The sequence below is a fragment of the Pseudophryne corroboree genome, chromosome 7 (genome assembly GCF_028390025.1).
Source record: "Pseudophryne corroboree isolate aPseCor3 chromosome 7, aPseCor3.hap2, whole genome shotgun sequence".
In the NCBI taxonomy this organism is placed as follows: domain Eukaryota; kingdom Metazoa; phylum Chordata; class Amphibia; order Anura; family Myobatrachidae; genus Pseudophryne; species Pseudophryne corroboree.
In genome coordinates, this window is record NC_086450.1 from 18,629,740 (window position 1) to 18,701,828 (window position 72,089).

A 72,089-nucleotide genomic window follows, 5' to 3' on the forward strand; every position below is an offset into this window, starting at 1 on the left:
ACCTGTCAACATCTCCTACTTCACATTCTCCCGCAACTGGGGGTGCGAGGAAAAGGCTCAGAATTCCGAGCCCACCCGCTGGCGGTGATGCAGGGCAGTCTGGAGCGACTACTGATGCTGACATCTGGTCCGGACTGAAGGACCTGACAACGATTACGGACATGTCGTCTACTGTCACTGCATATGATTCTCTCAACATTGATAGAATGGTGGAGGATTATATGAGTGACCGCATCCAAGTAGGCACGTCACACAGTCCGTACTTATACTGGCAGGAAAAAGAGGCAATTTGGAGGCCCTTGCACAAACTGGCTTTATTCTACCTAAGTTGCCCTCCCACAAGTGTGTACTCCGAAAGAGTGTTTAGTGCCGCCGCTCACCTTGTCAGCAATCGGCGTACGAGGTTACATCCAGAAAATGTGGAGAAGATGATGTTCATTAAAATGAATTATAATCAATTCCTCCGCGGAGACATTGACCAGCAGCAATTGCCTCCACAAAGTACACAGGGAGCTGAGATGGTGGATTTCAGTGGGGACGAATTGATAATCTGTGAGGAGGGGGATGTACACGGTGATATATCGGAGGGTGATGATGAGGTGGACATCTTGCCTCTGTAGAGCCAGTTTGTGCAAGGAGAGATTAATTGCTTCTTTTTTGGGGGGGGTCCAAACCAACCCGTCATATCAGTCACAGTCGTGTGGCAGACCCTGTCACTGAAATGATGGGTTGGTTAAAGTGTGCATGTCCTGTTTTGTTTATACAACATAAGGGTGGGTGGGAGGGCCAAAGGACAATTCCATCTTGCACCTCTTTTTTCTTTTCTTTTTCTGTGCATCATGTGCTGATTGGGGAGGGTTTTTTGGAAGGGACATCCTGCGTGACACTGCAGTGCCACTCCTAAATGGGCCCGGTGTTTGTGTCGGCCACTAGGGTCGCTAATCTTACTCACACAGTCAGCTACCTCATTGCGCCTCTTTTTTTCTTTGCGTCATGTGCTGTTTGGGGAGGGTTTTTTGGAAGGGACATCCTGCGTGACACTGCAGAGCCACTCCTAGATGGGCCCGGTGTTTGTGTCGGCCACTAGGGTCGCTAATCTTACTCACACAGCTACCTCATTGCGCCTCTTTTTTTCTTTGCGTCATGTGCTGTTTGGGGAGGGTTTTTTGGAAGGGACATCCTGCGTGACACTGCAGTGCCACTCCTAGATGGGCCCGGTGTTTGTGTCGGCCACTAGGGTCGCTAATCTTACTCACACAGCTACCTCATTGCGCCTCTTTTTTTCTTTGCGTCATGTGCTGTTTGGGGAGGGTTTTTTGGAAGGGCCATCCTGCGTGACACTGCAGTGCCACTCCTAGATGGGCCCGGTGTTTGTGTCGGCCACTAGGGTCGCTAATCTTACTCACACAGCTACCTCATTGCGCCTCTTTTTTTCTTTGCGTCATGTGCTGTTTGGGGAGGGTTTTTTGGAAGGGACATCCTGCGTGACACTGCAGTGCCACTCCTAGATGGGCCCGGTGTTTGTGTCGGCCACTAGGGTCACTTATCTTACTCACACAGCGACCTCGGTGCAAATTTTAGGACTAAAAATAATATTGTGAGGTGTGAGGTATTCAGAATAGACTGAAAATGAGTGTAAATTATGGTTTTTGAGGTTAATAATACTTTGGGATCAAAATGACCCCCAAATTCTATGATTTAAGCTGTTTTTTAGTGTTTTTTGAAAAAAACACCCGAATCCAAAACACACCCGAATCCGACAAAAAAAATTCGGTGAGGTTTTGCCAAAACGCGTTCGAACCCAAAACACGGCCGCGGAACCGAACCCAAAACCAAAACACAAAACCCGAAAAATTTCAGGGGCTCATCTCTAAAAAATAGTGCATCCAGTATTTATCCTGCACAGAAACAATATAACCCATCCAAATCTCTCTCTCTCTCTCTGCACATGTTACATCTGCCCCCCTAGCAGGGATGTGCGGTGAGCTAAATGACTCAGGAGGCACTGGCTAGCCTCAGAGCCAGATTTACACACAATATATGAGCCTAAGATTAGATTTGGACATTATACACAGGTGCAGAAGTATAAACTCCTGGAAATTTGATCAGAGATGAGAGGTAAAGATTGGCAGGTGTGGCACTGCCTCACATGCCATAGACTTTTTACTTCAGAGTTTTGGCTATAAAAAATATTAGAATAACACAAAGAAGATATTTCTAACATATTATTTGTGTTTTTCATATACTGTACTTTATACAGTCAAAAATCTGGCACAAACGTTAGTATGAAAGGAAAGGCTCTGATTCACCTGCCTCACCCCACCGCACGTCACTGCAGTACACACATACCTCCCAACTGTCCCGATTTTGGTGGGGCAGTCCCATTTTTTACAGTCTGTCCCGCTGTCCCACCTGCAGGTTGCAGATTCCCGCGGGTGGGGGATGGGGGGGGGGGGAAGCAGTTGGGAGATCCCCCCTATCACTCACTGATCTGAGCAGAGCAGTGGGGAATAGATGCTGTGCGCACTCACAAAGTGTTTATTCACGGCAGAGAGGGACAGGGTGCATAGCAGGAGTGTGAACGCCTGTGCAACAGAGCGGCTACAAACATATTTTGTGCAGAACAAGACCAGCCCTGTAGTTACTTATTCTGTGCGATGATTGCTGCGACGAAGGTCTCGGAATGGACGTCAGATACCCACCCTGCAAACGCCTGGACACGCCTGCGTTTTCCCTACCACTCCCAGAAAATGGGCAGTTGCCACCCAGAAACTTCCTGTCAATCTCCTTGTGTCAACCGGTACGCCACGCGTGCATATTGCGGTGCATACGCATGCGCAGTTTTGCCATTTTTAAAAATGATCGCTAAGCAGCGTACAACGGCAGCTACCGATCAACACGGAATGAGGGCCACTGTCTCTGGGTATTAGCTATGTATTATAAAGACTTCTGGTTTATCATTTACAGCTGAAATGATGTGCGGTTATATAAACTGTTATTCATATTACACATAGAGAATTACTATACTATAAAATGTTCAGAGAATACTTGTAATGATTAAATGCATGCTGATTAGGATAATGACTGCAATATAACAGTTTATAGAGCAGGAGTACACTCTGCCCGTGTGGGTTATTATCATCTAAAAGACAAATCATTTTTGCATTTAAAATAAATTATCAGAAATTACTGCCCTGGAAACCAGATAGCCGGTACCGAAAACCAGGGCCGAGACTTGGCCACAGGTGACTTAATTAGCACCTCAGCCAATCTGATTCACCCATCTGTGCTGCGTCATGGATGTCTTGTCCTTTGGGGTGCCTTGAGATTTGGGAACCTCTGGGTTAATGGGAGTAAACGCGGCTTTTCATTGCAGCCCCTGAGTACTGTAGGTGAAAGTGGGGAAAAATCTTTTTTGTAAGATAAAATTTAACCCACTCCCCAATCAATAAAAGCATTTAAATAGCTTCATTTGCCCAAAAACAATATGCCTTTTTTCAGGTGACTTTCTGTAACAAACTCAAAATAGTGTTGAATTATGTGGGAAAAGTATTTGTTGTACAGATGGGAAATGAGTTTTTGAACGTACAGATGGGAGTTACAAGTGTTTCTACCAATATTTTTGAAACTTGCATGGAAACAAGTAAAAATCACTTGGCAAATATTTTCTGTACCCCAAAACAAACTAGAGGCTCTCATTCAAGTGAAAAACGCTTACTATCATTTTTCAGGTTGGGCTTGATATGGCAGTGTTTAGGATGCCTGCGGTCAGAATAACGACCACGGCGTCCCAATGTTTAGATTCCCGACAGGGGTCAGGTAAGTATGTCAACCTTCCCCCCTATCCCCCTAACCTTCCCTTCTAGAAGCCTTAACCGAACCCTCCCCTTCCTCAGTCTAACCTTAACACTCCCCGTTGGTGATTAAACCTAACCCCACCTCTCAGCAGCCTAAACCTAACCCCCCATGGGCGCTGCCTAACCCTATCCCTTCCCCCGCAGCCTAAACCTAACTTTTCCAACACCCTGTGCGTGGTTTACCTCTCATTACCTCTCCCGCTGCCCGGCAAACATATGTTTGGGATCTCGGCGGTCGGTATTCCAGCACCGAGATTGTGATCCTACTCAGGATTCTGGCGCCGACATTCTAAACAGTGTCAGAATTCCGACTGCCAGCATCCTTACCGCATCTCCATTTTTCCACTGTTAATAAAAGAAGGTAAAAATCATCCATTCCACACCTTTTAAGAACCACAAACGCTTTGCTTCTGGCTACTAACAGCCTTCTATATTGAATGCAGAGGCGTAACTAGGGTTTTTGGAGCCCAGGGCAAGATGGAAAATGGCGCCCCCCCCCCCTCAAAAAAAAACACTAAAAGAAGCATGTGCGCGCGCGCGCGCCGAAGAAATGGGCGTGGCCACACACCAGAAGGGGTGTGTCTACGCTCCAGAAGGGGTGTGGTCACTGAAAATGGCCCACAGTGCCAGTTACATTGACCCACGGTGCCGGATACATGCCCCACGGTGCCAGATACATTGCCCCACGGTGCCAGATACATTGCCCCACAGTGCCAGATACATTGCCCCACTCAGTGCCAGTTACATTGCCCCACTCAGTGCCAGTTACATTGCCCCACTCAGTGCCAGTTACATTGCCCCACTCAGTGCCAGTTACATTGCCGGATACAATGCCGCACTCAGTGCCGGATACAATGCCCCACTCCGTGCCGGATACAATGCCCCACTCAGTGCCGGATACAATGCCCCACTCAGTGCCGGATACAATGCCCCACTCAGTGCCGGATACAATGCCCCACTCAGTGCCGGATACAATGCCCCACTCAGTGCCGGATACAATGCCCCACGGATACAATGCCCCACTCAGTGCCAGTTACATTGCCCCACAGTGCTAGGTACATGCACCACAGTGCCAGATACATGCCCCACAGTGCCAGTTACATTGCCCCACAGTGCCGGATACAGTGCCCCACAGTGCTGGATACAATGCCCCACAGTGCCAGTTACATGCCCCACAGTGCCAGTTACAGTGCCCCACAGTGCCAGTGAAAGTGCCCCACAGTGCTGGATACAATGCCCCACAGTGCCAGTGAAAGTGCCCCACAGTGCCAGTGAAAGTGCCCCACAGTGCTGGATACAATGCCCCACAGTGCCAGTGAAAGTGCCCCACAGTGCTGGATACAATGCCCCACAGTGCCAGTGAAAGTGCCCCACAGTGCTGGATACAATGCCCCACAGTGCCAGTGAAAGTTCCCCACAGTGCTGGATACAATGCCCCACAGTGCCAGTGAAAGTGCCCCACAGTGCTGGATACAATGCCCCACAGTGCCAGTGAAAGTGCCCCACAGTGCTGGATACAATGCCTCACAGTGCCAGTGAAAGTGCCCCACAGTGCTGGATACAATGCCCCACAGTGCCAGTGAAAGTGCCCCACAGTGCTGGATACAATTCCCCACAGTGCCAGGCCCCCCCCGTGCCGCCGCCGGACCCCCGTCACTAACCTGTGAGGGGAGGAGAGCGCAGCGCAGCGCCTCTCCTTTCCCTCGACGCTCCTGGTCTCCGGACGCCGGCGGCTGTCTGGCGCCGGTTCGCTAGCCAATCAGAGCTCGCGGACCGGCAGCCAATCAGGAGCCGGTCCGCAAGCCCTGATTGGCTAGCGCCGGAGACCGGACACGGCAGCGCTGCTAGTGCTCCCAGCCGCCCCTCACATTTAGGGTTAACGGGGCGAGTGGGGCATGATGCCCTGGACGCCGGCGGCGCCCCCCTCTCCTGGGCCTGCCAGGGCGCCCAGGGCACGTGCCCCACTCGCCCTACCCTAGATACGCCTCTGATTGAATACAATCTTATCTGCCACCTTTTTGGGGTTTAGGGTGATTTCCCCACTTTTTCATGCACATCCCCCAGGTCGCACCATGTAGAATTACTCCGTAGCCTCGCTTTGCTTTTACAATTTGCCTTTACAATGGAATTGCGCAATTTATAAGCGTGCACTTGATGAAAATAGCCAGCAAAGCGCAGCAATGTAACCCATGGCTTCCGTTGGATGGGACTTGTGGCTAATTGAATTTTGCCCTCACGGATGTTTTGATTGCTGCATAACATTAGATCACCGGAAGTAAATCATTATAAGATCTATCAATGATATAATTTAACAAGTGCAAAGAGCAAAGGAGAAAATGGGTAAATGTTTGACACATCTTAAAGCGAATCGGTGGCGTCTCTTTGTCACTCAGGGGCGTGTCAGCTAGAAGAGACCTGTAATGCCCCACCCATGGGGCGTATTTTTGACTACCCTCATTTTCTACATTATCATAAAGTCATTACCTATAATAACCGATAAGAAGTTCATCAGTCTCAAATAAATGAGCGACCGTTGTACTTTAAACAGTACTCAGTATGAATTTCAAATAAATGAATATATAACTTAATCATGAAGCGTTGTCTGCTAATGCATCATTGAGGTCAATTATTATATTGCTCTAGAAAACACAGAAAACAATTATCTGATTGGGATAACAAAAGCTGACAACTCAGCCACAACAGAACCTGCAGAAACCTACACGACACGTTGTTGACACTTGCTTATGTGCTTCTTAATGTTAGATTCTTGTAAGTTGCTGCATTGTGGTTTGCAGCAGATCACTGGATGGTGACCACACTGTGCATGATGTCTTCTTAAATACGTTAATTTTGGAGGCCAATACAGCCTAGGGAATATATTTACTAAAGGTCGATTTTGATCAGTTTCAGATTGATCTTAAACAATGTTGGGCTTCTAAGATTAAAACTAAGGGTTAGCGTCGGGCCATTTTTCGGGTTTTGTGTTTTGGATCTGGATCTCCTTCATGTTTTGGATCTGGATTGGTTTTGCCAAGACAGCCCTTGTGGGTTTTGGTTTTGGACCTGCATTTTTTGGAAAAAAATCATAAAAGCAGTTAAAATAACAGAATATGTTGGTGTTTTTGTTCCTACAGTATTATTAACCTCAAAAAAATCCATTTCCACTCATTTCCAGTCTATTCTGAACACTGAACACCTCACAATATTGTTTTTATCCAGTTTAGGCCAAAATGTTGTACCGAGGTAGCTTGATGACTAAGCTAAGTGGGCAGCAAACACATGGCAGTTAATATATTTTTAAATGCTGTAATCATCTGTTAAAATTGTTTTAAAATTAGGATCATGTTCTTCTGTTCCTCAAAGCTATCTTTAACATGGAGAAGGTTCGTTAATCATCTGTCAAAAATTATTTTCAATTTAGGATTAAGTTCTTCTGTTCCTCAAAGATATCTTTGACATGCAAAAGGTTAGTTATATTAATTTAAATGTAGTTAATTTATAATTATTAATAATATTATTTTGAATTAATCACAATATGTGGTGATAAGAAGAATTATGAAAATAGGACAATAAGTTATACCATAAGAATATGAGCTACGGACACAGCACCCTGAAATGGACAGACCACGCCTGGATGTATAATGAAAGGATACAGCACAAAATATTTTTTTAATATATGTCTTTTATTTTGGGTGGACTGACAGAACACTCCTAGAGCAGGACAGAGCAGCAACAGTCCCTGGATATTTACTGGGACGACACAGCACAAAATATTAAAACAAAATAATGTATTTAAAAAAAATTACGCATCAGGCAAGGCTCAGGATCGCAGTTCACAAAAAGATGATTTGGGCAAAGAAGAATAAAAAAAGACAATATTTTTAGATGCTGTAATTATGATTTTAATTTATTTTGGATCAAGTTCTTTTGTTCCTTAAATATATCTTTGATATGCAGAAAGTTCACTATACAAGTGTGGAGAGTTTAGTTATATTAATTTAATTTAAATTTAGTTCATGTATAATTATTATTAATAATATTTATTTGAATTGATCACAATGTGGTGATAAAAAGAATTATGAAAATAGGACAATAAGTTATAACATAAGAATATGAGCTATGTACACCACACCCTGAAATGGACAGAGCACGCCTAGATGTATACTTGGAGGATACAGCAGAAAATATAAAAAAAGTATTTTATTTTAAGTGGACCGACAGAACACCCCTAGATGGACAGAGCAGCTGCAGTCCCTGGATGTATGCTGGGATGACACAGCACAAAATATTAATTTAAATAAAAATATATATATATTCTTTTTTATATCACACACTACGGTTACAGTGTCACACAAATGAGTCAGAAATATATATAATTACACACTGTAGTTGACCTTCACCGACAGCGTTGCACAAATGGGTTAGAAATATGTAGAAGTATTTTTATATCACACACAGGTGGTTACAGTGTCAGACAAATGAGTCAGAAATATATATAATTACACACTGCGGTTGACCTTCACCGACAGCGTCGCACAATACGTGTATGAGTAGGAAATAATATGCTGCAGTCTGACCGGCAGTGTCACATTACTTATGAAAATAAAATAAAAATTGTATAGTACACTGGGATACAGCACAAACAAACAAAAATTTTTTTTTTACAATATATATAATTATATATATATATATATATATATATATATATATATATAAAATAATTTTAGGCTTTTTGTTTTTATCTTTTATTATTTTAATTTTACACTGGGGCAGAGCCCCTGGATGGATGGACAGATCACCCCTTTCAGATACAGCAGACAGAGTACCCCTTTTTCAGATACAGCAGGCAGAGAGAGTGGGTGTGGTTCATAGGTTTGACCACACTTAGGTGTCTAGGTCGACCACTATTGGTCGACAGCGACTAAGTCAAAACCCAAAATAGGTTGACACAAGCATTTGGTCGACATGAGCAAGGTCAACATGACAAAGGGTCGACATGAGTTTTTTAAATTTCTTCGGAGAGTGACTAGGAACCCCAATTAGTGCACCATGTCCCCGCGCTCAGCACAGGTTACCGTTCCCAATCGTAGTCCAAGTGGATCGTAAAGTATGAAAAAGTAAAAAAAAAAAAAGGTGAAAAACTCATGTCTACCTTTTGTAATGTCGCCCTAGTACACATCAACCTAGTGACCATGAAGACCTAGAAACCATGTCAACCTAATGCATGTCGACCAATAGTGGTCATCCTAATGACTGTCGACCTAAGTGTGGTCGACCTAGAAACCGGATACCGAGAGAAAGAAACACCTTTTTCAGATACAGCAGACATATAGAGCAACCCTTTCAGATACAGCAGACATATAGAGCACCCCTTTTTCAGATACAGGAGACAGAGAGGGCACCGCTTTTAGATATAGCAGACAGACCACCCCTTTCAGATACAGTAGACAGAGAGAGCACCGCTTTTAGATATAGCAGACAGAGCACCACTTTCAGATACAGGAGACAGAGAGAGCACCGCTTTTAGATATAGCAGACAGACCACCCCTTTCAGATATAGCAGACGGAGAGAGCACCACTTTTAGATATAGCAGACAGACCACCCCTTTCAGATACAACAGACAGAGAGAGGACCCCTTTTAGATACATCAGATAGAGCGCCCCTTTCAGATACAGCAGACAGAGAGAGCACCACTTTCAGATACAGCAGACAGAGCACCCTTTTCAGATACAACAGACAGAGAGAGGACCCCTTTTAGATATAGCAGATAGAGCACCCGTTTCAGATACAACAGACACAGAGAGCACCCCTTTCAGATACAGCAGGCAGAGAGAGTACCCCTTTCAGATACAGCAGACAGAGCACCCACCCCACGCCACGCCAGACAACACAGTATTGGAGACGGACACGTCCATCCAGTACACTCTTCACAGCTGGAGTGAAAATGACTCTGATGTACGGGAACTTATATAGAATCCAACACCCACGAGAATCCGGCAACAGGAAGATGACGTTCGGCTTCGCTTTGGGATCTGAGTAAGGCGGGAAGTGCTGAGCCGGACTCGGATCCTGGCTTGGAATGCAATGTTCGGGTGGATTTGGTTCTCCAAGAACCGAGCCGGCTCATCCCTCTTTAAAACTAGAGCTGTGCGGCGGACACTTTTCGTGTTTTAAGTTTTGGTTTTGGATCTGGATCTCCATTTGTGTTTTGGATCTGGATTGGTTTTTCCAAAACCACCCTTTCGGGTTTTGGATCTGGATTTTTTTAAAAACAAAACACAAAAACAGCTAAATTCACTGAATGTGGGGGTATTTTTGATATTACAGTATTTTTAACCTTAATAACATTCATTTCCATTCATTTCCAGTCTATTCTGAACACCTCACACCTCACAATATTGTTTTTAGGCCTAAAGGTTGCACTGAGGTAGCTGGATGACTAAGCTAAGCGACACAAGTAGGCGGCACAAACACCTAGCCCATCTAGGAGTGGCACTGCAGTAGCAGACATGATGGCAATTTTAAAAACTAGGCCCCAAAGAGCACATAATGCAAGTTGGAATTGTGCTTGGGCCCTCCAACCTACCGTTATGTTGTTTAAATAGGACATGCACTGTTTAATAAACCCATCATTTCAGAGACAGGTGGTCACCCTGGAAAGAGCTCGCCAAGTTCTCAGAATCATAGCTAGCTATAAACATAACACCTCCTTCTTTGATGACTTTTCACATTATGAGAAGAGGCAAGAGGAAGAGGACAGTGTCAAGAAGGTGATTAAAAATAAGAGAGACACACGCATTAAGGAACAACACACAGGCTTTCACCTCCACTCCTATATTGGTGTGGAATGGAGAGATCTTCAACCAAGCAAATATATATTTCCACATTACTAGACAAACTGAACAATTAGGGGCCAAAGCCACCGAATATGTAGCCCCTTCTCCATTTTCACAGATTACGATAATCTCAGATTTAATGCTGGGATGCAAATAAACTGGTGTATACCACAGGACCAAGATTGGAAATTTTCCACTCCATGGAATCTGGAGACTTATTTTGTGAAAATCTCGTGGGATTCTTTTTTTCCACTTTTTTTATTGCATTTTTATTTACATATTTTGTAGCAGATGCCTTATTTTCATTTTTCACAGCTCCTAGTTACACGCATGTGAGCATACCTATGTGTCCCAGTTACACGCATGTGAGCATACCTGTTTGTCTTGTTTATTTTATTCATATTTTATTTTTAAATAAAGCAGCCCCTTAGATGTGTTAGCAGCCCCTCCTGAGCCTCCACAGCAGCTCCGGATGGGGCAAGTTGAGTTCGGGTGGGTTCGGTACAGTACTAAGCAGGACTGTGCAGTGATTTTTTTGTTATTGAGCACCTGCCCTAGTGGAGCTTACCACTCTACAGTCGAAAATTATTTCATACTATAAGTAGGACTGAGGGAGGTAGCAATGCTAACCTCTGTGCCCATAGTATGCCTCAGCCTGGCAAGCTAGACATCTTTCTGGCTGTACACCACCATGAGACACCATACTTACCTATTCAGTAACTGTGCTTCACAGGAGCTCCTGGCCCATCTAGTGCTGCAGTGCAATGGAAAGCTGATACAATGCAAGATCACTGAAACTGTGTTCTTCTAACACTGCAAGGTCTTGGGATAACCCTACGCAACCCTTAGGAAAAGAACCCCTGTACAACAAATAAATAATCCCAAAATGTAGAACATTAATAATAAATCAAAATTAAGGTTGATTAATTGGAGCCATTCCTTTGAATGAGTCCCTAACATGAAATAATTGAGAAGAACCTCTATAATGCTCAGTCAGATAATCTCTCTTTTAACTCTCTGGCAGTTGCGCTGGATTATGATTCTGTCTCTTCTGAGTCTGACTAACTTTGGCCACAAATGTAGTCTCATTGGAAAACACTTTGTCAAAATTGCAATTTCCATTTCTACCTTTGCGGCTATATGTTTTCACAAATCTGTTTGTGATGTTGAAGCTTGTTTCATATTCTGCTCAAGGCTTAATTTAAACCTAGGATCAAGTAAAGCAGCACCTTATGACTTATACGGCAGCACCCCTGGATTTATACAGCATAGGCAGCACCCCTGGAGAATTACACCTGACAGCAAACAGGCAACAGCACTCCTGGACTTAAACGGCAGTGGGGCAGCTCCCCTGGACTGATAGGCAGAGGGGCAGCACCCCATATAAGGCAGCAGCCCTGGAATGATGTGGCAAAGAAAAGACTTGCAAGATGGAATTGACCCACCCACCCTTATGTTATATAAACAGGACATGCACACTTTAACAAACCCATCATTTCAGCGACAGGGTCTGCCAAACGACTGTGGCTGAAATGATTGGTGTGTTTGGGCCCTACTAAAAAAGAAGCAATTAATCTCTCATTGCACAAACTGGGTCTACAGAGGCAAGATGTCATCCTCATCTTTAGATCCCCCCTTCAGTGTTTACATCCTCATCCTCACAGAGAAATAATATTCAAAGAAAGCACATCATTTAGGTGTCAGTGGGCTGCTTACGCTATTACCCAAAGTTTCTGAACTTGACAATGACTTATGTGGAATGTGCTGCAGGTGACGTATAAGGGAGGATGTTTCTAGGTGGTGTACGTCCTTTCCCCTACTTACTATAGATTGACAAAGACAAGAGATGACTTGACACCTGTTGTCCGGATTTGTGGAGAAATAATTCCACACTAAAGAGGTGGCTTTTTTGGTATTTTGCACAGGCATGACAATGGGCTTTTTCATCCCATGGACAACAACTGTCTCCACTGGTGCTTTATTCAAACAAACCACATCACCATCAGAATCCTCATCATCAACTTCCTCCTCAGCGCCAGTTACACCAATATCCTCCTCATCCTGGTGTACTTCTACAGTGACATCCTCAATCTTAATATCAGCAAATGGACTGGCGGTGCTCCTCCAAGCCCTTGCAGAGGGCATGCTAATGGTGGTAGGAGCTTCCTCTTCCTATACAGTCTTGGGAAGGTCAGACCTAGACATTGCAACCATTGTTTTTTTCCTGTGCTTTAACAAGCTTTATTTTTTTTTTTTTTTTTGAGAGGGTGGATGGCTTCTTCATGAGAAGCCGAACCACCAGTCATGAACATAGGCCAAGGCCTTAGCCTTTCATTGCAATTTTGTGTCGTGTATGGCATATTGTAAATTTTATGTTTCTTTTCAGATAATTATTATTATTTTTTTGGTTTTTAATTTTTGCTTCTTGGATTTTACATGCCCTCTATGACATTGGGCATTGGCCTTAGCAGATGACATTGATGGATTTGCATTGTCAATGTCATGACTGGTGGCAGCAGCAGCTTCATCACTAGTACTAGGAACTGGAAGTGGTTCCTGATCTTTCACTATTTTCTCCTCCAAATTTTTGTTCTCCATTTCATAGGAGAGCACCCAATTATTGTTACAGCACACAGAACAGTGCCCCTTTATTTTCACAGCACCCCTGAATTTTTACAGCATACAAGACAGGGCTAGTGTACATTTTTATTTTCACAGCCCCGCTGTATTTTTACAGCATACAGGACAGGGCCAGCACCCCTTTATATTCACTGCACCCCTGTATTTTTACAGCATTCAGGACAGGGCCACTGTACATTTTTTTTACCGCACCCCTGTATTTTTACAGCATACAAGACATGACCAGTGTGCTTTTATTTTAACAAAAGCACCCCTGTATTTTTACAGCATACAAGACAGGGCAAGTGTACATTTATTTTCACAACACCCCTGAATTTTTACAGCATACAAGTCAGTGCCAGCACCCCTGTATTTTCACCACACCCCTGTATTTTTACAGCATACAAGACAGGGCCAGTGTACATTGATTTTCACTGCACCCCTGAATTTTTACAGCTTACAAGACAGGGCCAGCACCCCTGTATTTTCACAGCATACAGGAGGACAGTGCCCCTGTACAACACAGTGACAGCTAGGACAGCAACAACACCCATGTACAGCTGCAGCACATAAAACACCAGTGACAGCCAGGACAGCACTCCTAACACAGCACAGGGACACCACATTAACATGACAGCACTCCCTAGAGAGCACACACTGACCCCACCCAAAGCCACCACCCACAGAGAGAGACAGAGGTCTGTCTCCCTCACTCTCCAAGTCCAGGGTGAAAATGGCGGCGACGCGCGGCTCTTTATATGGAATCCAAAACCCGCGAGTATCTGACAGCAGGGTGACGACATTTTGACTCATTCTGGGATCCGAGTCTGGCAGAAAGTCCTGAGCCAGACTCAGGTGGTCATTTCGAGTTGTTCGCTCGTTGCCGATTTTCGCTATATTGCGATTAGTCGCTTACTGCGCATGCGCAAGGTTCGCAGAGCGCATGTGGTTAGTGATTTTACACACAAGTTAGGTATTTTACTCACGGCATAACGAGGATTTTTCATCGTTCTGGTGATCGTAGTGTGATTTACAGGAAGTGGGTGTTTCTGGGCGGAAACTGGCCGTTTTCTGGGTGTGTTTGAAAAAACGTTAACGTTTGTGGGAAAAACGCGGGAGTGGCTGGAGAAACGGGGGAGTGTCTGGGCGAATGCTGGGTGTGTTTGTGACGTCAAACCAGGAACGAAACTGACTGAACTGATCGCAGTGTAGGAGTAAGTCTGGAGCTACTCAGAAACTGCTAAGAAATTTCTATTCGCAATTCTGCGAATCTTTCGTTCGCAATTCTGATAAGCTAAGATTCACTCCCAGAGGGCGGCGGCTTGGCGTGTGCAATGCTGCTAAAAGCAGCTAGCGAGCGATCAACTCGGAAAATGACCACCTCAGTTCCCGGCTCAGATCGTGAATTTTGGGGGGTTCGGTTCTCTGAGGACCGAACCCGCTCATCTCTCGTTAAAACACACGTTTACTCGCAGATGATGTGTTTTAACTCTGGAAGCCCAACATCGATCACAGATTGATTTAAATGAGAAATCGAACAAAATGTAATCATTTTGTAAATACAATTTAGTAAATAAACCCCCAGAGGTTTTTCCTAATGCCTATATAGTCTGCACAGGCTCTATTTGAAGAGCGACATAACATTTTTGTGTAGTTTGGGAATACAAAGATGTCAGTATCCCCGTATCACAGCACCCCTACTGACACCTACGATCCCCACATACACCTGGTACCTCCTCCTTCACCTCTGAGAGGGGTTCACTACGGGTGGCCGGCGGTCGGGCTCCCGGCGACCAGCATCCCGGCGCCGGGAGCCCGACCGCCGGCTTACCGACAGCTCGGCGAGCGCAAATGAGCCCCTTGCGGGCTCGCTGCGCTCGCCACGCTACGGGCACGGTGGCGCGCTACGCGCGCCACACTATTTTATTCTCCCTCTATGGGGGTCGTGGACCCCCACGAGGGAAAATAAGTGTCGGTAAGCCGGCGGTCGGGCTTCCGGCGCCGGTATACTGAGCGCCGGGAGCCCGACCGCCGGCAAACAGAAGACCACCCCTCTGAGAGTTACACCACCGGCTCAGGCATCTATATTGGAGGGAGGGCCAATGCAATTTGCATTTCAGTTACTACAGCTAGTTCTCCAAGTGCCGACATGCTCTGCCAGACGTGGGCATGCTGATGTTTGCGTTGGTACCAGTATCAGTACCCAATCAGTTTATGGCTGCCAGGGTTTGCTAGGTCCAGTAGTGCAACAAGACAGATATTCTGATTTCTTTGTTTTGCTATTTATTTCTCCAGCATGTCACCAGCTTAGGCTGCCAGTCTAGCAATGGTAGCGGATTTGTTGGGTGGGGGCACTTCGTGCTGTTCAACAGGCATATAGGTGCAGTGTGCTTTAGTATCCGACTCGCTGTGAGTTGCAGCATTGGATACCATATTACCAGAGCAATTCATGATTGTTCCGGCACGGAGACAGTTGTTAGGAAAAGCAGCTGTGCCTGCGATCCCTAACATTGTCTGTGTCATCCGGCAGAGTATATGTGCATGCGTGACCTGAGTTCATGCACTCGGAGAGGAGCCGATCAGATCCCTCTTCGCAGCCTGGACATAATTCCCAAAGGAAGATGCTCTGCTACTATACGACAAAACAAAGCTTTGCTTCACATCAATGTCAACAACTGCTGCAGGCTCTGAGAGTATTAATACAGAACACTATGGTGTTGTAAGGGTGCAGCCAACAAGTACCTGGAGCGTCACGCTGCAGGGAGTATGCTATGACATGATATGAGGACTGAGGACACAGTTCATGGTTCTGTCTCTGCTTAGAACAAGCAAATTAAAAGTCAGTGCGGAGGAGCCCTTAACATTGTGGGAAGCCTCAAATATCTGTATGACAATCTCATTATGAAACAAATTCTTCTGCAACCCCCCCCCCCCCCTTTACTTATAAAGGGACTCTAGGGTACCGATGACCGTGTTGTCCAAAAGGTACCTACCCTTAACCTCCCATTCAGGGGGTACTTTCACCTATCAGTGCCTCCCCCCCAAAATCGGTAGGTAGTAACGTAATATGGACCCACTTGGGAAACAGTAACGGATCTTGCTACGGGCCGCCGCCATGGCAAGATCCGCTACTGGTGCTGCCCAGACCCGGTGCTGTTTAGATGCCCGGTGCTGTGCGGTGCGCGATGAAGTCACGCACTGGGTTGTGGGAGTGGCACATAGATGCTAGAGGCCATAATTTACCTCTAGTGTCTATGCGGTACTATGGGAGAGACGTCATGACGTCTCTCCCATAGATCCGAGGAGCGGCGCCGGCGGCCGAAGACGGAGGGCAGCAGCGGTCGGGAAGCAGGAGCGGGGATTGTAAGTATTAATTTATTTTTTTATTTTTTTGTAAATGGCGCAACTAGGGGGCACAACTCTACAGGGGGCACAGTACTGGGGGCAATGCTACTGGGGGCACAACTCTACAGGGGGCACAACTACAGGGGACACAGTGCTGGGGGCAAAACTACTGGGGGCACAGCTACAGGGGGCACAGTACTGGGGGCAATACTACTGGGGGCACAACTCTACAGGGGGCACAGTGCTGGCGGCCTTACTACGGGGGGCACAGCTACAGGGGGCATAACTGACCATACTCCTCCATTAAGCCACGCCCCTATTTTTTTGCCCGGGGCGCCGCAAGGTCTAGATCCGGCCCTGTTGGGAAAGCCCAATCCAGTGTTACACCAAACCCCCTAGCACCTTGTAATAGGCGGTGCATATGACATAATACTGAATAGATAAAAACTTGCACCAACCAGAATCCACATTCTTCAAAGAGTAAAGATGAATGCTTACTGTAGTTTAATCCATAAAGATTTCCATGGCAACAATTCCACATATAGGGCCTGATTCAGGCCTGATTGCTGTTGAGCGAATTTGCACAGCGGCTGATTATAGAATGACTGCGCAAGCGTATGCACCGCAATGCGCAGGCGTGTCACCAAACAGCGACCGAATGGTGTGAACATTTTGATCGCAAGGCGTTCGCAATGTGATTGACAGGAAGAGGATGTTTGAGGGTGGTAACTGGCCATTTGCTGGGAGTGTCAGGAAAAGCGCAGGCGTTCCCAAGCATTTTCAGGGCGGGTGTGTGACGTCAGCTCCGGCCCTGAGCAGCCTGTGTGTATCGCACTGTAGGAGTAAGTCCCGGGCTTTGCGCACACTGCACACACTGGGAAAACCATTAGATGGTGAGTGTGATGTGAATGGATTTGCAGATGTCCGCTGTCTGGTGAAGTTTTCGCACGGCGTACACATGCATTCACACACTTGCATGGGGCGGGTCTTCACTCTCTATGGGCGGCGGCTATCTGATCGCAGCCCTCTGCAAAAACGCACAGCAGCCATCAGGTCTGAATCAGGCCCATAGAGTAACAGTCTAAGGGCGGGATGTACTAACCTCCGCCATCGTGATAACTGCACTTTTCTCTGCGCTCTGACACTCCCCGCTCCGCTGCCCGCCTCTCCCCCGTCTACTTTCTCATCCCCTTCTCCCTCTTCCTCACCGCCGCGGACACTATATTCTCTCAGCGCTGCGCTCCCCCTGGCCGTTTGGCGCATGCGCGTCCGGGTTTTGCTTTTCCGGGCATGCGCTGACTGACTTATTGAAGAACCAGTGTGCACATGCCCGGAAAAGCAGAACCCGGACGCGCATACATATGTGTAGCACATGAACAAGATTTAGTCTCATGCCAACCACTTGCGGACACTGATGTTACTAGACAATACCAAGCAAAGAGGATGTTTTCAAAAGGTGATATGATTATCTTTAAAGAGGGACGCAGGGCCTAATTTAGCCTGCGGCAGCGTTCGTATGCTGAAGCCCTCTGCTGTGTGCACACGCCAAGAAACTGTACTGCACGTGCGCAAACACATTTGCGAATGCCTCTGCCTGATTGACAGATAGAGGCATTTATGGGGCGGGAGGGGGCATCGCGGCAGCATTTTTTTAGGCGCGCTCCGGACAACACAGGCGTGTCTGGACCGTTTGCAGGGTAGGCTGATTTGGCTGCATGACGCCACACGCAGCCGCTGCGACCTGAAACATGGCAGGTAGCCATCGCAGGCACCCACTAAGAAGGGATTTTTCAAAAGTCCACCCCAAAGAGGTGAAATGTGTTTTAATAAAATCCGGATAAGATTTAGATTTGGTTTTGGCATACAAACGTTACCAAATGAAGTGGCCAAGTAGGTGATTAGATTTTTAGCAGCATGTTAATCTAGGTTTGAAAACAATCAATTTTTAACAATTATTTTACTGACAATCTTGCGATTTTTGTATCATTTTAAATTGGAGGATTGTTAGAGGCTTCTATAGCATCCACCCGAAATGATCTTCATTCCGAGAATTCCTCCGATTCTATCAGACTACCATTTGCAGTACAAGCGGCTGCAGTTTCCGGTACAGGTCTGCTACGCCATGAACATCCACAAAGCTCCGGGGCAGAGTGTGAAAGTGTCTGGTGTGGATCTGAGGAGTAACTGCTTCTCCCACGGCCAGTTGTATGTTGCCTGTTCCACAGACAGCCTGGCCATTCTCCAGCCTGAAGGAAAGACTGAAAATGTAGTTTACCAGGAAGTCCTTCAAAATTAAAGTTACACGCACGGAAATACTTAAATTTCCGTTATTTCACATATGTGTAAAAATATGAATTTACCACAGAGAAAGAAAGTGTACAATAAGGTTTGTGGAAGAAGAGGTGGTGGTCTATAGGAAGCAACCCAAAGATGAACACAGACAGGTAAAGGAGGCATATCTAGGGATGAGGTTAAAGATGTCAAAAGGTCGGTGAAGCCAGAGACATGAACTGGACAGGTCAGGCTACAGGTTCCAGGGATTTGTGATACATGCAAAGGTGAGGGTGGACAGGACAAGACTTCAGAGATTCATATCTCGAGGTAAAAGGTCAGGATAGACTTCAATGGGCAGATTTTAGGCTAAGATCTTGGGTGCGTTCTCCTCGCAAACTATTATGATTACTTGGCCAATTGTCCTGACTGGGAGATCATGACTTCGCCCTCCTGGGCCTGCTGACTTGTATTGGGAAGCGTTGAGCGCCAATGATTGTGTTATGCAATGCACGTTGCTGTCCTGTTTGTTTTTTGCCTTTTTGTCCTCACCACTCTAACATCTCCATATAAATAATAGATCATATGTCAAAATAAATTTGTTCCAATTTGAAACTCCAACTCCAGTTATCATGTGTCGTTATTTAATGAGATAAGTCTTTTTTTGTTAAGTTTATTTATTAAAAGGGATTTAACGACAAACTTGAGTTTAAGCAAAACAATTGTCTTTTACATGTTTCTGTTTAGCCGGTAACTACAAACAGTATAATCCACATATGAGTTCTTAGTACTGTTATTAAAGTAATGAATATGTGCCGATGATAATTGCGAAGCTTAAATAAAAGCACAAAGTGCTGGACAACATATTTGCTGCATTGGGAAAATGTTTTTCATTGATGTAGTCGACAATGGACAAAATCCCAGCTGTGGTCTCCTCACATGTAGGTTTGATCTGCTCTTCAGGAAGTATAAATCCATATGTACCATTATCTCTAAGCTCAAACGTGTAAACGAAATCAATTCCCAGATCGGCAGCCCAATCCCGTGAGGAGCCAGAACTGCTATCTGTTAATAAAAATAATTAGGTGTTAGTAAGCAGCTTGTTCTTCCCTTATATTTACTATAGAGATCCCACATTTTTCGCTATTAATGCCTCACATACCCAAATGCTATAATAAATCTTTTTAACGTTTATATTTTTTGCTTTACTGTGAGTTTTGGACCTACAGTAATTTAACTTTTGCTTTCCTGCCCCGCAAATCTGGATGAACACTCTTCAGGAGCGAATTTAGGGTTTAGGGTGCCCCTAGGCCAGTGATGGCTAACCTTGACACTCTAGCTGTTGTTGAACTACACGCCCCAGCATGCCCTACTACAGTTTTGCTATTTGGCCATGCTAAAACTGATGCAGGGCATGCTGTAGTGTCAAGGTTAGCCATCACTGCCCTAGGCCATAGCCAGATTAAGTAGGAGATGCAGCGCATACTGTACCCCGGGCCCCTCTCTGTCAGGGGCCCCCTGGCTGGAGCACAGTGATATCACTAGCTCTCCTTCTTGTGCAGCAGAACCAAGACAATCAGAATGGGAGCAAGACAGTATGTAGTGTAGGCAGAGACACAGGGACATCAGGTTTCATGAACTACCGATGGAGCTTCCTGACCAGAGGAGAGCTAGAAGGGGGAAGAGAGCTGTAAGTGACCAAGGGATCCCAGCTTCTTCTCCTCCCTGCAAGGGTCCTGTATAACCTGTTATCTAATGAGAGCAGTTGGGTCTAGAGAGAGACACACACACACAGAGTACTCCTCAGTCCTGCCCCAGTGTGTAAGTAGTACAGAGGCTGTATGTGTATTTTAATGTTATTTAAGTAGTCTTTGTTCCACTACAAGAAAACTTTATAAAATAGTTGTCTCTCAATAAGGTGGAGCTATAAACAGTGCCCAGGCATTATTAAACTATTAGTTTAAATCTAATATACACCATTTGCTTAATTTTAATAAAATCAATCTGTACCTCCCACCATGACCCATTACAGGAGGGATAATGTGCTCTCTACATGGACTTCCCTCTTAATTTCTGATTGCAATCATCTGTGTTGAATTACCTTTCTTATCAATAGGTGAAACAGATGACGCCAATCATGTATTAAGAGGGAAGTCCAGGTAGAGAACATTTTGGGGGTAATGTTGGGAGGTATGCACAACTGAATATAGACTCCCCATTCACTAGCCCCCCCCCCCCTGTCTTAAATGCCCCAGGACCCCCAAAGGCTTAATCCAGCCCTGCCCTAGGCACAAAGTAACACCCCTGCCCCCGACTCACAAAATGTTATCATTTTCATTAATTAGTTATAAGCCCTCATTTGTTGATTGACAGTTTAATAGAAAAATAACAAAAAGACTAGAATGTTTAGGACAGTAGGACAGCTTACAAGGGCAGTATGTGCATGTGTTACCCATTTACACTCCATTCAAGATGTAATATGGGTGGTCATTCCGAGTTGTTCGCTCGTTGCCGATTTTCGCTATGCTGCGATTTGCTGCTAAATGAGCATGCGCATGGTACACAGCGCGCATGCGCTTAGTTATTTAACTAAAAACTTAGCAGTTTTGCTGTTGTTCGTGCGGCGCTTTTCAGTCGCACTGCTGATCGGTGAGTGATTGACAGGAAAGGGGCGTTTCTGGGTGGTAACTGAGCGTTTTCCGGGAGTGTGCTAAAAAAAGCAGGCGTGTCAGGCAAAAACGCAGGAGTGGCTGGAGAAACGGGGGAGTGGCTGGCCGAATGCAGGGCGTGTATGTGACGTCAAACCAGGAACTAGACGGACTGAGCTGATTGCAATCTAGGAGTAGGTCTGGAGCTACTCAGAAACTGCAGGAAATTATTTAGTAGCAATTCTGCTAATCTTTCATTCGCTATTCTGCTATGCTAAGATACACTCCCAGAGGGCGGCGGCCTAGCGTGTGCAATGCTGCTAAAAGCAGCTAACGAGCGACAACTCGGAATGACCACCATGGTACAGTACAGTGGAAATATTTTGCAGTTACTGGTACATTTTAGGCTGACAGTACCAACACAAGCATCCAAGTGCCGCCCCTAGGCACGTGCTTAATGAGAAATTCGCCACTGACAGTCTTCCCTCTGACTGGGACAGTCAGAGGGTATTCTTTAGTAATTATGTCTTTACTGGAATATGTTTCACTGTTTATTGATTCTGAATATGAAAGTAGTGAAGCTAGGCTTTCTGTCACTTTCTGTCATATAATAATAATAATAATAATAATAATAATTATAATAATAGTACTAATACTATACAAAATAAGTAATATTTCAGACTAACATAATATGTGTCCAGATTTATCATCATTATCTTGCTGAAGAAACTTACACAGTATACTAGATGATGATCCAACTTCATATTGTGTACCATATAGCTTCGCTATTTCGGTAGCGGCATTCAGCCCCACGGCCATCTGTAATAAATATTTTAAAAGAAAAAATGGTTAATTTCTGATTTTATCTATTACCTCAAAATAAATATCCTCTTGTTAGTGATTCCTTGGTCCATGCAATTTTTTTTTTTTTTTGTTTAGGATTACGGGGGTCCAGTAGTTGGTTTTGCCTTGTAAATGTTTGCAGCCTTAAAAATGACTGGAATCTTGGAGCTCCGGCTGTTTTGCATTACACACGGCCCCAGTACTGTGTAGTACATTGTATTGTGCTATAGTTTATCACACTTCCTCACTGTGGACAAGTATGAGTTCATTTTCCTCCAAAAATCAAATATTTGGACTAGAGATGAGCGGGTTCGGTTTCTCTGAATCCGAACCCGCCAGAACTTCATGTTTTTTTTCACGGGTCCGAGCGACTCGGATCTTCCCGCCTTGCTCGGTTAACCCGAGCGCGCCCGAACGTCATCATGACGCTGTCGGATTCTCGCGAGGCTCGGATTCTATCGCGAGACTCGGATTCTATATAAGGAGCCGCGCGTCGCCGCCATTTTCACACGTGCATTGAGATTGATAGGGAGAGGACGTGGCTGGCGTCCTCTCCATTTAGATTATAAGAGACTGAGAGAGATTTACTGGAGCTGACTAGGAGGAGTACTGTTACTGTAGAAGTGTAGAGACTGAGTGGAGAGAGTTTACTAGTGAGGACAGTGCAGTTTACTTTATAATCCGTTCTCTGCCTGAAAAAAGCGATACACAGCACACAGTGACTCAGTCACATACCATATCTGTGTGCACTGCTCAGGCTCAGGCCAGTGTGCTGCATCATCTATTATCTATATATAATATTATATATATCTGTCTGACTGCTCAGCTCACACAGCTTATAATTGTGGGGGAGACTGGGGAGCACTACTGCAGTGCCAGTTATAGGTTATAGCAGGAGCCAGGAGTACATAATATATTATATAGTGAGTGACCATCAGACACACAGTGCAGTTTATTTAATATATCCGTTCTCTGCCTGAAAAAAGCGATACACACAGTGACTCAGTCAGTCACATACCATATCTGTGTGCACTGCTCAGGCTCAGGCCAGTGTGCTGCATCATCTATTATCTATATATAATATTATATATATCTGTCTGACTGCTCAGCTCACACAGCTTATAATTGTGGGGGAGACTGGGGAGCACTACTGCAGTGCCAGTTATAGGTTATAGCAGGAGCCAGGAGTACATAATATATTATATAGTGAGTGACCACCAGACACACAGTGCAGTTTATTTAATATATCCGTTCTCTGCCTGAAAAAAGCGATACACACAGTGACTCAGTCAGTCACATACCATATCTGTGTGCACTGCTCAGGCTCAGGCCAGTGTGCTGCATCATCTATTATCTATATATAATATTATATATATCTGTCTGACTGCTCAGCTCACACAGCTTATAATTGTGGGGGAGACTGGGGAGCACTACTGCAGTGCCAGTTATAGGTTATAGCAGGAGCCAGGAGTACATAATATATTATATAGTGAGTGACCACCAGACACAGAGTGCAGTTTATTTAATATATCCGTTCTCTGCCTGAAAAAAGCGATACACACAGTGACTCAGTCAGTCACATACCATATCTGTGTGCACTGCTCAGGCTCAGGCCAGTGTGCTGCATCATCTATATATATTATATATCTGTCTGACTGCTCAGCTCACACAGCTTATAATTGTGGGGGAGACTGGGGAGCACTACTGCAGTGCCAGTTATAGGTTATAGCAGGAGCCAGGAGTACATATTATATTAAAATTAAACAGTGCACACTTTTGCTGCAGGAGTGCCACTGCCAGTGTGACTGACCAGTGACGTGACCACACTGACCACCAGTATAGTTAGTAGTATACTTATATTGTGATTGCCTGAAAAAGTTAAACACTCGTCGTGTGACTTCACTTGTGTGTTTTTTTTTTTTTTTATTCTATAAAAATAAAACTCATTCTGCTGACAGACAGTGTCCAGCAGGTCCGTCATTATATAATATATAATATATACCTGTCCGGCTGCAGTAGTGATATATATATATTTTTTATATCATTTATCATCCAGTCGCAGCAGACACAGTACGGTAGTTCACGGCTGTGGCTACCTCTGTGTCTCTGCACTCGGCAGGCAGTCCGTCCATAATTGTAATACCACCTAACCGTGGATTTTTTTCATTCTTCTTTATACATACATAGTTACATAGACATCTTCTCTTTATCAACCAGTCTATATTAGCTGCAGACACAGTACAGTACGGTAGTTCACGGCTGTGGCTACCTCTGTGTCTGCACTCGGCAGGCAGTCCGTCCATAATTGTATACCACCTAACCGTGGTTTTTTTTCATTCTTCTTTATACATTCATAGTTACATAGACATCTTCTCTTTATCAACCAGTCTATATTAGCTGCAGACACAGTACAGTACGGTAGTTCACGGCTGTGGCTACCTCTGTGTCTGCACTCGGCAGGCAGTCCGTCCATAATTGTATACCACCTAACCGTGGATTTTTTTCAGTCTTCTTTATACATACATAGTTACATAGACATCTTCTCTTTATCAACCAGTCTATATTAGCTGCAGACACAGTACAGTACGGTAGTTCACGGCTGTGGCTACCTCTGTGTCTGCAGTCGGCAGGCAGTCCATAATTGTATACTAGTATCCATCTCCATTGTTTACCTGAGGTGCCTTTTAGTTGTGCCTATTAAAATATGGAGAACAAAAATGTTGAGGTTCCAAAATTAGGGAAAGATCAAGATCCACTTCCACCTCGTGCTGAAGCTGCTGCCACTAGTCATGGCCGAGACGATGAAATGCCAGCAACGTCGTCTGCCAAGACCGATGCCCAATGTCATAGTACAGAGCATGTCAAATCCAAAACACCAAATATCAGAAAAAAAAGGACTCCAAAACCTAAAATAAAATTGTCGGAGGAGAAGCGTAAACTTGCCAATATGCCATTTACCACACGGAGTGGCAAGGAACGGCTGAGGCCCTGGCCTATGTTCATGGCTAGTGGTTCAGCTTCACATGAGGATGGAAGCACTCAGCCTCTCGCTAGAAAAATGAAAAGACTCAAGCTGGCAAAAGCAGCACAGCAAAGAACTGTGCATTCTTCGAAATCCCAAATCCACAAGGAGAGTCCAATTGTGTCGGTTGCGATGCCTGACCTTCCCAACACTGGACGTGAAGAGCATGCGCCTTCCACCATTTGCACGCCCCCTGCAAGTGCTGGAAGGAGCACCCGCAGTCCAGTTCCTGATAGTCAGATTGAAGATGTCAGTGTTGAAGTACACCAGGATGAGGAGGATATGGGTGTTGCTGGCGCTGGGGAGGAAATTGACCAGGAGGATTCTGATGGTGAGGTGGTTTGTTTAAGTCAGGCACCTGGGGAGACACCTGTTGTCCGTGGGAGGAATATGGCCGTTGACATGCCAGGTGAAAATACCAAAAAAATCAGCTCTTCGGTGTGGAGGTATTTCACCAGAAATGCGGACAACAGGTGTCAAGCCGTGTGTTCCCTTTGTCAAGCTGTAATAAGTAGGGGTAAGGACGTTAACCACCTCGGAACATCCTCCCTTATACGTCACCTGCAGCGCATTCATAATAAGTCAGTGACAAGTTCAAAAACTTTGGGTGACAGCGGAAGCAGTCCACTGACCAGTAAATCCCTTCCTCTTGTAACCAAGCTCACGCAAACCACCCCACCAACTCCCTCAGTGTCAATTTCCTCCTTCCCCAGGAATGCCAATAGTCCTGCAGGCCATGTCACTGGCAATTCTGACGAGTCCTCTCCTGCCTGGGATTCCTCCGATGCATCCTTGCGTGTAACGCCTACTGCTGCTGGCGCTGCTGTTGTTGCCGCTGGGAGTCGATGGTCATCCCAGAGGGGAAGTCGTAAGCCCACTTGTACTACTTCCAGTAAGCAATTGACTGTTCAACAGTCCTTTGCGAGGAAGATGAAATATCACAGCAGTCATCCTACTGCAAAGCGGATAACTGAGGCCTTGACAACTATGTTGGTGTTAGACGTGCATCCGGTATCCGCCGTTAGTTCACAGGGAACTAGACAATTTATTGAGGCAGTGTGCCCCCGTTACCAAATACCATCTAGGTTCCACTTCTCTAGGCAGGCGATACCGAGAATGTACACGGACGTCAGAAAAAGACTCACCAGTGTCCTAAAAAATGCAGTTGTACCCAATGTCCACTTAACCACGGACATGTGGACAAGTGGAGCAGGGCAGGGTCAGGACTATATGACTGTGACAGCCCACTGGGTAGATGTATGGACTCCCGCCGCAAGAACAGCAGCGGCGGCACCAGTAGCAGCATCTCGCAAACGCCAACTCTTTCCTAGGCAGGCTACGCTTTGTATCACCGGTTTTCAGAATACGCACACAGCTGAAAACCTCTTACGGCAACTGAGGAAGATCATCGCGGAATGGCTTACCCCAATTGGACTCTCCTGTGGATTTGTGGCATCGGACAACGCCAGCAATATTGTGTGTGCATTAAATATGGGCAAATTCCAGCACGTCCCATGTTTTGCACATACCTTGAATTTGGTGGTGCAGAATTTTTTAAAAAACGACAGGGGCATGCAAGAGATGCTGTCGGTGGCCAGAAAAATTGTGGGACACTTTCGGCGTACAGGCACCACGTACAGAAGACTGGAGCATCACCAAAAACTACTGAACCTGCCCTGCCATCATCTGAAGCAAGAAGTGGTAACGAGGTGGAATTCAACCCTCTATATGCTTCAGAGGTTGGAGGAGCAGCAAAAGGCCATTCAAGCCTATACAATTGAGCACGATATAGGAGGTGGAATGCACCTGTCTCAAGTGCAGTGGAGAATGATTTCAACGTTGTGCAAGGTTCTGATGCCCTTTGAACTTGCCACACGTGAAGTCAGTTCAGACACTGCCAGCCTGAGTCAGGTCATTCCCCTCATCAGGCTTTTGCAGAAGAAGCTGGAGGCATTGAAGAAGGAGCTAAAAGGGAGCGATTCCGCTAGGCATGTGGGACTTGTGGATGCAGCCCTTAATTCGCTTAACAAGGATTCACGGGTGGTCAATCTGTTGAAATCAGAGCACTACATTTTGGCCACCGTGCTCGATCCTAGATTTAAAGCCTACCTTGGATCTCTCTTTCCGGCAGACACAAGTCTGCTGGGGTTGAAAGACCTGCTGGTGACAAAATTGTCAAGTCAAGCGGAACGCGACCTGTCAACATCTCCTCCTTCACATTCTCCCGCAACTGGGGGTGCGAGGAAAAGGCTCAGAATTCCGAGCCCACCCGCTGGCGGTGATGCAGGGCAGTCTGGAGCGACTGCTGATGCTGACATCTGGTCCGGACTGAAGGACCTGACAACGATTACGGACATGTCGTCTACTGTCACTGCATATGATTCTCTCAACATTGATAGAATGGTGGAGGATTATATGAGTGACCGCATCCAAGTAGGCACGTCACACAGTCCGTACTTATACTGGCAGGAAAAAGAGGCAATTTGGAGGCCCTTGCACAAACTGGCTTTATTCTACCTAAGTTGCCCTCCCACAAGTGTGTACTCCGAAAGAGTGTTTAGTGCCGCCGCTCACCTTGTCAGCAATCGGCGTACGAGGTTACATCCAGAAAATGTGGAGAAGATGATGTTCATTAAAATGAATTATAATCAATTCCTCCGCGGAGACATTGACCAGCAGCAATTGCCTCCACAAAGTACACAGGGAGCTGAGATGGTGGATTCCAGTGGGGACGAATTGATAATCTGTGAGGAGGGGGATGTACACGGTGATATATCGGAGGGTGAAGATGAGGTGGACATCTTGCCTCTGTAGAGCCAGTTTGTGCAAGGAGAGATTAATTGCTTCTTTTTTGGGGGGGGTCCAAACCAACCCGTCATATCAGTCACAGTCGTGTGGCAGACCCTGTCACTGAAATGATGGGTTGGTTAAAGTGTGCATGTCCTGTTTTGTTTATACAACATAAGGGTGGGTGGGAGGGCCCAAGGACAATTCCATCTTGCACCTCTTTTTTCTTTTCTTTTTCTTTGCATCATGTGCTGATTGGGGAGGGTTTTTTGGAAGGGACATCCTGCGTGACACTGCAGTGCCACTCCTAGATGGGCCCGGTGTTTGTGTCGGCCACTAGGGTCGCTAATCTTACTCACACAGTCAGCTACCTCATTGCGCCTCTTTTTTTTCTTCTTTGCGTCATGTGCTGTTTGGGGAGGGTTTTTTGGAAGGGACATCCTGCGTGACACTGCAGTGCCACTCCTAGATGGGCCCGGTGTTTGTGTCGGCCACTAGGGTCGCTAATCTTACTCACACAGCTACCTCATTGCGCCTCTTTTTTTCTTTGCGTCATGTGCTGTTTGGGGAGGGTTTTTTGGAAGGGCCATCCTGCGTGACACTGCAGTGCCACTCCTAGATGGGCCCGGTGTTTGTGTCGGCCACTAGGGTCGCTAATCTTACTCACACAGCTACCTCATTGCGCCTCTTTTTTTCTTTGCGTCATGTGCTGTTTGGGGAGGGTTTTTTGGAAGGGACATCCTGCGTGACACTGCAGTGCCACTCCTAGATGGGCCCGGTGTTTGTGTCGGCCACTAGGGTCGCTTATCTTACTCACACAGCGACCTCGGTGCAAATTTTAGGACTAAAAATAATATTGTGAGGTGTGAGGTATTCAGAATAGACTGAAAATGAGTGTAAATTATGGTTTTTGAGGTTAATAATACTTTGGGATCAAAATGACCCCCAAATTCTATGATTTAAGCTGTTTTTTAGTGTTTTTTGAAAAAAACACCCGAATCCAAAACACACCCGAATCCGACAAAAAAAATTCGGTGAGGTTTTGCCAAAACGCGTTCGAACCCAAAACACGGCCGCGGAACCGAACCCAAAACCAAAACACAAAACCCGAAAAATTTCAGGCGCTCATCTCTAATTTGGACACCGTCTGTCTAAATTAGTTAAGAATACAGCATTCGCATTGTAGGCAGCAACATGCTGTGGCCCGGGATACTGTAAAACCTTTGTTAGAAATGTCCCCACAAAAAATATTACCGCAGACTCCAAATTACCCATGAGACTAATCTGGCTACAACACTCTTTCCTCAGGGCTCAGTACAGTGGTATAACTCCCAGAAACAATGGAGGCACTGGCCACCAGGCATCAGGTGGGCACCAAGAAGTAAAGTCCAAGGTGGCAGCTGAACTAGGACAGATCTCTCTACACCAGTGGTTCACAAACTGCATGCTGTGGCACCCTGGGGTGCCGTAAGGCTCTCGCAGGGGTGCCTCGGGTTGGTGGTCAAGGACCAAAAAAAAATATTTATTGCCAAAGTGCTAGACAAAACCAGTGCTGGTGGCTGCCAATCATAAAACATGTGGACAAACAGAAGCAAAACTGTACACCACCACATAACTGACCCTAAGGACAACAGCTAAGCACAATTTACTTAATTTTATACATTTTTTTCTAAATATATGAGTAATAAGCTTAGCCTAGGGGGTGTCATGAAAAAAATGCTGATACTCTAGGGTGCCATGATTCCAGAAAGTTTATGAACCATTGCTCTACACTCATTTCATACAGATTTGCTACAGTCACTGCTAACTGCTGCCCAAGTTGACAAACCCCCTTTGCAGCCCCCTTCAGCTGAAGAGTCCTGGAATGTGTGATAACAGATGAAAGTGTCTACTGTTTATAGTGAGCTACAGCTCTGCTGTTGAGTCTTATATGATGAAAGAAAGGAGAGCAGAAGCTGTTTTATCAAAGCTTGGAAAGAGATAAAATTATGAGAGATAGAGTACCAACCAATCTGCTCCTGTCATTTTTCAAACAAAGCCTTTAAAATGTAGGGCAGAAGCTTATTGGCTGGTATTTTATATCTTACAATTTTATTTCTATGAGCTTTTATATCCCCCCATGGCTCTATTTATTATCATTTGCAGCCAGCACCCAAAAATAAAGATTCCTAAGAGCCACAGTTACAGTATCTGCAAAAAGGAATCCCTGTACTCCCAGATGTACCAATGGCAAGTTACTGGGATCAATAACTAATGGCAGGAGGCCATGTGTGTATGTAAATCCCATTGTGGGGCACTTTTTTTTTTAGCTATAATGCAAAACATAATTTAAAACGTAGCTCATAATAATGTTCCTCTAAAAAAGGTAGGTATGAGTATATAAATAAAGACTGAGGACCTCTGTTATTTGGCTACTAATGCCCCTGTGAGCTCCTGAAGCCCCTTGTCTGGACCATCACAAGACCACAGTAAGGTCTGCAAAGCCGGGAGGTGTCTCCCTGCACCTCTGGGGGTTGTGGCCTACTTCCCCCTCTGAATCCAGTCCCTCAATTCCTGGGAGTGGGCTGGAGCCTCCACCTTCCCTGTGTGGGACCCAGCCACCCAGTTTTTTCGCGCTCCGCAGCCTTACCACCAGGAGATAATGCCATGCTGGGGACCCAAACACCCGCTCTCCGTGCCTGCCGCAGCGACCTCTCCTTCCATTGTGCTTGGATGAGCCGGCGTGGGAACTAACAGCAGCCTGCTCTCCCTAACCACCCTTTCCCTGGCAATCACTCGACCGACCTCCAACTGGGCTTCTGAGGTGCCGCGTTCTCAGGCTTGTCGGTGCCTGGCATCCTGCAGCTCTCCCCAGTGGTGATCTCTGAGTAACCTCCTCACAGGGGGTCAGTCCAAGGTCTACCCTCTCAGTGCAGGGGCTGACCTATCCCCCGACTTATAGAATTGTCATTCTGGCCCCTGCCCCTGTGGCTTTAGTAGTGGGGACAATATTTTATATACACATTTATTTATTTATTTTCATTTGAATTATTTATTTTTCTCCTCTCACTCACTACAGCAAGATCACACACCCTTGCTCCATATTAAACCCATTTACACTGATTAGGATTTATTACTCCAATTTTTGGGGGTTTGGCTCCCTCATGTGGTGACCTGCTGTAAATTACCAAGCTGACAAAACAGAGTAATTTAGTATATAACATTAAAGCGGCCTTTCATCTGTTCTCTAGCAGCGTTTCCAACTGGTGTTAGTTGGTTGGCCCACAGCTACGGTATTCCAAATCCATTTTCAGTGCACATTTCTTTCTACTGTGGGGATTTGTTACAGTGATTTAGACCTGACCATGTTTTCTGTTTCCTGGTCCCCACTATTGCAACTTCTGGGTCTCACCCTGATTACCTGGATATGAAGTTGCACTAGCAGGCAAACTCCCGCATCCCCTTGGTGCCACTGCCTCATTTACTCATATCCATGATGCTCTATTTTCCCATTCCTATATCCCCCCTATTAGTTTTATTGGCAATGTTCTCCCCTGTGGTTCCATCTGCAGTGGCACACATATGCAGAAATCTACAGACTTCTAAACAAGGGGGAGGCAACATTTCACAGCATTTTACAAGAGACACAAAATCTACTCAACAAAGGGGTCCCCCCTCTCCTCTACTCAGTGCAATGGATAAAGATGGTCCACATTCACTATCCTCATCCACTAAGGAAGACACTCCCAGCTCCGATATCACAGACTTCAAGGGCTCTCTCAAAACAAAACTCAACAAAGCGGTCACATCTATCAAAGCTAAAGTCTCGGCCCTCACTGCAAGAACAACTAAACTTGAATCTCATCAAAACGGTCTGCAGAAAGCCATGAACGACGCTGGTAGAGATCTGGAACACATTGTTTCTGTTACGTCCTAGAGGATGCTGGGGACTCCGTAAGGACCATGGGGTATAGACGGGCTCCGCAGGAGACACGGGCACTATAAAGAACTTTCAGTATGGGTGTGCACTGGCTCCTCCCTCTATGCTCCTCCTCCAGACCTCAGTTAGATCTTGTGCCCAGAGGAGATAGGGTGCATTACAGGGAGCTCTCCTGAGTTTTCTCTGATAAAAGAATTTTGTTAGGTTTTTTATTTTCAGGGAGCACTGCTGGCAACAGGCTCCCTGCATTGTGGGACTGAGGAGAGAGAAGCAGACCTACTTAAATGATAGGCTCTGCTTCTTAGGCTACTGGACACCATTAGCTCCAGAGGGAATCGGAACGCAGGTCTCACCCTGCCGTTCGTCCCGGAGCCGCGCCGCCGTCCTCCTCGCAGAGCCGGGGGATAGAAGACGGGTGAGTATTAGAAGAAAAGAAGACTTCAAGGTGGCAGAAGATGTCAGATCTTCACTGAAGTAAGCGCGCAGCGGTAACGCTGCGCACCATTGCTCCCACACAACACACACAGGGCAGGCACAGATGGGGCGCCCTGGGCAGCAATAAACCTCTGGACTGGCGATTTGGGGTGCATTAGGCTGCAGAGGCAGTAAATACACAGACCCCCGCCATTTTTTGCAGATTGAAGCGGGACCGTAGCCCGCCGCTGGAGGGGGCGGAGCTTGATCCCTCAGCACTAACCAGCGCCATTTTCTCCACAGAAGCTGCAGAGACGCTGGCTCCCAGAATCTCCCCTGCTGAACATAGATCAGAGGGCTGAAAAAGAGGAGGGGGGCACAGTTATTGGCGCAGTGAGTGGGGAAGTTATTAATTATAACATAAAAGCGCTATCTGGTGGTTTTCCAGTATAAGTGGGCGCTGGGTGTGTGCTGGCATACTCTCTCTCTGTCTCTCCAAAGGGCCTGGTTGGGGAAGTGTCCCCTTATAGTTATATCCCGGTGTGTGTGGGGTGTCGGTAAGTGCGTGTCGGCATGTTTGAAGCGGAAGGCTCTTCCAAGGAGGAGGTGGAGCAGATGAGTGGTGAGTCCCCGTCGGTGGTGCCGACTCAAGAGTGGATGGATATGTGGCATATGTTAAATGCAAGTGTGGCATCACTACATAAGAGACTGGACAAAACAGAGTCCAGGGAGTCAACAGGGGGTCAATCCACGGATTGGACCGACTCACAGGGCCCTTCAGGGTCTCAGAAACGTCCCTTGTCACAAATAGTAGACACAGATACCAACACGGAGTCTGACCCCAGTGTCGACTACGATGAAGCGAGATTGCACCCTAGGGTGACAAAAAGTATTCAGTGTATGATTATTGCAATAAAGGATGTTTTGCATATCACTGATGAACCCTCTGTTCCCGACACGAGGGTACACATGTTTAAGGGGAAGAAGCAGGTAGTAACCTTTCCCTCATCTCATGAACTTAACGAGTTATTTGAAAAAGCTTGGGAAACTCCAGATAAGAGACTGCAGATTCCCAAAAGGGTTCTTAAGGGTTCTTATGTCCCTACGCAGGACAGGGTACGTTGGGAATCCTCTCCCAGAGTGGACAAGGCTTTAACACGCCTGTCCAAAAAGGTGGCGCTGCCGTCTCCAGACACGGCGGCCCTCAAGGATCCTGTAGACCGCAGACAGGAGACTACGTTAAAGTCTATGTATACACATACTGGTGCTTTGCTCAGACCGGCAATTGCGTCGGCATGAGTATGTAGCGCAGTTGCAGCTTGGACAGATACCTTGTCAGCTGACCTTGATACCCTAGATAGGGATACCGTTTTATTAACTTTAGCCCATATTAAGTACGCAGTCTTATATATGAGAGACGCTCAAAGAGACATTGGATTGCTGGGTTCCAGAGCCAATGCCATGGCTATTTCTGCGAGACGAGCCTTATGGACCCGCCAATGGACGGGTGATGTGGACTCAAAAAAGCATATGGAGGTTTTACCTTACAAGGGTGAAGTGTTGTTTGGGGAGGGGCTCACGGACCTGGTTTCCACAGCTACAGTGGGTAAATCTACCTTTTTACCTTTTGTTCCCCAACAGCAAAAGAAAACTCCACAGTATCAGATGCAGTCCTTTCGGTCGCAAAAGTCCAGAAGAGGTCGGGGCTCCTCCTTCCTTGCCAGAGGTAAGGGTAGAGGAAAAAGAATACCTGCTTCGACTGGTTCCCAGGAGCAGAAGTCCTCCCCGGCTTCTACAAAATCCACCGCATGACGTTGGGGCTCCCCTTCAGGAGTCCGCACCGGTGGGGGCACGCCTTCGACTCTTCAGCCAAGTCTGGGTTCGGTCAGACGTGGATCCTTGGGCGATGGAAATTGTTTCCCAAGGCTACAAGCTGGAATTCGAAGAGGTGCCCCCCGCGCCGATTTTTCAAGTCGGCCTTACCAGCTACTCCCCCAGAGAGGGAAGTAGTGTTAACTGCAATTCAAACGCTGTGTCAACAGCAAGTGATTGTCAGGGTCCCCTGGGCCAACAGGGAAAAGGGTATTATTCGACCCTGTTTGTGGTCCCGAAGCCGGATGGTTCGGTCAGACCCATTTTAAATCTAAAATCCCTAAACCTGTACTTAAAAAAATTCAAATTCAAGATGGAATCGCTCCGAGCTGTAATATCCAGCCTGGAAGGGGGGGATTTTATGGTGTCGCTAGACATAAAGGATGCTTACCTTCATGTCCCCATATATCCCTCTCATCAGGAGTACCTGAGATTCGCTGTACAGGACTGTCATTACCAATTTCAGACGTTGCCGTTTGGGCTTTCCACGGCCCCGAGGATTTTCACCAAGGTGATGGCGGAAATGATGGTGATCCTGCACAGACAAGGAGTCACAATTATCCCATACTTGGACGATCTCCTGATAAAGGCGAGATCCAGAGATCAATTGCTGAAGAACGTGTCGCTCTCCCTGAGAGTGCTCCAACAGCACGGTTGGATTCTTAATCTGCCAAAGTCGCAATTGGTTCCAACGACTCGACTATCGTTCCTAGGCATGATACTGGACACGGAACGAAAGAAGGTTTTTCTCCCGTCAGAAAAAGCCCAGGACCTCCAGAACATGGTCAGAGACCTGCTAAAGCCAAAAAGAGTGTCAGTTCATCAATGCACTTGAGTTCTGGGAAAAATGGTGGCCTCATACGAGGCCATTCCCTTCGGCAGGTTTCATGCGAGGACGTTTCAGTGGGACCTTCTGGACAAGTGGTCCGGGTCCCATCTACAAATACATCAGAAAATAACACTGTCCCCCAGGGCCAGGGTGTCTCTCCTATGGTGGCTGCAAAGTGCTGACCTTCTAGAGGGTCGCAGGTTCAGCATTCAGGACTGGGTTCTGGTTACCACGGACGCGAGCCTCCGAGGATGGGGAGCAGTCACGCAAGGAAGAAATTTTCAGGGACGATGGTCAAGCCAGGAGTCTTGTTTGCACATCAACGTGCTGGAATTAAGGGCCATATACAACGGCCTTCGACAGGCGGAGAATCTTCTTCGCAACCTACCGGTTCTGATTCAATCAGACAATGTCACAGCCGTGGCTCATGTGAACCACCAAGGCGGGACAAGGAGCAGAGTCGCGATGGCGGAAGCCACCAGGATTCTTCGCTGGGCAGAAAATCACGTAAGCGCTCTGTCAGCTGTCTTCATTCCGGGAGTGGACAACTGGGAAGCAGACTTCCTCAGCAGGCACGATCTCCATCCAGGAGAGTGGGGACTTCATCAAGAAGTCTTTGCAGAGATAACGGGTCTCTGGGGAATTCCTCAAATAGACATGATGGCGTCACGCCTCAACAAGAAGCTTCGGAGGTATTGTGCCAGGTCCCGGGACCCTCAGGCAATAGCAGTAGATGCTCTGGTAACACCATGGGTGTTTCAGTCGGTCTATGTGTTTCCTCCTCTTCCTCTCATCACAAACATTTTGAGTATCATAAGACAAAAAAGAGTACAGACAATACTCATTGTTCCAGACTGGCCTCGAAGGGCCTGGTACTCAGATTTTCAGGAAATGCTCACAGAAGATCCTTGGCCTCTTCCTCTCAGGGAGGACCTGTTGCAGCAGGGGCCCTGCATGTTCCAAGACTTACTGCGGTTACGTTTGACGGCAAGGCGGTTGAACGCCGGATCCTAGCTGGGAAAGGTATTCCGGAGGAAGTCATACCTACTCTAATAAAGGCTAGGAAGGAAGTGACGGCAAAACATTATCACCGTATCTGGAGGAAGTATGTCTCTTGGTGTGAAACCAAGAATGCTTCTACGGAAGATTTCCATCTGGGCCGTTTTCTCCACTTCCTACAGACAGGAGTGGATATGGGCCTAAAGTTAGGCTCCATTAAGGTACAGATTTCGGACCTATCTATATTCTTTCAGAAGGAATTGGCTTCTCTCCCAGAAGTCCAAACTTTTGTAAAGGGAGTGCTGCACATCCAGCCTCCTTTTATGCCCCCAGTGGCACCATGGGACCTGAACGTGGTGTTACAGTTCCTTAAATCACACTGGTTTGAACCTCTTCAAACAGTTGAATTAAAATTTCTCACTTGGAAGGTGGTCATGTTATTGGCCTTGGCATCTGCAAGGCGGGTGTCCGAGTTGGCGGCTTTGTCTCACAAGAGCCCCTATTTGATTTTCCATGTGGATAGAGCAGAGTTGAGAACTCGTCCTCAATTTTTGCCTAAAGTGGTGTCTTCATTTCATATGAACCAACCTATCGCGGTGCCTGTAGCTACGAGTGACTTGGAGGACTCCAAGTCCCTGGATGTAGTCAGGGCATTAAAGATTTATGTAGCCAGGACGGCTAGGGTTAGGAAAACAGAGGCTCTGTTTGTCCTGTATGCAGCCAACAAGATTGGCGCGCCTGCTTCGAAGCAGACTATTGCTCGCTGGATCTGTAATACGATTCAGCAGGCTTATTCTACGGCTGGATTGCCGTTACCAAATTCGGTAAAGGCCCATTCCACTAGGAAGGTGGGCTCTTCTTGGGCGGCTGCCCGAGGCATCTCGGCTTTACAGTTGTGCTGAGCAGCTACTTGGTCGGGTTCAAACACTTTTGCAAAATTCTACAAGTTTGATACCCTGGCTGATGAGGACCTCGCGTTTGCTCAATTGGTGCTACAGAGTCATCCGCACTCTCCCGCCCAATTTGGAGCTTTGGTATAAACCCCATGGTCCTTACGGAGACCCCAGCATCCTCTAGGACGTAAGAGAAAATAAGATTTTAAACCTTCCGGTAAATCTTTTTCTCCTAGTCCGTAGAGGATGCTGGGCGCCCGTCCCAGTGCGGACTTACTCTGCAAGACTTGTATATAGTTGTTGCTTACATAAGGGTTATGTTACAGTGGGAATCGGTCTTTGACTGATATTGTTTTTTGTTCATACTGTTAACTGGTTGCATAGTTCCAGGTTATATGGTATGGTTGGTGTGGGCGGGTATGAATCTTGCCCTTAGATTAACAAAATCCTTTCCTCGTGTTGTCCATCTCCTCTGGGCACAGTTCTCTAACTGAGGTCTGGAGGAGGGGCATAGAGGGAGGAGCCAGTGCACACCCATACTGAAAGTTCTTTATAGTGCCCATGTCTCCTGTGGAGCCCATCTATACCCCATGGTCCTTACGGAGTCCCCAGCATCCTCTACGGACTAGGAGAAAAAGATTTACCGGTTGGTTTAAAATCTTATTTTCTGAACTCTCTGACCTTCGTACTAAGAATTAAGATCTGGACAATCGAGAATGCAGGAACAATATACACATCTGCAATATCCCTGAAACGCTCATCTCTGATGCTCTGGAACCATACCTGCATACCTGCATAGACTTTTATCTTTCTTCCTTCCTGACCTTGGTTTCAGATTATTACCCCTGGAAAGGACACATCGAGCTCTCCGGCCAGAACCCAGGGACAATGAACCTCCACGAGATACCGTTATGAGATTCCTAAGCTTCAAGGATAAAGAGCTCATCCTAGCTTCAACTAAGGGTAAACCAGTCTCTTCAACTCGGCCAAGCTTCAATTCTACCAAGACCTTTCCCTCTTGACACTCGCTAAGAAAGACTTTCGGGACTTGATTAAGGTACTCCGGTATCGGAGATTCCAATATCGATGGGGGTTTCCCTTCAAGCTCACAGTTGACCTGAATGGTAAAACCGTTCTTATTCGAGATCTTCATGAGAGTAAGGACTTACTCCATCATGTTGAAGAATCTGGTCCCTCTCCCGCCAAGAGCCCCAAAAGTTTCTGAGTGACGCGCATCCCTGTGATCATCCCCTGACTTCAACCCATCATCTACTTACTACATATTTAGTGTTTAGTTGCTGATTTAAAGTCACAAAATGTCTCACTTCCCTCCCAGTATTTCTCTTGCCACCAATCCTTCACCCTCACTCCCCCCACCACCCCATTCATACCTCTGCCATTTTGCTCTTATTCTAGAAAACATTAATTCTCTATGAAAGTTTCTTATAAATAATGTTCTCTTCTGTTTCTATTCAATATGTATGCAATGTTTATACATTATTTTTCTATGTTTACTGCTGCTATGATATTGTTTAAGGTTACCTAACTCTGCCCTAGTTTTGGGGCTTATTGCACTGAGCTAGATAAGCTGCCTCTCTTTAATCCCTCACCATTATGTAAACGGCTTTCCATTTTTGCTATAACCACTATCTCTTCCCCCCCCCCCCCCCCCCACACACACACACACACACACACACACACACACACACACACACACACACACACACACACACACACACTTCACCAGGTAGCTTTGCTTTATTAAGCCACATGTTCCTACTACCCTGAGTGCTGGAACCTTATATACCTCTTCTAGTTATACTTTTAGGGGTACAACCCCATATTCGTAAACCATAATATCCTATTAATTTTAGTTTCATATATACCTTACTCACCTTTTTTTTGTTAAATGTTTAAGCTTATGGGGCTCTTTTCCACCTTTTCTTTTCCTGCTTGTCAAATCCCTCATTGTATTTATTTGTTTTTCTCACACACATTATCTCTGACCCTTACCCCCTCTACCCCTCACATACCCAGGGGATATTATTGCCCAAATCTAAAGCCAACTTTTCTCTCCGTTTTTTATTTATTCACTAACTTAATTACTTAATCATCTACCTATTTGTTTCTCTTTCTTTTTCATTTATTTTCTCTTAGTTATGCCTTGTTTGGGTGTTTTTGATTTTTTTTTAAATAATAGTGCCCTGCCAGCATACTCTCTCTGTTTTTCCTTTTTTCCTTGAGTATTTTAGGCTTTTTATTTTACACTTTCCTGGACAACTGACTCCCAAACCCTGTGCACACTCCCCTCCTCTTTGTAGGTACTGTAGGGTTTTCGTACCCAGACCCCCACCCCCCATTTCATTTTTACTTATTCCTTTTTTCTTTTTTTCTTCCCTCCCTCAGTGGGCTGGGGTCCCTGCCTTTATTTCACCTCCATTCCTCACTTTGCCCGAACTGTACTTACTATGCCTCTGACTGTAGTCTCACTGAACATCAGAGGCCTTAACACACCTCAGAAATATTCCCACTTGTTCCATACTATTCAATCAATAGGAGCTGACATAGTGCCTCTGCAGGAAACCCACTTCCGTACACCTAGTCACCCTAACCTGCTCTCCAGATGCTTCTCCACCATGTTTTACTCCTCCAGCACATCTGAACATAATAGAGTAGCTATCCTAATCAACAACAAGTTGCCTTTCAAACAAGACTCTGTCTACACTAATACGGCCGGCCGGTATGTCATTCTAACGGGTAGGCTGCGCCACACGGAGTTCACTGTTGCCACTGTTTATGCCCCAACCCTAGGCCAACCATGTTTACTCAATTTATTTTTTAAAGTATTACATAGTCATCGTATTGGACATTTGCTCCTTGGAGGTGATTTCAACTCTGTTCTCGATCCAACTTTGGACAAGTCTCTCTCCTGTCCCCTTTCTTGTCCTGTATCTAAATCCCTCAATAAACCCATGAAAGAAGCTGGCCTTTGTAATACTTGGCCCTCTTAATCTCTCTTTTATGGATTACACATTTTATTGCAATCCTCACCAGAATAGTCTAGAATTGATTTTATCTTCTGTAATCGTCCTATTTCCAATAACCTAACTGATGCGTCTATTGTCCCTAACTCCTGGTCTGACTATTCCATAGTAACTTCCACTTTTGACCTCCAAGACACTCCGATTCCCAGACCTTCCTGGAGGCTTAATGAGACCCTCCTGAAACTCCCTCATTTTCAGATGAAACTCAAAGACGTTTTGCAAGAATACTTTGCCCTTAATGTGTTCCCCACTTGCTTGGGAGGCTCATAAGTCTTTTATTAGAGGACACATCATTGGTTTTGCTTCCCATAGAAACAAGGAACTCAAACTCCTTCTATGGTCCCTTGCGGACCAGGTTCACCAACTAGAGTCTCTTCACAAACGCACCCCTACGCGGACCCCCTATATAAACAACTCACCTCTGCAAAATCAACCCTCGACACTATCCTCTCTGAAAGAATAGAGAAATCACTCTGATTGTTAAACCAGCGATTCTATGAAAAGAGCAACAAAGCAGACACTCTCCTTGCTAATCACTTGAAGGCTCGTAAGGCTACCCTGGCGATCCCAGCAATGAAGCACTCCTCCAGCTCTCTTCAATATAATGCCTCTAAGACCAATTCTGTTTTTAAAGACTACTACTCTTATCTTTACAATCTTCAGGAACACACTCCCCCTCAGTCTTCTTCCCTCATCTTTTTCTTTTTTTCTTGTTTGGGAGTCTTGCTTTGTTATGTCCTTTTTTTTAGGTGATTAATTCTAATATTTCCCATTGTTTTACTTTGTTATCTATGTTATTTTCTATCTGCAAGCACGAAGGTTGAGAATGACTCTCCTATTTACCATTTTGTTATGTACAGCCTTCTGTTATTTTGTCTAACTTTTGCTGTTCATTCAATAAAATTATACGATTTGAAAAAATAAAAGTAAATAATAATCTTGTAATCGCTTGATAAATTCACACGTGTATTCACATAAATACATTAAAAAAAGGCATAAACAACCTCAATGGTCATGTGATGAAAATATATTCCGCATCTAAGGGCCGGATGTAATACACTTGTGAATTTATCAGGCTCGTGGGAGATTATTATATACTCCTCCTCAGCCTTTCTTTATATACTCGTACCTACCTTTTTGGAGGAACATTTTTAAAGGTTTCGTTTTAAAATTATCTATATTTTGCATTACAGCTAAAAGGCACCACCTTGTATTTCACCTCCTGGCACCTGGTATGAACTTACGCCCCTGGCTCAGTCTAACTGTTCAGAGGTTAGAGCCTGGTCTCCCACACATTAATCAGCTTCACTGAAAGCAGAATGCTCGGGCTGGTAGTGGCTCTATTGGTGCAACCCTCTTACCAACACCTGGAATTAAAACCTGTTCCTGGTTCCTTGAAAGTGGAATTCACATGAATATTGGTTCATCTCACGAAGATGTATCAAACCTTAGAGTGAGATAAAGTGGAGAAAGATAAAGTATCAACCAATCAGCTCCTGTCATTTTCAAACACAGCCTGCAAAATTACAGTTAGGAGGTAATTGGTTGGTACTTTATTTCCTCCAAGGTTTGATACATGTACCCAACACTGTGAATCCCACCAGTTGTCCAATGGTCAAAAGAGAGTCTTTGATAAAAACCTGTTTGGTCACTTACCATTTCATCATGGTTGGCAGAAGTATTAGTAGTGTAGCCGTAGGGAAGCAGAATGAGTTGGCTGTATGAGTGCATTGTCAGGAAACATAAGATATCAGATTTAAGACTGTTCAGCAGCTGTGAAACAGCTTGGACCTCCGGTTCTGAGGTGGGGCCAGGTCCACAGTATGTAATGGCGCTACAAACATTGGATGCACCAATTGCTAAAAGGCAAGAGGTACAAAATGGTTAGCCGGATACATTACAGTTAATTTAGTAAAAGGAACAAAGGAACAAATACAATTAGGATACTTTATAAGGCTATAGATGGAGTCAAATTGCCATTTTAGCTCTAGAATACATAAAGTAACGTATTGGCCACTTTTTCAAGTAGCAAGTCAAGTACAGACTATGGAAGGTGGGTATTTGCTTTGGGTCCATCCAGAGCCATAGTTCCAGATACAGGTGTCACCACACTTAAAGTCTAGATCAGAGCTGGCCAAACCAGTCCTCAAGATCTACCAACAGTTCACATTTTCCAGACCACCTAGCTGGTGCACAGGTGAAGTCATTACTAATTAAGATGTGCTGCATTCATTCCTAACTGACAATTCTACAGATCTCCAGGAGGCCTGGAAAACATGAACTGTTGGTAGATCTCGAGGACCGGTTTGGCCAGCCCTGGTCTAGATTATTTTCTTTGAGTTTGTTACTTTGTAGGTTTAGATTACATAACACAAAGGATTGTTTCTAAATCAAGCTAAGTGCTCGGCTAGAGATTGTCTTTTGGTCTGAACTCAATGGACCCATCCTTAGATGAACCATTGTACCAGAATGATGAGACAGAATGATTCTGCTGCATGTGGACTATTTATTCAAGGTTTGAAAAAAAATAATGTGTTTTTAGTGTAAAATCTATTCTCTGTAAATCAATTTACATTATTAATAACTTAAAGTGTTAAAATGTTTCCAGTGAAATCAATAGAAAGACAGATAGGACCCCATTCTGAGTTGGAGGAGTACTCAAGTTGTAGCTTATTTTGGCCACAACCTGCTCCTTTTTTGTTTTTAAGGCACATGCACATCTTTTGAGCTGTGCGTCTATTTCCCCACGCAACTTGGTCCCTGGGCTAAGGAGTTGTAGGGGGGGGGGGGGGGGGTTGTATTTCCATGTACTGTGGGCAAATCATTGTCTTGTGTCATGAACTTACTGCACCACTTTGCGTCAAAGTTTCTATTGAGATCAACCCCGTAGCAAGTTTCATTGTTATGTGGTGAGCGCGATTTTCTCCAGAGACGATCCTATGTATAAATACAAAATAAAACAATTTATATGAATAAAATGTGAGTAGCCAAACAACAATAAAGACGAAAATGAATCACATAACAGTTCTAACATCTTGAGTACATGTCTATGTTTAACACAGCAATATCTCACCCCACAGCAGGTGACCTACAGTATACATGGATTCTGTGTTTCCATGAATTTACATTTTTCATGTGCTAGATTTACAAAGTGGCGGTAAATCTTGCAAGAAAGTTTAGACTAACAGCATCAATGCATCACCAAGATAAGGGATGGTGCTCTACTCTTCAGAGCGATGTAAAAACCAGAATTCCGGGAACAAATTGGTAGCATCCTATGTTAGGATATTTTTTGTTCTATAACAACTGTTAAATTTTAATGAATCTACATTCGTTATTGATAGTTTGTTATTACATTATTACCGTAGTCCAGGAATAAATAAATCCATCAATATTTAGGACAGGCAGAATATAGAAATCTATGTGTGTAAGCGCTTTGTGGATCACAGGGTTGCTGTTGTAATTTTCAAGAATCTGAAATAAAAAAAAACCCCACAACAAATGTAAACAAAATCCAGAAGGCCATTGCGCTACATGAATCAAATACATTTTCTTTGATTTTCTACCTGTATTTAATGGGCCCTACACACTGGCTGATTACACGAAAAGATATGAACGATCTTGTTTAGTAATGAACCAGATATTGTTCATATCTTTCAGTGTGTAGGCACCAATGATGAATGACGCGCGGCCCCGCGCTCGTTCATCATTGGTGCCGGCTCGTTTATACATGCAAGCCAATATGGACAATATCATCCATATTAGCATGCAGGGCTATGGGGCCGGGTGGCGGCCGTATCGGTGGACAATCGCGCAGTGTGTAGGGCCCATAAGTTTAAGTTTTAAGGGGATGGATAGCCGCTGCTAAATTGCATATAATATTGTATATAGGACTTAATTCAGCATGGATTGCTATTTAGAGAAATCGCAAATTGAGCGATTATCGAATGACTGCGCAATGTAGCCGCTGATAGACTGACAGGAAGCCGGCATTTCTGGGCGGAAACCTGACGATTTCTGGGTGTGTCAGAGAAAAACAGGTGGGCCCAGGCATTTTTGGGGGAGGGTCTCTGATGTCAGCACAGACCACTTCCAGGCCGTCTCAGTCGCAAATTAGTGGCAGCCTCAGACCTACTTAAATTTGCTCAGACAGTAAAAAATCTTCGATGTTCTGGAGATTGCGTATGCATCTGCAAGTGGCTAGCGGTCTGCGATGCATTCGCAAACTTGTATGGGGCATTTTTTCTTCCTGTCCGGGCGGCGACTTTCGACTCTCCGACAACTGCAATTTCTCAGAATAGCGATCCATTACTGAATTAGGCCCACAGTATATTACTTGTCTATTGAATTGTTTACTTTCACGTGTATCTAGCTATTCCTAATATGATCTGGTTTCTGGCAAGCTTAAAAAGCGTGATATTTGCACTCGCTGTGTGGTGGGGATCAGCACCAGGCGCGGCTAACCGGTACCGCTAGATGGGTGTTTTCATTATTATGTGGAGATTTACTTACAGATATGCAATAAATACAATGGGCATAATTCAGATGTGGTATGAGGTGCCCCAACACTTTGATTATGGGTTCATAGAGAATTCCAAGGCCATTAGCATTTTGTCTCTGGACTCCTGGAGAAACAACCCTAGTGCAAGGTACAGTGTCTTAAATGAGGTGCAGACAGGGTACAGGATTCCGGCTATGGCAGGGATTCCAGAACAGGACAAGGCAAACAGGAACTCCAAAACTGTGACAAACAAACTGGCTAGGAACAGAGTAGGAATAGCAGAATTTAACACAAGCTGGAATAAAACTTAACAGGAGTCCATAGACAAAATGCTAATGGCCTTGGAATTCTCTATGAAGTCATAATCAAAGCGTTGGGGCAAGGTCTGTTGGTAATACAATTCACAGGTCTGCCGAGGTATGAAACGCTCTTCCTGGCCTATTATAAAAATGGACTCTGACTGTACCTGCTGATAATTACCATCTTAGGTGGTCATTCCGAGTTGTTCGCTCGCTAGCTGCTTTTAGCAGCTTTGCACACGCTAAGCCGCCGCCTACTGGGAGTGAATCTTAGCTTCTTTAAATTGCGAATGAAAGATTCGCAATGTTGTGATAAGACATCTCTGTGCTGTTTCTGAGTAACTCGAGACTTACTCGGCATCTGCGATCAGTTCAGTGCTTGTCGTTCCTGGTTTGACGTCACAAACACACCCAGCGTTCGCCCAGACACTCCTCCGTTTCTCCAGCCACTCCCGCGTTTTTCCCAGAAACGGTAGCGTTTTTTCACACACACCCATAAAACGGCCAGTTTCCGCCCAGAAACACCCACTTCCTGTCAATCACACTACGATCACCAGAACGAAGAAAAAACCGTGAGTAAAATTCCTAACTGCATAGCAAATTTACTTGGCGCAGTCGCAGTGCGGACATTGCGCATGCGCACTAAGCGGAAAATCGCTGCGATGCAAAGAAATTTACAGAGCGAACAACTCGGAATGACCCCCTTAGTCAGCCAGTGTGGACACTTGTGTGGGAGATCTAGGACAACGTTATGTGATAAGCTCTTTTATTTCTTTTAATATGTGAGTGTATTTGTTTAAAAATAAACACCCATCTATTTAAAGGATTACTGCACTATTGGCTTTTCTCTTTGTTACCTGTGTGTCGGAGTTATCTAGACACACATTTATAGGACAAAGGCGAACGTGGAATGCTGGTCACCTTGGAAGCTCTCCTGAGAAAATCTATTCTATAAAGAAATCATGATGTGCCTGTTTTTTCTGGAAAACCTTGTGAGTGAGAGGTATTGAAACCAGCTTATTCTACATTTCTTAAAAGGACTTCTATACTATTGTGCTTTCTCTTTTTTATGTGTGTATCTTGGTGTTCCTCATTATTGTGAGAACATTAAAACACACTATATAGGTTGTGATATGGAAGAAAGTAGATATCCTGTACAGGGGTGTATCTAGGGGTCTGAGCGCCCCTGGCAAAGTAAGGGGCTGGCGCCCCCACCCCACACATTTAGAATAAGGTGTTTGTATTGGAAATGGGGAATGGTCTTGTGGGGGAAGGGCGTGGACACAATAGTACTTCCAATTCAAATTATGCCACACAGTAGTATCCCTTATTTACATTACACCACACAGTAGTGTCTCGTATTCACGTTACACCATCCCTCCCCTCTAACCCACCTTTCCCACAGCCTGACCTTAACCCCCCCCCCCTCCAAAAGCCTCTTCAGTGGTGCCTAACCCTAACACACCCTTCCTAATCTCCCTCCCTGCAGCCTAGCCGTAGCCCTCCCACCCCCGCTCCCAAGGGCTGCTGGGAGCTGTAGTTTATTTTGAGTCTGATTTCAAGTGCGGTGCTGCCGGACACATGTGCCACTCCAGCAGTAACAGACTCTCACCAGGTACAGTCTGACAGTACTGCTTTTCTATCTTTTGGCCGCGGGTGGCACAGCTAGGCGGCGCCCCCTCCTTGCCTGGCACCCCTGGCGAGTGCCATCCTGGCCAATAGGTAGATACACCCCTGATCCTGTATGTGACATGCTAAATCCAAGGAGCGCCTAAGTGAAATATAATATTTTGTCATTTATTTCCGTATTATATTTATTACATGTTATGTCACCGCACTGCGTAAGGTTCTTGACGTGTCAGTGACAGACAATACCAGGGGAACACAACTGGAAACTCTAACAGTTACAATGACATACTTCTTTAATGAACCATTGACAAAATGCCACCGAAATCCATTCGCGAGCATGAATTCCGCAGTCCATCCAAATGATTTTCTTCTTTCTATCGGATGGCAGACCAATCTACAAACAGGGCGACATAATCAGATCTCTACATCATATGGGAAGAAAGAACAGTCCGGTCATCACTGTAAGAGCCGCTATTAAAGTGTCAGCCTTATAGTATGTTGTAGCTTGTGTAATTGTGTGTGCACTGCTAGCCAGGGTAACTCCTCCTGGTTACACAACGTTATACATTACTTTTATTATAAGTTTATCACTTATATCATTACCAATATTTATTTTAAATCTTATCATATCTATTAGTTAGCCGATATTATTCTATATCCGGCTCTGATACTACAGTACATAACTATGATTAATTTTACTAAATCTGATAATTAGCCTGTATACAATAGGGGCCGATTTATCACAAAATGCTTCTGAGGATGTTGATGTGTTGTGATAAAATCATCTCAATTTGCAATGTGATTATTAATTACATTGCAGGAATGCACCAATAATCACATGCAGAAACAGAGCTCGCGAGAAAGCTCTGTCCCTGCGATGCCACTCTGCAGACATATCAGGCTATTATTCGTCCAGAACGCTCCGGAACGCCGTTCCTGAAGGTGTTCTGAAAAATGACGTCATCTTGAGCGATCTCCCGGAACGTCCTAGCCGACGTGCCAGCAAAGTTTGGGAGGGCGGGTGTGGGCTGTGAGTAGGCAAATCACTATTTCCTGCAGTGGTTTGAGACGCGCCGGAGGCTGCAGATGTGCTACCTTCTGTAGAAGTGTAAAGAACCCACAAAAATGTCCGTCGCCGAGTAAGAGACAGACGCTAGAGGTCACATTTGACCTCTAGCATCTGTCTCCTCGGTGGCAGGCATTTTAAGAGGGATTTTTACACTGCTATGGACGAAAGTGCTTCCGTAGCCCCCGGCACATCTCAATCCACTGTGGGGGCTGCAGGGGCTAATGGTATGCTTACTCAAAGCCTGTGCTCACCCTTACCCCTGCCAATGCGCATGAAACCTCTGGCAATGCACAGAAGACCCCTAACAACACGTATGAAACCCCTGGCAAAGTGCATGAAACCCTTGGAAACGCACAGGATACACCTGGTAATGCACATGAGACCCCTGGCAATGAGCTTGCAGCCAGACTTCTGACAACACATATGAAACTCCTGACAACATGCATGAAACCCTTGGCAATGAGCATGATAACCCTGACAACAGGCAGGTATTTTAAAAGTAATTAGAAGCCTTTCTCTGTGGCATAATTTGTAAGGGGCATTATTGTGTGTGGGGCATAAAATCGTGTCAGGGCCATAACACTGTGTGTGGCATAATATGTAATGGGCATTATGGTGTGTGGCATATTGCGTAATGTGCATTGCGGTGTGTGGCATAATGTGTAACGTACTTTACGGTGTGTGGCATAATGTGTAATGGGCATTAAGGTGTGTGGCATATTGTGTAACGGGCATTACGGTGTGTAGCATATTGTGTAATGGGCCTTACGGTGTGTGGCATATTTTGCAATGTGCATTGTGGTGTGTGGCATAATGTGTAATGGGCATTAAGGTGTGTGGCAGATTGTGTAACGGGTATTACGGTGTGTAGCATATTGTGTAATGGGCCTTACGGTGTGTGGCATATTTTGTAATGTGCATTGTGGTGTGTGGCATAATATGTAATGGGAATTACAATGTGTGGCATATTGTGTAATGAGAATTATGGTGTGTGGCATAATGTGTAATGGGCATTAAGGAGTGTGGCATATTGTGTAATGGGCATTATGGTGTGTGGCATATTGTGTAATGGGAATTACGGTGTGTCGCATAATGTGTAATGGGCATTATGGTGTGGGGGCATTACTATAAAAAGGAAAAATTACAAATAATGTAAGGGGTATGAATCAGTTTTTTTTTCCTGTGGTAGGCAATGTCTGGGCATGTGGTTTGCAAAAATAGGGTATAAGGTAGTATTTTCCTACAAGGTCATGCCCCTTGCAGCATAGTCACACCCCTTACAGTGAGGCCACACCCCTTTTGGGGTTCCCCACTGTAGCTCCTCCCACATCACCCACAGCTCGGCACACCACTGCCCACCCACAGGAGTTCTTGAACCTATTTTTCTAAAAAATAGCATTGATCCCAAGTATGTGCTGCGCATTGGTTGCTGTTGCCGACATCTACACCACCGACACTGCCGGGTCTCCCCTTGTCATGACTACTGACACTGCTGGGTCTCCCCCCATCATGACTACCTCCTCCCACACTGCAACCCCCCCTCCCTACTGCTCATACTCATCACACCAGGGACCAGTGAACGGAGGGCTGACAGTCTTCGGATCCTCTTCCTGCTGTGACCCCCGGTGCTGTAAAGTGAGCTGCCGCTTCGCCCATTTGTGATTTTGGGACATCTGCGTCCCCCTCTGAATACCCCCCTAATTCAGTTACATGAAGACCATAAGGCATAAATGACACTCACTTTTAAATAGTACATTGGTCTTGTCTCATAGGTCGCTCCAAGATATTGTAATGTTACGAGATCTTTGTGTGTGTCCTTTATTTGATCCATCCATTTGTATATCTGTAAAATGCAAGAAAATCTCCCTTTTATTTATGTAATAATCGTCATATGGTAATACAGAAATATTACACAGGCGGTGCTGCCTTGTATGTACAATTGTATGGTGTGTTACACTGGGTGTGGTTCATCAAATCGACAGTGTCTAGGTCGACAATGTTTAGGTCGACCACTATAGGTCGACAGTCACTAGGTCGACATGGATGGAAGGTCGACAGGGTTTCTAGTCCGACATGTGCTAGGTCGACAGGTCTAAAGGTCGACATGAGGATTTTTTTTTTTTTTGGTGTCGTTTTCTTCGTAGAGTGACCGGGATCCCAATTAATGCACTGCGTCCCCTCGCATGGCTCGCTTCGCTCGCCATGCTTCGGGCATGGTGCCTTCGCTCCGCTACCGCTTCGCTCGGCACACTTTACCGTTCCAATCGTAGTCCACGTGGATCGTTAAGTATGAAAAAATTCAAAAAAAGAAAAAAAATGTGAAAAACTCATGTCGACCTTTAGACCTGTCGACCTAGCACATGTCGACCTAGAAACCCTGTCGACCTTCCATCCATGTCGACCTACTGACTGTCGACCTATAGTGGTCGACCTAAACATTGTCGACCTAGACACTGTCGATCTTCAGACCGGATCCCGTTACACTATCTATGCACGTGGCCTGTGCTGGAGTTCTCGCTCCGTGCCTACAGACGCGTCCTTATCAATCTAGTGCTTTGTAGTTCCCGCGTCACAGAACGCTAGTCCCAGACTTTTGCAGTTTAGCATCTTTTTAGCACCACATTGCGGGGGAGATGTACTAAGCCTTGAAGAGAGATAAAATGGAAAGAAATAAATGGATGGAGGTAAAGTGGACGGAGCTAAAGTACCAACCAACCAGCTCCTGTGAAACCCAGCCTGTAACATTGCAGTTAGGAGTTGTTTGGCTGGTACTTTGGGCTTAATTCAGGGTTGATTGCAAAATAAAATTTTCCTGTAATGGGCAAAACCATGGGGGTCATTCAGAGTTGATCGCTCGCTAGCAGTTTTTAGCAGCCGTGCAAACGCATTGTCGCCGCCCACTGGGGAGTGTATTTTCACTTTGTAGAAGTGAGAGCGCCTGCAAAATCTTTTTGTGCAAAACAAAACCAGCCCTGTAGTCTTCGGGATCCGGTCTGAAGATCGACAGTGTCTAGGTCGACAATGTTTAGGTCGACCACTATAGGTCGACAGTCACTAGGTCGACATGGATGGAAGGTCGACAGGGTTTATAGGTCGACATGTGCTAGGTCGACGGGTCTAAAGGTCGACATGAGTTTTTAAAAAAAAAAAAAATTGGGGGGGATTTTTTCATACTTAACGATCCACGTGGAGTACGATTGGAACGGTAAAGTGTGCCGAACGAAGCGGTAGCGGAGCGAAGGCACCATGCCCGAAGCATGGTGAGCGATGCGAGCCATGCGAGGGGACGCGGTGCACTAATTTGGGATCCCGGTCACTCTACGAAGAAAACGACACCCAATTTTTTTTCCCCCCTCATGTCGACCTCAAGACCTGTCGACCTAGCACATGTCGACCTAGAAACCCTGTCGACCTTCCATCCATGTCGACCTAGTGACTTTTGACCTATAGTGGTCGACCTAAACATTGTCGACCTAGATACTGTTGATAAAACGAACCACACCCGTAGTCTTCGTGTGCGTTGATTCTAACAATGGAGGGACGGCTTTTGACGTCACACACCCGCCCATCGAACGCCCAGCCACGCCTGCATTTTTTCTTCCACACCTGCATTTTTCTAAGCACTCCCTGAAAACGGTCAGTTGACACCCAGAAACGCCCACTTCATGTCAATCTTCCTGCGTGCGGCCGTGCGACTGGAATGTTTGTTACACTCTGTGCAAACCCACGATGCTCAAGGTGCCCGTATGACGCGACTGCCAATTTTCAGCCTGATCGCTGCGCTGCGAACAACGGCAGCTAGCGATCAACTCGGAATGACCCCCCATGTGCAGTGCAGGTGGGGCAGATGTAACATGTGCAGAGAGTTAGATTTGGGTGGGGTGTGTTCAAACTGAAATCTAAATTACAGTGTAAAAATTAAGCAGCCAGTATTTACCCTGCACAGAAACAAAATAACCCACCCAAATCTAACTCTCTCTGCACATGTTACATCTGCCCCACCCGCAGTGCACATGGTTTTGCACATTATAGGAAAATCTTATTTTGCAGTCAACCTTGAATTTGTCCCTTTATCTCCGTCCAAGGCTTAGTAAATATACACCAAAATACCAGCCAGTCAGCTCCTAACTGCCATGTTACATGACAGGAGCAGATTGGTTGGTAGTTTATCTCTCTCCACTTTATCACTCTTTAGGGCTTGGTACATCTACCCTGTTGCATCTTTCTTGCATTGCAGCCGCACATAAACAAGACTGTAGTATACGGAGTTCTTAGAATTTGCATTTTTTCGTGCTCGTAGCAGTGTAAATCTGCAGTCCAGTGATTTTTATTTGAGCGTACTTTGATGTTATTTGCCATATCAATGCATGAGACACAACTGTGTAGAAGCTCTTACAATCCATGTATCTGGTGACCCTCATTTAACAAGAAGTTTATGATTCTGGTTCATTCATTCCTCACCTCATCCATTGAGTGGTACTTTGTGTAATCAAAGGAAGACAACGATTTCTGTCGGCTTTTTCCATCATCGACAGGGTTTTCATCTATCAGTTTCTGTACATCATTTATCATCACCCTAGAAATGAGCATAAAAAAATAAAACATGATGAAAATAAATCTGGCATCATAGAATATCTACTGTATCCTACATGTAATTGGTGTTATTATTAGAGACGAGCAGTCCGGATTCCTTCGAATCTGGACCACTCCAAACAGCGGCACCATTTCACACTAATGCACGCTGCTGAAAGCTGCACTGTAGTGAATGTAATGAGACTCCAAACTCACAAGTGGCTGTGCTGTGACTTTGTATAGGGGGCACGCTGCTGTATGCTGTGCTGTACTCTGTGGTAGTGGCTGTAATGAGACTCTGGGCTCACAAGTGGCTGTGCTGGAACTGTGTATAGGGGGCACGCTGCTGGAAGCTGCACTATACTTTGCTGTAGTGGCTGTAATGATACTCCAGACTCAAAAGTGGCTGTGCTGTGACTGTATATAGGGGTTTGCTGCTGAAAGCTGCGCTGTAGTGAATGTAATGAGACTCCATGCTCACAAGTGACTGCTGTGTATAGGGGGGCACGCTGCTGAAAGCTGCGCCGTACTCTGCTGTAGTTGCTGTAATGAGACTCTGGACTCACAAGTAGTGGTGGGTTTAGGAAGGGGGGGCGAGCAAGACCCCCCCCGTAACTTACAGATACAGCCACGCCCACTTAGGATCTTCCTGATGCCGCAGCTCTGTTGCTCAATTGCAAAAGCTGCTTTCTACATTCATAAAACTGCACTTAAGCATCCACAAGGTCACACAGTGACAACAGATTAGTTAGACCCTTTAAGCTCAGTGCTCAGTACAGTGTTCGATGGTTTCTGTATGGTAAACTGTTCCGTCATCTACCGTATTGGGCAGCAGCACATGCTGTTCCATAGACTTACTTTACTAGAATATCTTTTTGAAGAAAGATTTGCTTCAATTTCGGCAAAAGGTAAGAAGGCACCTGTACATGCACCTCCCTGCCCGGGGTGACGTCCTCTACATCGCTTGGTTTCCATAGATCCAGCTGCAATGGAAAATAACGTCATGCACAGTATTACCAATAGGGAAACCTTTTATAAATACATCATGCTATATGGAAATGTATTATAGTATTATTAGTTACCAGCTCATCAAAATGATGGAACAGCATAACAGTAAGGTAGTGTCAGTAGCTGTGCACACCCAAATGGAGCAATACTTGAATTGTTCTGTCTGGCACCATCTAGTGGCCCCTGGAACGCAAAACACTTGAATTCTCCCATAGAGGTGAGGTTCAGTGTTAGTCTTTTATTATATAGGATAGTGGTGCACTGTAAAATGGTGCACTGTAAAATGTTGCTGTTTTAGAATGACAGCGAATCAGATGCTTGCTTTCATTTCCTGAGCGGTGCAGGAAAGTGACATGAGCGCGATTGCTACGGATTTAATTCGCTCTCACTATGCACCAGTTTCCCTAAATGATCCCTATGTTTTCACTCATAAAAATATATTCCAGCACAGGCAAATGCAGATGGGGATCCCCCTCCCTTCCCCGACTTGGCCGGCAGCTCAAATCATCAACAGAATATCAGCAGTAATATATAATATGACTTTACTATAACTGCGGCCACATCATGCAGTATAATGGACGGATCGATGCTGCCACACATGCCCAGTGGTAACACCGCAGTGGCATGTAGTGGGGTGAGGCAAGTGAGGCAGGTGAGGCAGAGCCTTTCCTGTCATACTTATGTTTACGTTGTGGAGAGGGTGCCTGGACTGCACACCCTGGCTTCTTATAATGGGATGTGCTAACTTTCTGGGACTTAGTACTACAATATTGGAACAAGAGTGCAGGTGCACCAAACACCATTGAAATTATAACAACAATAATATCCAAGGTTCTTGGCATAAATTGGCCAATATATGAGCCTGCCCACCTTCTTCACGGTGACCTCATTGGACAGGTCCCTAACATTATAGGGGTTCACCTCTGGGACCCAGAGCACCCCAAAACCACCCAGGGCATCACACAAATAAGTGATAGAAGTGAGAAATCAGTGTTAGGCAAGTGAAAGAAACTGCTGAGTGCTAGAAAGAGGGCAGCAGTTAGGTGTCAGAGTGCTAGAGAGAGGGCAGCAGTAAGGTGTCAAAGCATTAGAGAGAGGACAGCAGTAAGATGTCAGAGTGCTTGAGAGAGGACAGCAGTAAGGTGTCAGAGTGTTAGATAGAGGACAGCAGTAAGGTGTCAGAGTGTTAGAGAGAGGGCAGCAGTAAGGTGTCAGAGTGTTAGAGAGAGGGCAGCAGTAAGGTGTCAGAGTGTTAGAGAGAGGGCAGCAGTGAGGTGTCAGAGTGCTAGAGAGAGGGCAGCAGTAAGGTGTCAAAGCATTAGAGAGAGGACAGCAATGAGGTGTCAGAGTGCTTGAGAGAGGACAGCAGTAAGGTGTCAGAGTGTTAGAGAGAGGGCAGCAGTAAGGTGTCAGAGTGCTAGAGAGAGGGCAGCAGTAAGGTGTCAAAGCATTAGAGAGAGGACAGCAGTAAGGTGTCAGAGTGCTTGAGAGAGGACAGCAGTAAGATGTCAGAGTGTTAGAGAGAGGACAGCAGTAATGTGTCAGAGTGTTAGAGAGAGGGCAGCAGTAAGGTGTCAGAGTGCTTGAGAGAGGGCAGAGTAAGGTGTCAGAGCATTAGAGAGAGGACAGCAGTAAGGTGTCAGAGTGCTTGAGAGAGAACAGCAGTAAGGTTTCAGAGTGTTAGAGAGAGGACAGCAGTAAGGTGTCAGAGTGTTAGAGAGAGGACAGCAGTAAGGTGTCAGAGTGTTAGATAGAGTGCAGCAGTAAGGTGTCAAAGCATTAGAGAGAGGACAGCAGTAAGGTGTCAGAATGCTTGAGAGAGGACAGCAATGAGATGTCAGCATGTTAGAGAGAGGACAGCAGTAAGGTGTCAGAGTGTTAGAGAGAGGACAGCAATGAGATGTCAGAGTGTTAGAGAGAGGACAGCAATGAGGTGTCAGACTGTTAGAGAGAGGACAGCAGTAAGGTGTCAGAGTGTTAGAGAGAGAGAGAGGACCAGTAAGGTGTCAGACTGTTAGAGAGAGGACAGAAGTAAGGTGTCAGAGTGCTAGAGAGAGGACAGCAATGAGATGTCAGCGTGTTAGAGAGAGGACAGCAGTAAGGTGTCAGAGTGTTAGAGAGAGAAGAGCAATGAGGTGTCAGAGTGTTAGAGAGAGGACAGCAATGAGATGTCAGAGTGTTAGAGAGAGGACAGCAATGAGGTGTCAGACTGTTAGAGAGAGGACAGCAGTAAGGTGTCAGAGTGTTAGAGAGAGAGAGGACCAGTAAGGTGTCAGACTGTTAGAGAGAGGACAGAAGTAAGGTGTCAGAGTTCTAGAGAGAGGGTAGCAGTAAGGAGTCAGAGCATTAGAAAGAGGACAGCAGTAAGGTGTCAGAGTGCTTGAGAGAGGACAGCAGAAAGGTCTCAGAGTGTTAGAGAGAGGACAGCAGTAAGGTGTCAGAGTGTTAGAGAGAGGGCAGCAGTAAGGTGTCAGAGTGCTAGAGAGAGGGCAGCAGTAAGGTGTCAGAGCATTAGAGAGAGGACAGCAGTAAGGTGTCAGAGTGCTTGAGAGAGAACAGCAGTAAGGTGTCAGAGTGTTAGACAGAGGACAGCAGTAAGGTGTCAGAGTGCTTGAGAGAGGGCAGAGTAAGGTGTCAGAGCATTAGAGAGAGGACAGCAGTAAGGTGTCAGAGTGCTTGAGAGAGAACAGCAGTAAGGTTTCAGAGTGTTAGAGAGAGGACAGCAGTAAGGTGTCAGAGTGTTAGAGAGAGGACAGCAGTAAGGTGTCAGAGTGTTAGAGAGAGGACAGCAATGAGATGTCAGCGTGTTAGAGAGAGGACAGCAGTAAGGTGTCAGAGTGTTAGAGAGAGAAGAGCAATGAGGTGTCAGAATGTTAGAGAGAGGACAGCAATGAGATGTCAGAGTGTTAGAGAGAGGACAGCAGTAAGGTGTCAGAGTGTTAGAGAGAGTGCAGCAGTAAGGTGTCAAAGCATTAGAGAGAGGACAGCAGTAAGGTGTCAGAATGCTTGAGAGAGGACAGCAATGAGATGTCAGCATGTTAGAGAGAGGACAGCAGTAAGGTGTCAGAGTGTTAGAGAGAGGACAGCAATGAGATATCAGAGTGTTAGAGAGAGGACAGCAATGAGGTGTCAGACTGTTGAGAGAGAGAGAGAGGACAGCAGTGAGGTGTCAGAGTGTTAGAGAGAGAGAGAGGACCAGTAAGGTGTCAGACTGTTAGAGAGAGGACAGAAGTAAGGTGTCAGAGTGCTAGAGAGAGGACAGCAATGAGATGTCAGCGTGTTAGAGAGAGGATAGCAGTAAGGTGTCAGAGTGTTAGAGAGAGGACAGCAATGAGGTGTCAGACTGTTAGAGAGAGGACAGCAGTAAGGTGTCAGAGTGTTAGAGAGAGAGAGAGAGAGAGAGGACCAGTAAGGTGTCAGACTGTTAGAGAGAGGACAGAAGTAAGGTGTCAGAGTTCTAGAGAGAGGGTAGCAGTAAGGAGTCAGAGCATTAGACAGAGGACAGCAGTAAGGTGTCAGAGTGCTTGAGAGAGGACAGCAGAAAGGTCTCAGAGTGTTAGAGAGAGGACAGCAGTAAGGTGTCAGAGTGTTAGAGAGAGGGCAGCAGTAAGGTGTCAGAGTGCTAGAGAGAGGGCAGCAGTAAGGTGTCAGAGCATTAGAGAGAGGACAGCAGTAAGGTGTCAGAGTGCTTGAGAGAGAACAGCAGTAAGGTGTCAGAGTGTTAGACAGAGGACAGCAGTAAGGTGTCAGCATGTTAGAGAGAGGACAGCAGTAAGGTGTCAGAGTGCTTGAGAGAGGGCAGAGTAAGGTGTCAGAGCATTAGAGAGAGGACAGCAGTAAGGTGTCAGAGTGCTTGAGAGAGAACAGCAGTAAGGTTTCAGAGTGTTAGAGGACAGCAGTAAGGTGTCAGAGTGTTAGAGAGAGGACAGCAGTAAGGTGTCAGAGTGTTAGAGAGAGGACAGCAATGAGATGTCAGCGTGTTAGAGAGAGGACAGCAGTAAGGTGTCAGAGTGTTAGAGAGAGAAGAGCAATAAGGTGTCAGAGTGTTAGAGAGAGGACAGCAATGAGATGTCAGAGTGTTAGAGAGAGGACAGCAGTAAGGTGTCAGAGTGTTAGAGAGAGTGCAGCAGTAAGGTGTCAAAGCATTAGAGAGAGGACAGCAGTAAGGTGTCAGAATGCTTGAGAGAGGACAGCAATGAGATGTCAGCGTGTTAGAGAGAGGACAGCAGTAAGGTGTCAGAGTGTTAGAGAGAGGACAGCAATGAGATGTCAGAGTGTTAGAGAGAGGACAGCAATGAGGTGTCAGACTGTTAGAGAGAGGACAGCAGTGAGGTGTCAGAGTGTTAGAGAGAGAGAGAGGACCAGTAAGGTGTCAGACTGTTAGAGAGAGGACAGCAGTAAGGTGTCAGAATGCTTGAGAGAGGACAGCAATGAGATGTCAGCGTGTTAGAGAGAGGACAGCAGTAAGGTGTCAGAGTGTTAGAGAGAGGACAGCAATGAGATGTCAGAGTGTTAGAGAGAGGACAGCAATGAGGTGTCAGACTGTTAGAGAGAGGACAGCAGTAAGGTGTCAGAGTGTTAGAGAGAGAGAGAGAGAGAGAGAGGACCAGTAAGGTGTCAGACTGTTAGAGAGAGGACAGAAGTAAGGTGTCAGAGTTCTAGAGAGAGGGTAGCAGTAAGGAGTCAGAGCATTAGAGAGAGGACAGCAGTAAGGTGTCAGAGTGCTTGAGAGAGGACAGCAGAAAGGTCTCAGAGTGTTAGAGAGAGGACAGCAGGAAGGTGTCAGAGTGTTAGAGAGAGGGCAGCAGTAAGGTGTCAGAGCATTAGAGAGAGGACAGCAGTAAGGTGTCAGAGTGCTTGAGAGAGAACAGCAGTAAGGTGTCAGAGTGTTAGACAGAGGACAGCAGTAAGGTGTCAGCATGTTAGAGAGAGGACAGCAGTAAGGTGTCAGAGTGCTTGAGAGAGGGCAGAGTAAGGTGTCAGAGCATTAGAGAGAGGACAGCAGTAAGGTGTCAGAGTGCTTGAGAGAGAACAGCAGTAAGGTTTCAGAGTGTTAGAGAGAGGACAGCAGTAAGGTGTCAGAGTGTTAGAGAGAGGACAGCAGTAAGGTGTCAGAGTGTTAGAGAGAGGACAGCAATGAGATGTCAGCGTGTTAGAGAGAGGACAGCAGTAAGGTGTCAGAGTGTTAGAGAGAGAAGAGCAATGAGGTGTCAGAGTGTTAGAGAGAGGACAGCAATGAGATGTCAGAGTGTTAGAGAGAGGACAGCAATGAGGTGTCAGACTGTTAGAGAGAGGACAGCAGTAAGGTGTCAGAGTGTTAGAGAGAGAGAGGACAGCAGTAAGGTGTCAGACTGTTAGAGAGAGGACAGAAGTAAGGTGTCAGAGTTCTAGAGAGAGGGTAGCAGTAAGGAGTCAGAGCATTAGAGAGAGGACAGCAGTAAGGTGTCAGAGTGTTAGAGAGAGAGAGGACCAGTAAGGTGTCAGACTGTTAGAGAGAGGACAGAAGTAAGGTGTCAGAGTGCTAGAGAGAGGACAGCAATGAGATGTCAGCGTGTTAGAGAGAGGACAGCAGTAAGGTGTCAGAGTGTTAGAGAGAGGACAGCAATGAGATGTCACCGTGTTAGAGAGAGGACAGCAGTAAGGTATCAGAGTGTTAGAGAGAGAAGAGCAATGAGGTGTCAGAGTGTTAGAGAGAGGACAGCAATGAGATGTCAGAGTGTTAGAGAGAGGACGGCAATGAGGTGTCAGACTGTTAGAGAGAGGACAGCAGTAACGTGTCAGAGTGTTAGAGAGAGAGAGGACCGGTAAGGTGTCAGACTGTTAGAGAGAGGACAGAAGTAATGTGTCAGAGTTCTAGAGAGAGGGTAGCAGTAAGGAGTCAGAGCATTAGAGAGAGGACAGCAGTAAGGTGTCAGAGTGTTAGAGAGAGAGAGAGAGAGGACCAGTAAGGTGTCAGACTGTTAGAGAGAGGACAGCAGTAAGGTGTCAGAGTTCTAGAGAGAGGGTAGCAGTAAGGAGTCAGAGCATTAGAGAGAGGACAGCAGTAAGGTGTCAGAGTGCTTGAGAGAGGACAGCAGAAAGGTCTCAGAGTGTTAGAGAGAGGACAGCAGTAAGGTGTCAGAGTGTTAGAGAGAGGGCAGCAGTAAGGTGTCAGAGTGCTAGAGAAAGGGCAGCAGTAAGGTGTCAGAGCATTAGAGAGAGGACAGCAGTAAGGTGTCAGAGTGCTTGAGAGAGAACAGCAGTAAGGTGTCAGAGTGTTAGACAGAGGACAGCAGTAAGGTGTCAGCATGTTAGAGAGAGGACAGCAGTAAGGTGTCGGACTGTTAGAGAGAGGACAGCAATGAAGTTTCAGTGTTAGAGAGAGGACAGCAATGAGGTGTCAGAGTGTTAGAGAGAGGACAGCAGTAAGGTGTCAGAGTGTTAGAGAGGACAGCAGTAAGGTGTCAGAGTGTTAGAGAGAGGACAGCAATGAGGTGTCAGAGTGTTAGAGAGAGGACAGCAATGAGGTGTCAGAGTGTTAGAGAGAGGACACCAATGAGGTGTCAGTGTGTTAGAGATAGGACAGCAGTAAGGTGTCAGAGTGCTAGAGAGAGGACAGCAGTAAGGTGTCAGAGTGTTAGAGAGAGGACAGCAGTAAGGTGTCAGAGCGTTAGACAGAGGACAGCAGTAAGGTGTCAGCGTGTTAGAGAGAGGACAGCAGTAAGGTGTCAGACTGTTAGAGAGAGGGCAGCAATGAAGTGTCAGTGTTAGAGAGAGGACAGCAATGAGGTGTCAGAGTGTTAGAGAGAGGACACCAATGAGATGTCAATGTGTTAGAGAGAGGACAGCAGTAAGGTGTCAGAGTGCTAGAGAGAGGACAGCAGTTAGGTGTCAGAGTGTTAGACAGAGGACAGCAGTAAGGTGTCAGCGTGTTAGAGAGGACAGCAGTAAGGTTTCAGAGTGCTTGAGAGAGGACAGCAGAAAGGTCTCAGAGTGTTAGAGAGAGGACAGCAGTAAGGTGTCAGAGTGTTAGAGAGAGGGCAGCAGTAAGGTGTCAGAGTGCTTGAGAGAGAACAGCAGTAAGGTGTCAGAGTGTTAGAGAGAGGACAGCAGTAAGGTGTCAGAGTGTTAGACAGAGGACAGCAGTAAGGTGTCAGCGTGTTAGAGAGGACAGCAGTAAGGTGTCAGAGTGTTAGAGAGAGGACAGCAATGAGGTGTCAGAGTGTTAGAGAGAGGACAGCAATGAGATGTCAATGTGTTAGAGAGAGGACATCAGTAAGGTGTCAGAGTGCTAGAGAGAGGACAGCAGTAAGGTGTCAGAGTGTTAGACAGAGGACAGCAGTAAGGTGTCAGCGTGTTAGAGAGGACAGCAGTAAGGTGTCAGAGTGTTAGAGAGAGGACAGCAATGAGGTGTCAGAGTGTTAGAGAGAGGACACCAATGAGGTGTCAATGTGTTAGAGAGAGGACAGCAGTAAGGTGTCAGAGTGCTAGAGAGAGGACAGCAGTAAGGTGTCAGAGTGTTAGAGAGAGGACAGCAGTAAGGTGTCAGAGTTTTAGAGTGAGGACAGCAGTAAGGTGTCAGAGTTTTAGAGAGAGGACAGCAGTAAGGTGTCAGAGTGTTAGAGAGAGAGAGGAGCAGTAAGGTGTCAGTGTGTTAATATATAATGCCCACATGTATATACTGCTGCACCTGTGTATACTGCTGCACCTGTGTATAATGCCCACATGTATCTACTGCTGCACTTGTGTATAATGCCCACATGTATATACTGCTGCACCTGTGTGTAATGTCCACATGTATATACTGCTGCACCTGTGTAATTTGCCCACATGTATATACTGCTGCACTTGTGTATAATGCCCACATGTATATACTGCTGCACCTGTGTATAATACCCACATGTATATACTGCTGCACCTGTGTATAATGCCCACATGTATATACTGCTGTACCTGTGTGTAATGCCCACATGTATATACTGCTGTACCTGTGTGTAATGCCCACATGTATATACTGCTGCACCTGTGTATAATACCCACATGTATATACTGCTGTACCTGTGTACAATGCCCACATGTATATACTGCTGTACCTGTGTGTAATGCCCACATGTATATACTGCTGCACCTGTGAATAATGCCCACATGTATATACTGCTGTACCTGTGTATAATGCCCACATGTATATACTGCTGTACCTGTGTGTAATGCTCACATGTATATACTGCTGAACCTGTGTATAAGGCCCACATGTATATACTGCTGTACCTGTGTGTAATGCTCACATGTATATACTGCTGAACCTGTGTATAAGGCCCACATGTATATACTGCTGTACTTGTGTGTAATGCCCACATGTATATACTGCTGTACCTGTGTGTAATGCTCACATGTATATACTGCTGTACCTGTGTATAATGCCCACATGTATATACTGCTGTACCTGTGTATAATGCTCACATGTATATACTGCTGCACCTGTGTGTAATGCCCACATGTATATACTGCTGCACCTGTGTATAATGCCCACATGTATATACTGCTGTACCTGTGTATAATACCCTCATGTATATACTGCTGCACCTGTGTATAATGCCCACATGTATATACTGCTGCAACTGTGTGTAATAGCCACATGTATATACTGCTGCACCTGTGTATAATGCCTACATGTATATACTGCTGTACCTCTGTATAATGCCCACATGTATATACTGCTGCACCTGTGTGTAATACCCACATGTATATATTGCTGCACCTGTGTATAATGCCCACATGTATATACTGCTGCATCTGTGTGTAATACCCACATGTATATACTGGTGCACCTGTGTATAATGCCCACCTGTATATACTGCTGCACCTGTGTATAATGCCCACATGTATATACTGCTGCACCTGTGTGTAATACCCACATGTGTATACTGCTGCACCTGTGTATAATGCCCACATGTATATACTGCTGCATCTGTGTATAATGCCCACATGTATATACTGCTGTACCTCTGTATAACGCCCACATGTATATACTGCCGTACCTGTGTATAATGCCCACATGTATATACTGCTGTACCTCTGTATAATGCCCACATGTATATACTGCTGCACCTGTGTATACTGCTGCACCTGTGTATAATGCCCACATGTATATACTGCTGCACTTGTGTATAATGCCCACATGTATATACTGCTGCACCTGTGTGTAATGTCCACATGTATATACTGCTGCACCTGTGTAATTTGCCCACATGTATATACTGCTGCACTTGTGTATAATGCCCACGTGTATATACTGCTGCACCTGTGTATAATACCCACATGTATATACTGCTGCACCTGTGTATAATGCCCACATGTATATACTGCTGTACCTGTGTGTAATGCCCACATGTATAAACTGCTGTACCTGTGTGTAATGCCCACAAGTATATACTGCTGCACCTGTGTATAATACCCACATGTATATACTGCTGTACCTGTGTACAATGCCCACATGTATATACTGCTGTACCTGTGTGTAATGCCCACATGTATATACTGCTGCACCTGTGTATAATGCCCACATGTATATACTGCTGTACCTGTGTATAATGCCCACATGTATATACTGCTGTACCTGTGTGTAATGCTCACATGTATATACTGCTGAACCTGTGTATAAGGCCCACATGTATATACTGCTGTACCTGTGTGTAATGCTCACATGTATATACTGCTGAACCTGTGTATAAGGCCCACATGTATATACTGCTGTACTTGTGTGTAATGCCCACATGTATATACTGCTGTACCTGTGTGTAATGCTCACATGTATATACTGCTGTACCTGTGTATAATGCCCACATGTATATACTGCTGTACCTGTGTATAATGCTCACATGTATATACTGCTGCACCTGTGTGTAATGCCCACATGTATATACTGCTGCACCTGTGTATAATGCCCACATGTATATACTGCTGTACCTGTGTATAATACCCTCATGTATATACTGCTGCACCTGTGTATAATGCCCACATGTATATACTGCTGCACCTGTGTGTAATAGCCACATGTATATACTGCTGCACCTGTGTATAATGCCTACATGTATATACTGCTGTACCTCTGTATAATGCCCACATGTATATACTGCTGCACCTGTGTGTAATACCCACATGTATATATTGCTGCACCTGTGTATAATGCCCACATGTATATACTGCTGCATCTGTGTGTAATACCCACATGTATATACTGGTGCACCTGTGTATAATGCCCACCTGTATATACTGCTGCACCTGTGTATAATGCCCACATGTATATACTGCTGCACCTGTGTGTAATACCCACATGTGTATACTGCTGCACCTGTGTATAATGCCCACATGTATATACTGCTGCATCTGTGTATAATGCCCACATGTATATACTGCTGTACCTCTGTATAACGCCCACATGTATATACTGCCGTACCTGTGTATAATGCCCACATGTATATACTGCTGTACCTCTGTATAATGCCCACATGTATATACTGCTGTACCTGTGTATAATGCCAACATGCACCCATGGGTCCTCTCTAGTAAACACTGTTGAGAACTATTTGTTCAATATTTCTGTGTTTTCATTGTCGTCATTTATTAGGAATCCCATTTCACTTTATATATATATATATATATATATATATATGAAGATAGAGATATGCAGCACTCCTGGCGTCTTGTGTGCTGCATATCTCTACCTTTGTTTTTACTTCATTATACATGCGGGCACCCGGCGCAGATGGGCAGCATTAAATGAGAGCCGGACATTGCAAATATTATATATATATATATATATATATATATATATGTCCAGTTTGACAGGCACTTCACCTTAAGCACTCTGATGCCTGGGTGCCCTCCCATGGACCATTAGAATATGATACATACACAACAAACGGGCGACACGCCTCAGACTTCCAAGAAAGATGGACAGCTACAACAGCTTCACATTGTCAACATTTCAGGTGCCTTTAATATACTCCTTTCATCAGGATAAACCTTTTGGTTCACAGGTTTCTTTCTTTACTCCATGGTTACACAACCTGAAGTTCTCTGTTACACAACCGAAGGATCCTCTTCTCCAAAGGGTCTGTGGCTCCTGAAGGTCTTTTGACCGTGACCCCTGTACACTCAGGGTTGAGACTTATAGAACCTACCAGCAGGTCTTCATGCCTATAAGAGCAGCTTTTCCCATAAGGTTTGATGCTCTTACCGGTACTGGGATGCCTACCAGGACTTACGCCACTAACGATTGTATGAGCTCAACCCCTGAGTGACCTGAATTAATGCTGTTGGAACGAAAGACCAAAAAAAGGATAGGAGCTACTATAAGACTAGAGACTGGAGAACAATAAACAGACATTTAAACACAGAACTCTCCCAAAGCCTGGACAGCTTTCGGGTGAGGAGAGAACATAAAGCATGTACACAGACAATACACTACAAAAAGAAGTAAGACCAAAACAATAAAGAAACAGAGTCACTGGCATATGGAGTACTGAATGCAGGTGAGATAGATGACTAAGGAAACACAGGACAGTATAGCAAGAAGACGAGGAGTACTATAGCAGAAATAACTAAAGCAATCAAGACAGATAATGCAACTGACACAGAGTAGGAATGGATGCTGATGATTATGTACTGGCACAGGGCTGGACACATGAATACTGAGTTGGATGCTGATAATTACATAACTGACACAGAGCTAAACATAGGAATAACTGAGTTGGATGCTGATGACAATACAACTGACACGGAACACAGGAATACTGCAGAGGACAGTAACACAATAACCAGACAAAGGTTTCCACGACTAGACCTAGAAACTAAAGAGAAAGGCTCCCACTGCAACCAGGAACTATAACCAGCCAGGAGTGAGAGACAGACAACCCATATATAGGAGACAAGAGTCAATGAGAGTCACAGCACAGCCAGCCTCCCCTAATTACCGTCTTCAGTATGCCGACTGACGGGATCCCGGCGCACAGTATACCGGCGCCGGGATCCCGACAGCCGGCATACCGACACTTATTCTCCCTCGTGGGGGTCCACGACCCCCCTGGAGGGAGAATAAAATAGTGTGGCGCTCGTAGCGCGCCACCGTGCCCGTAGTGTGGCAAGCGCAGCGAGCACGCAAGGGGCTCATTTGCGCATGCCACACTGTTGGTAAGCCAGCGGTCGGGCTCCCGGCGCCGGTATGCTGGTCACCGGGAGCCCGACTGCCGGCATACCATAGTGAACCCTAATTACCAACTCACTGGTGCTGCTGCACATCCACCAGGCTCCTGACTTTCACAAGAAACAACAGGCTGGAGTCAGGTAACAAAGCATTCCCCAACAGGTGTGCTGCTACACACAGTAGCCAGCTTCCTTTTATATATACACACACACACACACACACACACACACACACACAAACAAACACAAACATGTATAAAATCCCTTCAATGTTTGTTTTATTTAATTATATACCGTGTTGTAGTCCTGATTCTGAGTCACACGCAATACCAATATGAGTGCAAATAGTTAATGTTTTTCAACTGTGCATGCGTGTAAGTTGTTAAACAGTCACACCGCACATGCACCCCACAGTGTGCACACACAGAGGAGAGTTGTGACACAGTATCCAAAATGGGTTTTCCTAGGCGGGGACAGGGCGGTGGCTAAGACGATGGTTCATCTTATGGGAGTGTCACAGGCACGTCACGGAACTAGTTACAAAGTCAGGCACTTTATCGCTCACACTGGAGACCATACTCTGATGGAGATTCTTCACCTTTCATTGGGTTAGTGCAAGTTTCAATGGTACGACCAATGATTGTGTCTACAGACTCCACACGCAGTATTACATCACCTAAGGATGTTCACGGTGGGTGTATTAGTCCTTTTGTTATCTTTACAAACAATTAATATGTGTACACCTTTAGTGAAATTGCAACTTATTTTTCACAGCGAATGTGTAACTTACCTGTAACTCATTGCAGATTTCTTTGATGTGCTCCGCTTGGTGTAATGTCTCTGGAACAATGCTTAATACTTGGTCTCTAAAAGGAAGGATGAAAAAAACCCATAACATTTCCACCTGCAATGCAGCCTACATTAAGTAGCCATCCCAGCTGTGTGGTTACACGGCTGCTTTATAAATAGATTCGGCTCAGTGAATGAAAGGAACATAGTATTGAACGGGAAGATTGACAGGCAGAGGCACACATGGGGAGTGACAGCGGTAGAGGCATGCAGCATTGGGGAATACTGGGTGTGTTGCCCTCATTTTCCGAAAGTGGTTGACGCAGTTTCCTTGACGTTGCTAGCCTCCCTGCGACTGCAAGTCTAAGTAAGGTCAGCGATGACATCGATGTTCATCCCAAACTGCGATAGCATCGCAGTTTTTAGCAATCGCAAATGCAGGAAGGAGGTAGTATGCGTTCTTGGTTGCTAGGTAATGCTACAGAGGCAGCTTCCGGCTCTCAATCTGAATGAGTCACACGTGCAGCAGTGCGAATTTACTACTCCCCCCTCACTGCCTGCTTGCTGATTGGTTGGATACCCTTATATATACCTGGCTGGCCACTCCCTCTGTGCTGGTTATAGTTTACCCTTGCCATGTAAACTGCTGGTCCCTGTTATCAATATTATCATTGTTCTGCAGATACTGTGCCAGAATCTCTGCCTGTCAGCATCCTGTATCCTGCTCTGCCTGCCATAACCCTGGCTTGGTGTGGCATTCTCCATCTGCCTACCGTAGCTCCCCAACCAAGAGCGTGTATACCATCTGCACTGTTAAAACACCTGCCTGGACAGAGGTAAATCAAGCTAGTGCATCATACCTTGAGCAGCCATGTACCTCATTCTCATCATCTATTCAGTGCAACTTAGTGTCTTCAGTCTATTGGGTCAGCTCCTACTGCTGGAGGTATCAAGTCCAAGGGGCCCCCTAAGTACCGGTGTGCGCAACGAACACAAAGGGAACAGCAGGGGGTTGCTATTGGTTAAAACCATCTTGAGGACTCTAGGACCTTCACCCCAATAGTACTGAGTTCCCTCTAACATCAAGCAAGTCCTAGGATCTTTACATCTATCAAGTTCAAGCATCTGCACATCATTTATCAAGTCCAAGTATCTTCACGTTTATCAAGTGCAAGTGTTTCCACACTCATCAAGTCCAAGAACATCAATTCTAAGTAAGTCCAAGAGTCTCGACGCTAAGCGAGTGCAAGGTCTCTAACAATATTCATTACAGTTCCTTTATCAGAAACAAATTATCTGCGTACAGTACGGTACATTTCTACAAATTAATTAGACTCCTAGTGAAATAATGTAACATAGTGTTTAAGGATTTCCATTTTTCTCATAATGCTTCTTAGTAGACCACGTTATATGTTTCCTCTTTCCTTACCACTCACGCCAAGACCACGTAGCCCGGCGCACAATTACATTTTTGGTTTATTACTACGAGTCCAAGCGAGATAATACTGTATATCGCCTGTCCTGTTACCTGGTATATGCCACATAGACTAGTGATCATAAGTAATTTGATTTGGCCATTGATCACCAACCCGAAGCACCCCTTCAACTGCCCCGTGGCAGCCTGCTCCCAGTCTTAAAACAACTACTTTTATATTTATGTATGAATTTGTGCATTAATCTTATAAACAATAAGTAACTTAGTGTTTTGCTTTCACAACTATAACTGTAAAATGTAGCAATTACGCTTCATTCACCCGATCAATCTATGTACTAAGAACGCACAACAAGCAACACTGACTTACCCATGATAATGCACTTTTACAGACAAGACCTCCGATGCTATTGCGCTCATAAAACACATAAAGTAAGGCAGAACCTTCATCCTGGTAGCGCTGGCAGTGGCTCCTGTGACTCTCACACTGATCTCCGCATTTAACTTGGGATCTTGCCCTAAAGCAGACAGCGCTGTTCAGATAACACTATCTATGCCCATCCCATTGGAATGACAGGCATATAATGCATTCTGTAAATATCCCCGTAATAGAGTCTAGCACCTTATTAACCGTCTAACACACTGTATAGCTCAACTTATGTTAACATTGCAAATAGGTACAGTAGTTCCTGAATAAATCCCGCCAACAGTTTTATTTAATAATAACTGCAAATATACTACAAATAACAACAAAACAAAACAAAAAAAATCATATTCCTTTGTGTTTCATGTCAGTGAACATTCAGGGGAAAAGAGAAAACAATGTGGATTATTTTGCAGACTTAATTTGCTGCTGCCTCATTAACTAAGCTCTGCATCGCTGCTCCGTGTGACTGCGGCTTTCATTGGAATGCTTGTGGCTGCTGAAAAGAGCTGACCCCGCCAGTGAGAAACAAGCAATAAACTTTCACTGAGCTAAATCTGCTAAAAAGATAACTTTTTTTGATAATGCTCTGAATAAGCCCTAATGTCAGATTGCTCCGCAAAAGTACTGGGGGTATATTTACTAACATTCGATTTTGGAATCCTCTTTATGAATTTTCAAAATCGATTCTTTTTTATATTCTAAAATCCTTTAAAAAAATCCTCATTTACTCAAAATTGATTTTGCATTTGATTTTCAAATCAAATTTTATGTAGATTCATGTTTGGAAGGGATTTAGAGTTGAATTTATGAAAATCGAACCTCAAATCCCCAGCAAAATCGAATGCAAAATCGAAACGTCCTCATTGCTCCCTGTTGTTCCAAATGTATCATATACACACTAATTAAAGGGGAAGCTCTCTCTTTACCCTGTCTTATACATAAAAACCTTAGTGATTATTTTTGTTAATTATTTTTTTTAAATAATTACAGCTGAAATATTTGCAAATAAATTTAGCCTTAATCTACCGTCCAGCCTGCCTTCCACTTTCTGTGCTCACATAGTCAGCTGTAAAAAAAACAAAAACCACTGCCTGCTCCCTGTTTATTGCATAATCTGGGGTAAGTTGTTTATTTAATGCACAATTATTCAATAGATGGCAGCAGAGCACAATATCGTACACTTTTGCCAAATTATATAATAATAAGCCTTCCGAATATATTTTTTTTTACATAAACCAAAGATTTATTTTGTCATAGATTGGGTGGCTGTATGTGCCTCTTAATACTTATGCTTATCAGGAGATTGTGGATTTGACAATGAAGTCAGAAGCCAGGAGCAACAGCCATAGGCTAAATTACCTTTTTTTGGTGGAATGGGAAAAAATTAGACCAATATAGTAACAATTCCTATTAGTTGCTTTATTAGCACACACTGGTATCTAACATAACAACTATCCCTCTGGCATTTGTCTCACACTAATTTTTTTCATACAGGTATAAATTGCTGAGGATGTAGGCATCATGGGACGAACCACGCTAGCCAGTTACAACACTCATGATTTTAAAATTCATTATATCATCCAACCACATTGCCCAATATTGTGCTCTGGTGCTATCTATTGCATATTCACGGAATAAGTATGATGTCTATAAGTATAAATATGTGCACTATTCAACTCATGAAGCTGCTGATGGTGCTCTGATTGATGCTCCTGGGTTATCTCAGTCAGGTGGTAATTGGCATTGTACAGGTAGGTGCACAACATACCATAACTTTGGACATCCATTATTACTACTTCCACACTGCCCTACATGCTTTTTGGTACTTAAAAAGTCATCACTATCAATTTCCTACCATTAGAATGGTGTTTAGAATCCAAAATCGAATGTCTATCATCATTCTAAACATTTGGGGATTTGAGGTTCGATTTTGAGGTTCGATTTCAAATCAATTTGCAAATTACATTTTGGTAAATGAGGGGATTCTATGTTGGGCTATGGGAAAACATTGATGTTTTTCAGAAATTCGATTTCTATTGGGATGTGAGTTGAATTTGGCTTTAGAATTGATTTTATATTCAATTTGGTCATTAGTAAATCTGTTTAATCCAAATTCAATGGAAATCGTATGGAAACACAATGCCAAAATCCCTTCTAAATCAAAATTGAATAATATTAAATTTTGCCCATAAAGTCAGAATGCTCCACAAAAACCCTGATGTCAGAATGCTATGCAAAAGCTCTAGAATCAGAATTCTCCGCAAAAGGCCTTATGTCAGAATGCTCCGCAAAAATCCTGGTGTTCCATAACAAGAATAATAATAATAATATTGATACTTGGCAAAATGGGAATCACTTGTCTTTACATAAATTTGCACCATACTAGCCTACTCTTCCAGAAGTGGCAGGAGACTCCCGATTTTTCAGTTAATCCCCTGCACCCATGCAGGGCACCCTTCTGCATCTCCCACTTCCTAGTGATGTGTGAAGAATGAGAATAACATAGGGAATCAGCAATGCGGTTCTCTAATATGTGCTAATCACATAATTTTAGCATGAAGGGGTAGTGTCATGCAGTGTTCTCTTACTGCCGTGGGTGCCGGGACACGGGCGCTTCCGGTGTGGTGGCCTGCGGTGCTCGGTGGCCGTGTGGGGATGCGACGTGGTCGGCAGAAGGGAAAACCAAGTGGCCGCAGCTTCCGAGTGTGTCTGCGATGCAGGGGGCGGCCATGTTGGAGACCAGGAGCAGCACCAATGAGCTGGATAAGTAAGTACAGCCAATCCTGTGTCCCTGCTGCCTATAAATAGGCTGGGACTGTGGTATTCTGTGCCAGTGCTTTGTTGCAGTTTCTCAGTACCCTAGCTCTGTGCTCCCGCAGCTTTGTCTGTGCGTCTCTTATTATTGGTTCTACCTTTCTCACCGAGTTTCAGCCAGCTCTTGCTGCATTACGCTCACCAGCTCCCCAGTGCGTGGTCACAGTTAACCACTCCCTCTCCGGTGTCCGCGAGTTCAGCGGGATTCCCATGGCGATTTGCCAGCTGCAGTGTGTACCATTCTTTGACGTCTTCGCATCATCCAGCAAACAGTCTCCACAGTTCTACATTCATGTCTTCATATCATCCAGCAAACAGTCTTCACAGTTCTTCATTCATATCTTTGCATCATCCAGCAAACAATCTTCACAGTTCTTCATTCACGTCTTCACTTCATCCAGCAAACAGTCTTCCCAGCCCTTCTGCCACATCTTTGTACCATCTAAAGCTTATTTTTTACAATACTCCTGTTTTGGCCTCGTATCACTCAGTGGACATTCTCTATAGTTTCCAACCAATAACTGATCAGTCCCAGTATCCCTACAGTCTAATTCTGCACTGTTACCGTTAATATATGAAAAGGAACTACCTTCGTCCTCCTTGTTTTCTGCATTCCGGAGCTCTTGCTCCTTCGGTTGGTATGAGTCCAACGGATTCACAAAAACAGCTTGTCGTGACATGTAGGACCTAAAGACGCAAATGGCCCAGCCCAACACCCATCATCACCCACCTGTGTCTTCCCTCCGGACTTCTCCCAGAGAGGAAACTATTAAAGCAGGAAAGTTTGATTTGCACTGGTGTCTTTAAATGTTATGGATCAATGAGTCGACAAGGTAAACAGTCAATAGGTCGAACACTGTTGGATGACATCGACATGGTTGACACAGGGAAAGGTCAACACATTAAAATGGTTGACACTGGACAGGTCGACACATAAAAAGGTTGATATGCCATTTTAAAACTATAGCAGTAGCACCCTGTGCACCCTCAGTAGTTACGCCACTGATAGGAAGGCTCTGTGACAGGATTTGGGACAGGAAGGCTCTGTGACAGGATTTGGGACAGGAAGGCTCTGTGACAGGATTTGGGACAGGAAGGCTCTGTTACAGGATTTGGGACAGGAAGGCACTGTGACAGGATTTGGGACAGGAAGGCTCTGTGACAGGA

General features: G+C 45.2%; 1 protein-coding gene across 1 annotated transcript; it reads right to left on the reverse strand.

Annotated features, from left to right (window-relative positions):
• Nucleotides 1-19,670: 19,670 nt before the first annotated feature.
• LOC134943271 (carboxypeptidase O-like) lies at nucleotides 19,671-52,273 on the reverse strand. The gene is made up of 8 exons (XM_063932211.1): nucleotides 52,159-52,273; nucleotides 49,439-49,540; nucleotides 46,918-47,022; nucleotides 43,563-43,673; nucleotides 43,046-43,136; nucleotides 41,856-42,058; nucleotides 22,312-22,396; nucleotides 19,671-19,994 (listed from the first exon to the last, which is right to left on the reverse strand). The coding sequence occupies exons 1-8, from the start codon at nucleotides 52,267-52,269 to the stop codon at nucleotides 19,726-19,728; spliced, it is 1,077 nt and encodes a 358-aa protein (XP_063788281.1). The 5' UTR covers nucleotides 52,270-52,273; the 3' UTR covers nucleotides 19,671-19,725.
• Nucleotides 52,274-72,089: the final 19,816 nt, after the last annotated feature.

What these genes read in the sequence shown, in the direction of transcription:
- LOC134943271 (XM_063932211.1), bottom strand. Translation starts at nt 52,269, where the DNA reads ATGATAAATGATGTACAGAAACTGATAGATGAAAACCCTGTCGATGAT. An exon ending in CTGCCAACCATGATGAAATG is followed by an intron (nt 22,397 to 41,855) that starts GTAAGTGACCAA and finishes TATTTATTACAG; the next exon opens with ATGGCCGTGGGGCTGAATGC. An exon ending in ATCATCATCTAGTATACTGT is followed by an intron (nt 19,995 to 22,311) that starts GTAAGTTTCTTC and finishes TTTTATTAACAG; the next exon opens with ATAGCAGTTCTGGCTCCTCA.